The 70,863-nt window shown below is 33.1% G+C and overlaps 1 long non-coding RNA gene and 1 pseudogene across 2 annotated transcripts; one reads left to right on the forward strand and one right to left on the reverse strand.

Annotated features, from left to right (window-relative positions):
• The first annotated feature begins 42,028 nt into the window (after positions 1-42,028).
• LOC148770623 (uncharacterized) lies at positions 42,029-43,430 on the forward strand. Its single transcript, XR_016031259.1, has 3 exons — positions 42,029-42,164; positions 42,778-42,952; positions 43,120-43,430. It is a non-coding gene; the product is annotated as an uncharacterized LOC148770623 (long non-coding RNA).
• An 11,099-nt stretch (positions 43,431-54,529) lies between these two features.
• LOC105976246 (LEAF RUST 10 DISEASE-RESISTANCE LOCUS RECEPTOR-LIKE PROTEIN KINASE-like 2.2) lies at positions 54,530-60,649 on the reverse strand (annotated as a pseudogene). The gene is made up of 3 exons (XR_016031167.1): positions 59,893-60,649; positions 59,747-59,788; positions 54,530-55,824 (listed from the first exon to the last, which is right to left on the reverse strand). The product of XR_016031167.1 is annotated as an LEAF RUST 10 DISEASE-RESISTANCE LOCUS RECEPTOR-LIKE PROTEIN KINASE-like 2.2 (transcript).
• Between the last annotated feature and the right edge of the window lie 10,214 nt (positions 60,650-70,863).

Genomic DNA, 70,863 nt, shown 5'->3' on the forward strand with positions numbered 1-70,863 from the left:
TTTTAAATACGAAGTTTCCTTTATTCTATTTTAGGGTTAATATGCTAGAATTCCCTAGTTGGAAACCTAATAAGATGTGTAATACAACACTAATATTTTTTTATGAACTAAATTTTTTTAAAAGAATAAATACGACTCACATCCTTATTTTTTATTTATCCCTAATTTTCCCTTAACTTATATCTATAAACTCTAAAGTCACGTTTCTCGCATATTTATTTTTCTTTTTTCTTCTCTCTCTCTCTCTCTCCACTCCATTGTTGAAGGGCCAGTGATTATGGCGTAACTAGGATGGTTGAGGCCATGCAATAAGGGGGGTGGATGGTTATAAAGGCAAGGAGACGGCGGCTATGGTGGTGTGAGGTTAGATCTATGTGGGAAGGCGACGGCTATGATGGTGTGATATATATCAGATCGATGGTGGAAGGCGACGGCTATGGAGAATTTTTCTGTACAATTAGTGTTATCATGTGATCGTTACATCCTCATCGGCGACGGATAATGCATGGATGGCTGGTGGGAATAGAGAAGAAAACGCTCGACGTAGGAAACAAATTTGGGGTTTGTCCATTCCACCGAAAATACGGATTTTTTTGTGGCGGCTGTGTGGAAATTCGCTTCCCTCAAATGCTGAGCTTTATAAGAGGAAGGTGAGTAGTTCTCCAATACTATCGATGCTAATTAAGCAACAATGGCATGGAAACAACCATGCACGCCCTCCTTGAATGTAGTGATGCGGGGGTGCATGGACTAATTTCTTTGGGCCGCAACATCACTGGCGGATCTTCGAATGGAATTGGCAATGGTTTTCGAGTATATCCCTCGAGGATGGTGATTTTATGGTAGTGGTGGTCCTTGCATGGAAGCTTTGGGAAAGATGTAACAAGGCCATCATAGGAGAAGAGGAGTTGCAAGTCCTTGATCTTGTGGCATGGTGCAAAAGCTATCTGGAAACATACGGAATGCCGCAATTCAGACCAAATGAGAGCATGCAGCCGGCACACCCAAGCGTCTGGATTCCTCCCCTCTTGGGCGTCACATAAATAAATTCTGATGTAGCGGTGATCCTGGGGCAGCGCGATTGTCGATTGGGCTGGTGGCGAGAAATTCCGACGGCATTTGTGTCTACTGGAGGCAGGTTAAGGTTTGTGGGAAATTAAATCCGGTTGAAGGCGAGGCTATGGCGGCTCTCAAAGCGATTGAACTGGCAAGAAGTAAGGGATGGAGGTCGGTGGCCTTCGAAGGGGATAATATCCAAGTTATCACAACACTTCATGAAGGAAACTGTTTTTCTTCTACTTGGGGTGCGATCATTGAAGATTGTGTTATGTTAGTTCGAGACTTTGCAGAATGTTCTTTTCAATTTGTTAAGCGTGATGGCAATGCTCGATGTTGCTAAACTGCTCTGTAACCAATTCTCGGAGGGGTCTTATCTTCTTCCATACTTGATTTTTTCCACTCAACAAAATAACAATTCTTTTCTCAAACAAAAAAAAAATACAAGCTCATTTATGTTAATAAAATCGATAGCGTTTAAGAAATTTGAGTACAAAATAAAAATAAAATATTCGTGTAGCAAAAATATATTTCAATTATCTTTTCTACCTTGGGAAAAAAATATAGACTACTTGTATAATGAAAACAATGTTGTATAATTTATGGAATGTGTGGTTTCCTAAAATAACCACTTGATGGTTTTCAACTTCCCACTAGTTTATTAATTTCCCATATCTATTATATGATGTTAGCGGCGATGTAACTTCTACGTAACTTCCACCTGTAATTCCTTTGTAACTTCCCGGTGGTTACCATCTATATAAATGAGAAACACTCCCTCCCCACGAATCCACAATTTTCTCTCTACGGATTATTGTTCTTTGCATTCTCTCTTTCTCTCTTTTTCTTGTTATTTACATTCTTATGTACTTCCACAAACACAAACCAAATAGTTAGATAAATAGGTCATTTTACAACACGTTATCAGCACGAAGTGCTCGCCGTTATCGTGGAAAAACAATCGTTAGGATACTCGAAGAATTCGAGGTGCTCGTGGAAAGGTAATTGTTTGTCGGACAAGGTTATTTGGAGAACTTGTGATCCGGGTTTGTATGTGAAACGGTAATCTCCGAAGAATATAATGTATAATATCATTCGTTATATTTGGATTTAAGCGTTTCAAATAAACTTTAATCTCCTTGCAATTTTGATTTCGTAAGAGATGCATGATAGATCTATTTAATGGCATGAAATATATGAATAAACTTTATGTTCAAGTCATTACTTCATTTATGTCGTGGATAATTTGAATATATGATCTGATTGGTAATCTTTATTCTTTAGTGTGATTAAAATGTCTACTTATTTCATATAATAATTGCTCTGAGCATGTGAAATGACATATTATTATTATTGGGCAAAAGTATTGCCTGTTCAAGTATGAAATATTGTCATGAATTTTGCGGTTTCAATCATGCTATATGATTATCTGTATTTTGCTATATATGATGATGTCAATGTTTGAGATTCAAAGTGATGAAATGTGGTATATATTCTTTTGTCTCATGCTCTTAAAGTATTATCACTTATGCCTAATGTGATTGTATGAATTCCGCATTATGAATCTGTTTAGGTAATTGGTAATTAACTATTTCAATCATTTCAAATTAGTTCGTGGAATTTGCATCAGTTATATATACATGCTAATTATGGTTTATATCATGGTAAGTTATACGGTTTTGGTTATCTTTTATACCAATATTATTGAGCATGCTATATGTTTTTGAGGTTTGGCAATTTTACATTGTCTTGATTGCATGAAGACTTTGGTCTATCTCTAATTCAGAATTCTTGATTGACGCATTGTTTATTTGTCATATGTAATTTTATGACATAAATATGGTAAGCAATATTTGGTTCTCTTATATTCTTTGTCAAATGCAAGTCGTGAATAATGAATACATAAATATGTACAAACATGCATTATATGAATTTTTAGACCTGAAATTCTAATAAGTGGAAATGTTAATGGAACTGTTTTATGGATGTTACATTCCCATAAAACAATAATACTCCTTATTGTATTTGATTTAAGATAAAACACATGACCAAACTCAAGTTTACCCAACTTAATATATCTGGGGAAAGTTATATTAGTTGGAGAATGGATGTTAAGATCCATACGCTTAGTGGCCAATTGAGAATGATTGTTTTCGAGGATAATTTATTAGGTAAAGCCCAGAAGGCTGAGACTATGTTTCTGATTACGATATAATTAGATGAAGTCCTTCATCTGGACTATTCATCAAACGAGGGTTCCCATAAATAATGGGATACCTTGACTAGTTGTTTTGATTACCAAAAGAGAATTCACTTGCCTGAAGCAAGGAACAAGTGTTCATAAACTTTTTGTATATGAACTTTAAAATCCGAATAGAGCTCAAAATCAGAACATAGATATATGTTTTATATGTTCTGCACCTGAACATTGGTCACGCACCTTAAGTGCGAGGAATGTTGGGGCAGGAGATGCAAATAATAATGCACCAGCATAGACTGAGTTGGTAGAGGCAAATATTTTCTATGTATAGCCCGTCACCCAGCTTCCATACTTGGGCACATCTCACCAAATAACCCATGTTGGGATATGATTGAACTGTTGATTTCATGCATTATGTTTATTTTATTACTCGGGTTTATGATTTATTTGAATTTCAATAATGTTACTTCATATGCTCATGTTATGAACCAGATTCGTATTTTGATTATATTTAATTTATGCTATGGACCATATATTTATATCACTATATGTTCTAAGTTAATTATTATGTTATTCAGTGGTGTTTGCTTGATGAATTTATTTAGTACGTGAAGTACTAAATATATGTGATTAGATTTATATTACTCTCTAGACATGACATGTGTGGATAAATGTCTGGTAGATAGTGCGACAACACATATTATCCTGAGAGATAAGTCGTACTTTATTAATTTCATGTCTATTTGTAGCAAGACCTCTTTGATAACTAAATGAGGCACATGTAGTTTTCATAGATGGTTATGGTATTATCTACATTATGTATCTCATGACACAGTTTTGCCCATTGAAGTAGCTCATTTTTTTCTCCACGTTCCAGTACAACATTGTTAAAATTTAAAGATATTTGAGCTAATGGTTATTATTTGAAATCATTGAAGACAAAATATCGAATATATGTGCATCATTTCTAACGTGTATGGCCAGAAGCGTACATTGGGAAAATTAGAGGAATTTTCGACACGGTTATGTAGAACCACAATTTCAATGCCAGAAGCATAAGTTGTCGATTGCTCGAAATCAAGTAATTTGATTACATGTCAGCATACGAACATACATGTAATGATTCAATTCCTTTCTTGGAGGTAACCTGAGAAGATATATGTAAAATATGTATCACATCTATAACTTAAATTTAGAACCTTAGACAGGCTATCTCTTACCCACTCAAATTGCGGACTGTCACTTTGATGAGACTGTCTTCCCGCCGTTAGGGGGAGGAAAGAACATCCACACCAACGTTCCTGAACAACAACGTGAAGTCGTGTGGGACGACCCTGTTGAGTGTAGATTTTACGCTCAATACATTTACTTTACGTGTATCGTTTGTGTAGATTTAATTATATTTGTGCTTTAAGTTGATTGATTTGTGTTTTATAGGTGAAAAACGAGAATTAGGTGTCCATGAAGGAAAAAAGATAAAAAAATAAAGGAAAAAGTTGCAAATAAGTAAATAGATCAAATTGGAAGAAGGAATTTTGCCATAGCTTTGGCAGTGTCCACCATTTCGAGCATATCTCTCTCATATGAACACCACATCAGCTGATTTTGGCGGCATTGGAAAGCTAATTTCAAGGCCTACAATTCTTATTCACACAGCATTCCAAAATTCGGACTCCAACATGGCGCAAATAGAAAAACAAATCCTAATGGGGGAAAGTGGCAGAAATTGATTCCTATTAGGTTTCCACTACTTCCTTATCAAGAAAAGCCTATAAACGCAAAAAGTCTCAACACCGTAAGCACGAAATTATACATTAAAAAACGCGAGGAACGAAGATCAACCAAGACTCAAACATAGTTTTTTCTTATTTAATTTTTTTTTTCTTTATCATTAGAATCACGAGTAGCTAAGTCTTTATTTCTAGGATTTTATTTTGAACCCTATGTGGGATTTATGAACCCTTTTCTATGATTTTTTGCAAGTTTTAATTCCGGATTATTTCTTCTACTTGTTTTATTAAGTGCATGAACTTGGTCACCTTATGTTCTTTTATTTTATTGTTAATCGCATGAATCGGAACATCGGGTTAATAATTAGAACTGTGTTAGAAGAGCCTTTGTGGTATTAACATAGGAATATAGTTAATCTCTTAGGTAGCCATTATTGAGATTTGTGCTTAATGATGTGTTCTAGTATTAATTGCGTAGGAATACAGTGACTGAATCTAGACTATTAGAATCGTAATACACGCGGAAGCGGGTTATGATTAATTTAGCATCTCAGTTTAATAATCCGGGTTAATTGCTTGCATAATTGAAGGAATTGGGGGAGTATTAATCACATAGGGGGAAGAATAAAATCCTAGGCTTGTTTACTTTGATAAATCTTTGTGTTTAATTTGCTTTCTCGCTTTGTCTTTTTAATTTGCTTTAATTTAGTTTATTTTAATTTAGTGAATTCTCTCTAAAGTCGACTGTGTAGGGTGGGCTTGATAGCAATTGTTAGGATTTAGCGTCTAGAATTAAATATTTAAATATTCTTTGTGGGATCGATATTCGGACTTTTAGTCCACTATATTACTTGTACGATACGTGCACTTGCGTGTAGGTATTACCACCAACAAGTTTTTGGCGCCGTTGCCGGGCAATAATTTAATTATTTTATTTAAGCTCTAGATTTGAACAATTTTCACGATTCACCCAAATTAATTTTTATCTTTTCGTTTTAATTTCTTTTAATATATATATATATATATATATATATATATATATATATTCTTTGGTTACGTGTCAGGTTACAATTTTCGAGCAACTCAAACGGGATATGAATGGCTTCCGTCTGGCGAGCACCTCCAAAATACCTATAATATGTTGTTAATTTGTTCAATATGTGGTGGAGATCATTACACTAACCAATGTTGGTATGCACCGAAGGCGAATAATTTCATAAATAATACCAACAGAGGTAATTGGAACACATACACGAGCAGAGCGTTCCAAGCCAAGATTTCCACAATTTTGACCATCGAGAGCCGCAATTTGATGATTTTCAAACCTATTATGCAAGGCCACGAGAACCCACTATTGAGGAGTGTTATAGGAAATCCATCCTTGAAGATTTTATGAAATCCACTCAAGCATCTATCCAATGACTCGAAATACAGTTGGAAGAGATGAAGCTCAAGAGGTCTCTTAAAAGTATTTCAGACAATATCGAGAATGGTTGCAACGAAGAGAATCTTTCTGAAACTTGTAGTGAGAAAAATCCTTTAGACCTAGAAAATAGTGTCCATGAGAAGGAAAAAGAACTTACGAAGACTCTTAAGGATGATGAATGTGAGAATGCAGTCGAGCTAAACTCCAAAGATGTCGCGGAACAAGAGAGAAGGAGATGGATGTGGTTATTGCAAATATTCAAATTGAGGACCTTATTGTTGTTCATGACGTGGCTTTGAAGGCATCAATAGAGGTTGATAAGAAGGCGAATGTGTTTGAAGTGGAGGTTATACGCAGACTTGAGATTTTTGTGTACCGATTTGATGGAGCGGCTGATGAACATCCCATCTTAGCTTCGTACCGATTGATTACAACCAAAACAGAATACAAGCTAAGGTGAACCCTGACATATTGCAGTGCTATCCATGCCTTGGTTGCAATTGAAGTGAAAGAGCTCATGGATGGATGCACAATCTACAAAAGCCCAGACGACCGTCCGAAAATCAAGCCAATACTCCAGACAGCCGTCCGGAGAAGTTACGGCGAGTTGTGAACCTTCTGTTTTTGAGACGGCCGTCTAAAAAACAGTGCAAAAGTTGAGACGGGCGTCCAGAACACCCCTGGAAAAAAAAATTATTATTTTGTTTTTGAAAAAATTGCAAAAAAAAATAGTTTTTTCTTGAAAGAGGAAGAGATGGAGGAATGCAACACGTGGAGGACGTTTCGACTAGTCAAGGTGTATTCTATCATTAAACTTCGTTTTAATTACATTGAGGAAAATGTAAATTTTAAGTTTGGGGGTGGAAAAACAATTTTTTTTATGTGTTTTATATGTTTTAGATTGCATGCTTTAGGGTTTTTATTTTCTTTATAGTCGTTTTCGTTTATTTATTGTTTTCTTTAAAAACAATTTGCTTGAGTCGAATGCATAGATGAATTATGATGGTGAGAGATGATCAATATTTGATGATGAGATTACTTGTTTCGTGTGATAAGGATTAGATGTTTGTTTAGCTTTCGATTCAATGGAACTTAGAAACGAATTATTGCTACGAATCACACTTTGTGCATTGCTTTGGTTGAATGTTTTGTATTTTAAATTTTGAATTAATTTGTGTTAGATCATGATATGTTCGGTTTTGTAACTCACTTTAGGAAATTTATGATACGAAGTATTGAGAAGTGAGTGATTTGGGATATGATTTGGGCCTTCTTTGAACTGTTTGAGCCTTTCAAGCCGACCTTTTTATTGAAATTATCCCTAGAACCTTGATTTGAGCCTCGGAGAAAAGGTGTTCTTTCTTTTAGCCAATGTGTATAAGGTAGAATAGATGGAGATTCTTGAAAAATTACCCCTCCGAGTTCGGTTGAAATTTTTTATAAGGTCCTCCTTCTTCTTCATCAAAAAAAAAGAAGAAATATATATATATATATATATATATATATATATATATATATATATATATATATATATATATATATATATATAAGAAAAAAAAAAAGAGAAGAAGAAGAGACTAGAAGGGAGAAGTAAGGACTAGTTGTTGAATTGTTTTGTAAGCTCGATCCATTGTCATAAGAGCAAAAGAGGAGACTTTTGAACTCTTAAGAATCGAGTTTATTAAAGTCCTTATAGGTGAATTCATTGTTTCAAACGCCTATCTTTCAAATTTCGGCGTAATCACCTCAATTCAAGAAGAATAGCCACATATACCCATATTTCCTACCTCGAACCAAAGAGCCTAACAATTTAAAGACAAAAAGCCCCAATGATTCCAATAGCTTATAATGTTCGATATTAATAGAGTAAAATAATTTGGTGAGTATTTGGAGTCAAACATATGCATGTAAGCATAAATTTTTTCTATCTTTAATTTACAAATATTGAATGCTTGAAGCAATTGCATGATTTGTGGTTTTTGGCTATGGTAAGTGACTAAGTGCTTTTGAATGTTGAGCTTGCGAATGCCTAAGAATTTTCATTATAATTACAAGTTCTGAAAACGTGAAGTTGGTCATTAATCTATGTGATGAGATGCGGTAGTTGAGTTATTTGCTAAGGATTAGATTTTGCTTGAGGACAAGCAAAAGTTCAACTTTGGGGTGTGTTGAGTGTAGATTTTACGCTCAATACGTTAACTTTACGTGTATCTTTTATTTAGATTTAATTATATTTGTGCTTTAAATAGTGATTTTGTGTTTTATAGGTGAAAAAAGAGAATTAGGTGTCCATGAAGGAAAAAATATCAAAAAGAAAGGAAAAAGTTGCAAATAAGGAAATAAATCAAATCGGAAGAAGAAATCTCGCCACAGCTTTGGCAGTGTCCACCATTTCGAGCATATCTCTCTTATACGAACTCCAAATCAGCTGATTTTGGCGGCATTGGAAAACTAATATCAAGGGCTACAATTATTATTCACGCAACATTCCAAAATTAAGACTCCATGATGGCACAATTCGAAGAACAAATCTTGATGGGGGAAAGTGGCGGAAATTGATTCCTATTAGGTTTCCACTACTTTCTTATCAAGAAAAGCCTATAAAAGCAACAAGTCTCTACACCATAAGCACGAAATTATACACCACAAAACGCGAGGAACGAAGATCAACGAAGACTCAAGCATAACTTTTCTTATTTAATTTATTTATTTTATTTTCTTTATCATAAGAATCACGAGTAGCTAAGTCTTTATTTCTAGGATTTTATTTTGAACCCTATGTGGGATTTATGAACCCTTTTCTATGATTTTATGCAAGTTTTAATTCCAGATTATTTTTCTTCTACTTGTTTTATTAAGTGCATGAACTTGATCACCTTATGTGCTTTTATGTTATTGTTAATCGCATGAATCGGAAGATCGGGTTAATAATTAGAACTGTGGTGGAAGAGACTTTGTGGTATTAACATATGAATATAGTTAATCTCTTAGGTAGCTATTATTGAGATTTGTGCTTAATGTTGTTTCTAGAATTAATTGCGTAGGAATACAATGATTGAAGTTAGAGTATTAGAATTGTAATACACGCGGAAGCAGGTTATGATTAATTTAGCATCTCAGGTTAATAATCCGGTTAATCATATAGGGGGAAGAATAAAATCCTAGGCTTGTTTACTTTGATAAATCTTCGTGTTTAATTTGCTTTATCGCTTTGTCTTTTTAATTTGCTTTAATTTGGTTTATTATAATTTAGTTAATTCTTTCTAAAGTCGACTGTGTAGGGTGTTAGAGTAGGTGACCAACAAGCCAACTTGTGGATATGGTCTTTCCATTTATTATTGTAATAAATAAACCTTTTTCGTATTAATGATAAAACACCTTGGCATTCTCGTTGTCCCTTTGTGATAAGCATAGATATAGTCCATACAGTTATTACAAATACTAGTAATTGATCGTTAGGATCGTGATATATTTACTTTAGTATTATAACTGTTAAACGTGTTCCTAGTCGAAGGGTTACACCACCAATGAGGATATCGGCCTTTCCCATTAAGAGACTAGCACTTAGTGTATGTGTACTGCATCTCATTAGTAAACGGTATTGTGATATCGGCATGCATAAGTGGGTGCTCGTAAGTTGACGAGTTCACTGAACTCCCTCACCCTAGAAATCTCTAAGTGGTTCTCAATAGTCGAGTAGAGTTGTACACCATTAGTCCTTATGACCTAGACATCACCGTGACTTCACTAGAGGACCAGCTGTATCGTGACCTGTCCCTGAGTTCCACCGAGGACCACCCCATGGGCCCTTGTTCGTACAGTCCGAAATCTAGTGGGAGTTCTATGCATTGTAGTCGGGGATTCGATCGCTAAAATAGTCTTGGATGTCATGTGTGTTCTCATAGTTTGTAATCTCTAAGTCTCTGGCCAGAGCTGACTAAGTGATGATTAGAGAATTCGATTCTCTAAGTCATGCACGTAACGATTACAACACTTAGAATGATCGCACAGTCATTGAACTACTAAGGAGGTCTTGATGAACCAATGCCTCTAGTTTAATCGGGACATATGAATCGAAGGGATCGTACTGTACGCTAACTCTATCAAAAGGTTCTTGCAGGCACTTCATTTGTATCTAGGCAATCATGACGCGTAGTTGCTAGACGCCAATCTTGATTCGTTAGGTGATTAAGGTGAAACGAGCTTCATCTTAATCGTAACTCTAAGGGACGAGTTTTGACCACAAAGGGTTGTGGGCCCACGGCTAGCTTACACCTGAACCATCGAGGGTCACACTGCTCGTGCACATGAGATCTTAGATTAAACGGTCAGAGATAATAATGTTTTATCTTTGCATGATTGGAAGTCAATATGATTGGGTCCAGCATTCGTAATTTTGAATTATGAATGAGAATAAGAAAAGGAAAAGAATAGGTGCACATCTTAGTGAACTTTCTAAATTGGGAAGTTTCCAAATTTAGAAAGTGCACTGAATTAGGGTTTCCACTTTTAGAAAGTTGGAAATCGAGAGTTGGCACTTGTAATGACGAGGACATTATAATGATTCCGAAAATGTAATCGTTACAATTTTCCAGTCATTGAATTAAGAGAAACGAGCGAATAAAAGACTAACGAACTTAAGCTGTTGGGCCCGGTCCAACTTAATTAAGCCCGTTAGGGCTTTTATGCAAGACACTATAAATACTTGATTTTTAGGTCTTGCACAAAGACACAACCCTAAAGAAACCCTAGCCCCTCTCACCTCTCTCTCGGCCGAACTCCATCCGCAGCCACCACCGCCGCCGTCTTCGCCAACTCGCCAGAATCGGCCACCCCTTGGCCGATCCTATTGGTAGTTCTTTTCTCTTTTTGTTTCTTCCGTTTTATTCTAACTATTTCGTTTCTAGTGCCACGTTTTTGTAGATCGAAGTATACGAGGTGAAATCCGAGAGGAGGAAGATCGAAGAATCGAAGAATCGAGGAGCAGCCACCGAGCCAACGAGGCACGCGCCTCCACGCTCCGCCCAAAGATAGCACGTGAACCACACGCGCCGCCGTTGCTCCCGCCGTCGCTTCGCCGCTGATGCCCTAGATTGCACGGATTGGTTTTCGTGGAAATCTTGCTTCGTTTCGTGCGCCTACCTCACGCTTCAAGAGGTAAAGTTTCGAATCCGTAGTTATTCGAATTGATTTAATTTAGATTAAATATGCATGTTCGTATCGTAAGTGTATTGTATGAATTTGCATGTCTTTCGTGATTACATAAAATTTGTAATTTACTGCGAGTATGATTAATTGATTTAATGCGAGCATGCTAATTGATTTAATGTCGTTTAAATAATTCGCATGTATGTTGTTTTTAAATTTCGCTGGAAGCACAAAGGTACGCAATTAATTGTTTAATAATTATTGGGCATGTGATTATGTGATTTAAACTTGTTTAATTCGCATAAAATTTTTGTTTTTCGCTGCGTACACGTGCCTGATTCCCAACATAGAGTGGGCTTGATAGCAATTGGTAGGATTTAGCGTCTAGAATTAAATAGTTAAATATTCTCTATGGGACCGATATTCGGACTTTTAGTCCACTATATTACTTGTACGATACGTGCACTTGCGTGTAGGTATTACCACCAACAGACCTCACCGTGTCTCACCAAGATCCCCTACGCCAGAGAATTGATATATAGATTAATAAACTATCCACACTAACATTCCTGAAGAACGGCATGAAGTCATGTGGGATGAATACTAAATCTGCAAAGAATGACAACACTAATGTTGTTGAAGAACAACGTGAAATCGTGTGTGGCGAATAAGTCCAGACTCATTTGAAAAAGTGACGAGATCTCAAATAAGCCTGCAAGGATAGATGTTCTAGAAGGACAATTACGGGTAGGCCATCAATCCATGCTAACTAGTCTTGCCTCCCTTCCTAGGAGAGGGGGAGCGCAATAGGACCAAAGGATTCTCACCCCAGAAGTGGATGAATGCCCAACAATCGAATCTGGTTAGTACTAGTACAAATGGGATCCCACCTGATCTATCTCATAAAATAATTCCGGACTATGGATTTGTCAGGCAGACGAAGTCGGGGGACGCCTCGACATTAATATCCATTCCCGTGAATAGGAAAAACTCGGTTAGTTATTCATGCATGAATGAGATTTGGTATTGGGATGAAATGATCATCGACGATAAACTTCCCTACACAGTAGCTACTGAACTTTTTATCGAGTGATGATATAAAAACACGATCAATTGATAAGTGTAAACAAAGGGATGATGGCCGAAATGCAAAATAAAACAATCCAAGCTGAATTTGATTCCTTGATAAAATGAAGAGTGTAGAGACCAGTAGTTCCTACACCTCCTTGAATTTCACCCACGGGATATAAGTGATTACTCACAAAGAAAAAAAAATGAGATTGGGAGCTGGAAGACTCATCTCATAGCTTAAGGGATTAAATGAGATTGGGAACCAGAAGATTGATCTCATAGCTCAAACGAGATTGGGAGCCAGAAGACTCGTCTCATAGCTCAAGTAATTAAATGAGATTGAGAACCAGAAGATTCATCTCATAGCTCAAACGAGTTGGGAGCCAGAAGACTCGTCTCATAGCTCGAGGAATTAAATGAGATTGGGAACTAGAAGATTCATCTCATAGCTCAAACAAGATTGAGAGCCAGAAGACTCATCTCATAACTCAAGGAATTAAATGAGATTGGGAACCAGAAGATTCATCCCATAGCTCAAACGAGATTGGGAGCCAAGAGACTCATCTCATAACTTAATTAATCAAATGAGATTGGGAACCAGAAGGTTTATCTCATAACTTAAACCAGATTGGGAGGCAATAGACTTATCTCATAGCTCGAACGAGATTGGGAGCCAGAAGACTCATCTCATAGTACAATAATTTATGACCAAATGAGATTGGGAGCTCGAATACTCATCTCATAGTTCAAGGATTTCCTCACCAAACCGAGATTGATTTTAAAAAGGTATATCCTCTCATAATCAATGTTATTAAATGCGTGGTCAACAAGTATCTTACGGGGATCTCAATACAAGTATTTATATGAAAGTCCAAGAAGGACTTTGATTTCCTTAAGCAATTAGTTCAAGACATCGAACATAAACTCAGTTGGGCTAAGACGTTCACTTTAATTATGACTTGAAATATTCCGGAAGAATATGCTAAGTGAACAATTGTTCGGAAGATAATAGGTGAACAATAATTGGTTTTGAACTTGATTTGGACTACTGAAGAAGTCATGTAAGAAAAACTCAATTCTTGAAAATTTGAGCTCAAGATCAAAGATTTAAAAAAGACTCTCGACCGACTTAAAACATATCATGTCAATTGGATTGTTGTCCATCAATAGAGTTATATCTAGAAGATTTTATGGATAAAGAGAAATTATCGAGTAATACCTACGGGAGTTCCACAGTGGAATAGGACCAATGATTCATTCCGTCCCATGAAGGAGGACGAGGAAGTGTTAGCACCAGAAGTGTCATATCTAAATGCAATATGTGCATTACTATACTTAACTCCATGTACTCGATATGATTGCGCTTTTCGGTAAGTTTGTTAGGTAGACTTAGGTCACCTAACATATGATATATGCATCACTGAATGATGCAAAGCTTGTGATTTATATTGGCATTGACCAGAAGTCATACCCACACAAAGCTTGTTCCCAAAATCTATTATTTTGTATTCAAAATATCTTTATGTCTTGGAGATCTGTAAAGTGTAAATTAGTGGTCACTTAGTCGAATCATGCAGAAGTTTTTACTTCACGAGGTAGTGCGTGAATGCACATGGCCTGAAGCCATGGTTAAGCATGTTCGTGATTCCTATGAATTAGTTAACACAGAAGACCCTATGAGATTGTATTTGACTATAATGCAACATGCATTGAGCAAATGAAGATGGGATTCATTAACTGTGACAAATCCAAGAACATAGGTATGAGGTTTTCTTCAATCAACAACAATAAGAGCTCAAACAATAATGATACAGCACATCATGATTCAAGATAATTACGCGAATTGATTTACTAAGTCTTCGCCTGAAATTACTTTGAAAAACCATGTTAAGGCTATTGACTTACGTAGATTATACGAACTCGCTCCCTTGTAGACATCAGGGGGAGTTAACTTGAGGGGGAGTACCCTGTAGGTATTCAGTATCCATAAGATATCCGGGTGTCCTGTTGTACTCTTTTTTCCTTCGCGCGAGGTTTATTTTTCACACAGGGTTTTCGTTACCCGAAAAGATTGTGTGTGATAATATTTTCCCTAACCGAGGTTGTTTTTTCTCAATGAGTTTTATGACTCGGAAGGTATAAACGAGGCAACATAAAAAGCACAATAGTGGTTTGATAGGAACCCAAGGGGGAGCGCTGTAAATATTATGGAATGTGTGGTTTCCTAACATAACCACTTGATGGTTTTCAACTTCCCACTAGTTTATTAACTTCCCATATCTATTATATGGTGTTAGTGGCGATGTAACTTCTACTTAACTTCCACGTGTAACTCCTTTTTAACTTCCCGGTGGTTACCATCTATATAAATGAGAAAAACTCCCTCCCCACGAATCCACAATTTTCTCTCTACGGATTATTGTTCTTTGCATTATCTCTTTCTCTCTTTGTCTTGTTATTTACATTCTTATGTACTTCCACAAACACTAACCAAATAGCTAGATAAATAGGTCATTTTACAACCAACAGTATATTGTGATTTTCTTTAATACTTGGTTGAATAGTATTTTAGGGAGAGAAGTATTGACAAGAACGTATTAATCGAATTAATTATTAATAATTAAAGTCTAATATCTTTTAATTAAATGTTATCGTAAAAAATAATAATATTTAATTTATAAAATACGTAAAAGTCATAAATTGTAACAATTAATTAAACTGTAAGGTTAATTTGAACTGATTAAGCTCAAGTCCTTTCAATTCATAAATATCATTGAAAGATTTAAATCGAGTAAACTCAATATTCACAAGAACGTACTAATTGCATTAACTATTTATTATTAAACTTTAATATCTTCTTAATTCAATTTTCTATACTATCTATAAAAGTGTGAATCGTGGGTGAGGTTTCTTCCCTTTTTTGTGCTTACAAATATGCCCCTTCAAGTAGGTTTATTTAAAGGATAATTTTGTAGTATTGCTTAAGTAACTAAATAATTATACCATCTGATTTAAGTTTTATGTTTCATTTATTTGTTATGTTATATTCATTGATGACAAATAAATAATTATATTCAAGTTATTTGTTTGCCAAATTATTTCTTTGCAACTATTTGTATTCCTTCACTTTACTTCCAAGGGTTCCTAACTGCAAAACTCAATTTTTTTATGTTATTTAACATATAGTGACTTATTCCTAACACAATTAATGATAATAAATATCATTAACTACTCATTAGTTAATATGAATACATGAACATTCCATCGGATAGTCTTTGGGAATGTCAAAAAATAAAACAAACCAAAAAAACTCATTAGATATATTTCTAATGTTCTCTTCTTTTTTTCATTTGCCTTCTTCAATATTGATCAAAGTTCTTACAGAATCACATGCTCCTTCACTACTACTAGTACAAGTAACTTTTTCTCTCTTCTAATTTTTTGTTTTCTTTTTAATTTCTAATGTTTTTAAAGCAAATATGATGTTTTGGTTCCTAATTAATGATTTGAAGGCATATATATCCATCATAATATATACCGGCAATTGATGTTGATCATGTAACTTGAATGCCTTAACGGTAGGTTTTATTATACTTTGTGTTATGTTGTTATATTTGATATATGTTTTATTATTAATTTGGTGGTGAAGAGTTAAATGGCCGAAAAAGAATGACATCGAGCGTTTAATGATGCAAAATGAGGTATTGTATATATTGAAAACCCACTCTTAGCTCTTTTTATTTGACAAAACTTTTGTAGGATATATGGTGGATTTAAGTTTCTTTGTGTTGTAGCTATGAATTTTTAAAGTACTTTTTGTTATTGGCTACTTAGAGCTTATTGTATGGTTCATTCCACAGCAAATCTCCACTTATATGACAAGAAGACTTATATTGTCATATTATCATATGACAATAATCATATTAGATGTTCTCCATAGTCAAATTATACTTAATTTCTTTAAAAAACTCTAGATATATATTTTTTAATATGAAAGAATATCGTTTGATATTTATAATAATATATAAATTATGACAGAAAAGAGGAAATTAGGATATAAAAAACACTTCCTTAACAAAAAAAATACTATGATTAATTACAAGTTATATGGTATAATAATTAATTAATCATTAAATATTAACAAATGACCAAAGTATTATCGGATGACAATTATCATAAGACGTTCCTTATTGGTCAAATTATACTTAATTTCTTTAAAAAGGTCTAGATATATATTTAGAGTCAAATTATACTTAATTTCTTAAAAAAACAAAAACTATAAATATATAGTTTATAATATGAAGGAATAACATTCTCATATTTTATATCATTAATGATAGAGAAAGAGGAAATTGAAATATAAAAAATACCTCCTCAATAAAAAAATATTATGATTAATCACAAGTTCTATATTTGTGCAAATTTGCATGACAACACTCATCAACGAAATAGAGGAAGATATCGATTCTTTGTGAGAAAGAAAAAAAAATATGTGTCCCTGGAAGTGGAGAAAAAAAAAGGACAGTCGGAGATGGAGAAAAAGCAGGGATCGACGGAGATAGAGAAAAACAGGGGATCGTAGCAGAGAGAGTGAGAATATTTAAGGAATAATGTGTTAAAATAAAAAAAAAAACCTAAAAACTAATTGAATTGAAAAGAGAGTTGGCAACATATTAGTCACCCGGTTATTATAATTCGGTGTAGCATCACACCCTCTTTAAGACTGAAAAAACAACTTCTCCAAAATAAAATAATAAAATAAAAATACAAAAACTTAATTTGAGGTTTAAAAAAAGAAGTTACTATATAGAAATATTCTTAAATACAAATGATAGAAGTATTATCATACGAAATTTTTCATAAAAAGTTCTCAACAGAGTCAAGTCATACTTGATTTCTTTAGGAAGCTTAAGATATATATTTTAATATAAAAATATTATTTGAAAAATTAAACTATTTTACAAATGATGATAGAAAAGATATATTTTTTAATATAACAATATTATTTGAAAAATTAGATTATTTTACAAATGATGATAGAAAAAAATATGAATAAGAATTTAGAATATAAAAAACTAAGGTATGTTCGTAATCATTTGCCTAATGAATAATTTAATGATGAATCATAAGTTCTGTAATATTCCTGTAAAATTTCACGACATCACTTTTCAAGACTTACAAAAAAATTCTTCAAAATACAATAAATAAGAACACACATACAATATATAGGCAATCACCAATACCAAAAATAAAAGAATATAATTTTTTTTACTAACAAAAAGAATTAAAAATTGATCAAACTCTTATACAAATGGATCTTGACTATCATAGTATATAGTATAAAGGACAAGCAAGATATTGTTGAGGAAAGACTAACATTTATGTTGGATGTCCAATTAGTACGCATTAAATTGATAGTAAATGTTGAGTTATACTCCCTTTGTCCCATATTATATGTCTTTTTAGAGAGTTTTTTTTGTCTCAAATTATTTGTCATTTTAGATTTTCAATGCATCATTAATTGCATTATTTTCAATTTTACCCTTTATCACTCCTAATTAGTTAGTTGTAAAATAGTTAATGTCAAGGATATATTAGTATTTTCCTATGCTTTTCACTATAACCTATACACATTTATTGATTTTCTTAATACGTGTGCAACAGCCCAAAACGTCATTTAAATTGGGACGGAGGGAGTAGTTAATTTCATTAAAACAAAAACAATCATACAAATGCGTGTAGGTAAATACCTTTTCATGAAGCAGTGGTTGTAACATACATAAAATAAGTCAATTACTAATATAATTAATTATCATAGGAAGAAAAATAAATCACAGCATCTCCAAACACCAAATAGCAACGTATCAACAAATTATGATAGACAACTAATTAAAAGCCACAATTTGGGCAATAAAATAATTAACTCCGAAGAAAGATGAAATAAAAAAATCATTGTTTTGTTTATTTTTTCTTCTAAAAAAGAATGAGATAATTGAAATTGGTAAATCCAAAAAATAAAACATGATAGCCTAAGAATAACAATAGTATCACAAAAAAAGTTATACATGATGATAAAACATAATTTTTGTATTTCATTAAAGAAGTTTTCAAGTAAAAAATAACAACAGTGTCACAAAAAATATGATATTCAAAGTTATATATGATGATATAGAAATACTTGAAGTATTAAAGAATATAGATAAAAACAAGAAAAAAAAATGGTCAAATTATCGACATCACAAGAAAATATTAACAATTGAGTCATGAAATATAATGGCAAAATATATCGTACTTCTAGATTTCAATGTTAAATTGACAAATAATCATCACAAAATATCTACATATATAATTTTTCTTTTTTAAATCAAGCACAACAAAAAAATATAGAAACATTAACATCGAGACGAGACGCGCAACGCACGTCCTCCTTCCTAGTATCATAAAAAAAGGTAAATAACACTTACCCCCTGTGGTTAAAAGCTTTTGCAGATGACCCCCGTATGCTTTAATATCAGCACATAACCCCCTTGCGGTCGATGGGGTTGCTTCCGTTAGTTTTTCCGTCAAATTTAACCGCCAGTGTCAAACATCAAAGTAATTCTTTTGCAGATGACGCCCTTATGCTTTCAGTTTTCCTTTCATTTTTGCAAATAACCCCCTTGAAGTTTGACACACACGGGTAAGTTTGACGAAAAACTAATTAAGGAAAGCTAACTTCCTAAAACACAAGGGGGTTATGTGCTGATATTACGGGGATCATCTGCAAAAGCTTGTAACACTGGAGGGTTAAGTGTCATTTACCCTTAAAAAATACAGTGTAATTCTTAACAATTTGTAAGAATCAAATCATAAATCATAAGATTTTAATCGATTAAGCCCAAGTCCTTTAAATTTTATTTTTTGTGTTATTATAATTGTTCAATTTTTTAAAAAGAACCGGAGAAAACCAGCGGGCTAAAACCCACCCGGAACCGCCTCTTAGCCGGTTACGGTTCCGGTTCCGGTACTCCTAGGAGTTTCAGTGTCTTGCGTTTTCATCCAAAAAGTAACGGCCTGCATTTTCATTTTCCATTTTGGAATTGACTTGAGAGTTCTTCTACCCTCGGTTCTAGACATTTAAAGGAATTCTTCAATCACTTAAATAAAACAAATCACAAATTGATCAGATTCATGAAATAAATTAAGCACGTGGTGAAGAAATAAACAATTCATAAAATTTGCATAATAGGCAAATTAATCCAACAAATCCCATATAGGGTTCCAATGAAATCCTAGATTATGTGTTTAACTACTCATGTTGTTCAAAGGAAAACAATAAAAATAGTAATGATACATATGTTCAAAAAACAAGAATAAGACATAAAATATGTTGAAGAATTGTCGAATCTTCGTCTTCGTTTTCTCCGCCTTCTCGCTCTTGTTGCTCCAAGTTTTCTCCTAAAATTCACTCCAAGACTCTCTCTTATTTCATGTGGAAATCATTGGGCAAAAGTCACCTTTTATATGACTTTAAAAAGGCTTCCAAATTAATCCCATAATTTCCATTTATGTAAATTCTGAAATTTTGCAGATTCAGTTTGGCGCGCTCGCGCGCGCTATGTCAGACACGAGCACGTCTGGTACAAATCCATCTTGTCAGCTTCTTTTCTCGCGTGCTAGCGTGCCAATCCAGGCGTGAGCCCGCCTAGTACATAACGTGCCTATGTTTTCACACTTTTAGCTCGACTTTCTTCATCTAATCCATGATTGATTACATATCTAATTAGATGCACGGAAAATGCCTCAAAGTACTAAAAACAATGCAAATGCAAACAAAAACAAATAAAATCATAATAATGCAAAATACGAAGAAAACCTAACAAAAAGCTCTTGATTTATCGAAAAATCACTCAAGAAAATAACGTATTAGTGCACTTTTTGTAGCATTAACATATTCAATTCTCCTATCACTGATATTTCTCATAAATCCCAAAATGTGTTGCATAAGTATTTGACTTGTTTCAAAATGGTGTAATTTAATCAATAAGAATCTTGTCAAAATATATAAATAGCTTTAATAATATGAAATCAGTTTGAAATGTCACACTTTGTTTATTGGGTTAATGTCACAGATGCCCATAACAAGGGCACTTAATTAAAAAATGGACATTCAACATTTTTTTTTTTCAAATAATTCCAGCTCAATCAAACATATTTGCAAATAAGAAAAACTCTTTTATATATACCAAAACTACCCCAAATTCCTTGAAACTCAATTCAACTCCAATTTCATCATTGACACCCCCAATTTAGCTCAATTTCACCAACTAACCAATTTTGACCCTTATTCCTATTTTGACCCGCCACCACCGGTCAGCCGCGGTTGACCGCCGGAGACCGCCATTAACTTTTGTTTTTTTTTCGAATTTTTTTTTCTGAATTTGTTTTCCGGCAAGTCAACCGCCGTTGACTTTTTTTTTCTTAAAAAAATTATTTTAATTAATATTATTGTCTTGGCTACTAAATTACTGTCTCAAACAGTAATATAAGTGTCGGAGACACCAAAATTACCCCAAATTCCTTGAAACTCAATTCAACTCCAATTTCATTATTTACACCCCCAATTTAGCCCAATTTCACCAATTAACCAATTCTGACCCTTATTCCAATTTTGACCCGCCACCACTGGTCAGTCGCGGTTGATCGCCGGAGACCGCCGTTAGCTTTTGTTTTTTTTTTCGAATTTTTTTTTTCTGAACTTTTTTTTTCCGGCAGGGTGACTTTTTTTTCCTTAAAAAAATTATTTTAATTAATATTATTGTCTTGGCTGCTAAATTACTGTCTAAAACAGTAATTTAAGAGTCGGAGACAGTAATTAAACTGTATGAGATAGTAATATTACTGCCTGAGACAATAATTTTAGTGTATTAATTAATTTTATGGTCTTCGCCTGCAATTTTGCTGTCTTCGACCGTTATATTATTGTCTCCAACTGTAATATTACTGTCTCATGTAATAATATTACTGTTTGGAACAGTAATATTAGTAATATTACTGTTTTGGTATTCAATATTACTATTTCAGACAAGAATTTTGCTGTTAACACAGTAATTTAGAGTGAAAAAAAAAAAAAAAGTCAAAGCTGGAGATCAGCGGTCAACGACGGTTTACCAGCTTGAAAAAAACTTCAGAAAAAAAAACGTTTTCCCAAAAAAAAAAAAAAATCAACGCCGGAATCAGGCTAGAAAAAAAATTCAGAAAAAAAGTTTTATTTTTTCAAAAAAATATTAAAATAGGGGTCAATGTGATATATTTGTTTTAATTCGGGCTCAATGTCTAATATTGAGGAAGTTATAGTATAATGGATGGAATTGATAAAAAATATATTATGGAGGTATTTTAGACAAAAGACATGGGGATGAGTTTATTTGGAAGACCTTTTTTGTCTGGACCAATGTGCATTTAACTCCATTGTCATGTTCTTGTTTGTCATTTGCCCATGTTTATTTTGGACCTAGGAGCATCTTACAAGACCAAGAAAACTAGCTAAGAAGACAACGCCCAAAAGTAAACCACTTGTAGATAGGTATTCTTTAGAAATATATCTAGTATTTTTTCGCAAAATTGTACAGATTCCTATGAACTTGCTAGAAATCTGTTTATTGTATATTCACCTTCTAGTATGTCCCTAGAATGTTCATTTAGTGTTCTACTGAGCCACCCGCAGTCTTATGATTAAATTAATTTCCACCATTCATTAGGAAGGTGAAGAAGTACAAATATAGTAATATTTAATTTTTAAATCAGGCAATAAATATTGGAAGTAACTTATAGTGTCAGTAAAGAAGAGATATTTGTTACTTATAAAATAACAAGTTCGTGACATAGTTTTTTTTTTAAATTATGCTTAAGGCCTCAAAAATTTAAGTATTGGCCCTAACAGTAAGTCTTCGTTTTGACCTCAAGAAGTTGATACGTTTATCTCAATTCTGAATTTGAATCCAAACCATGTGGTCTCCATACGCAAGAAAGCCAATGCATCGTGGCACGGGCGGTTCAAGCCAAGGCAACATACCACGTAATGATAGCTTCTCTCAGGCACCACTTATGTGAGGTGCTACAGTTGAAGCGCCCCCACCTAATTCATAAATGTCGAGTTATTATGTTCGTGATTCTTCCAGATATGTGTTATGGGCAGAGAGGAGAATCTTATTCTTTAGAACAAATAATAGTGAGTCGCAACTTCGAGGATATGGTGTTTACCATCATACCTTGGTGGAACACTTTATCTCAAATATTGGAAGCAATATCAGGGTACTCTTAATCAAATCTTTGGTGTCAAAACAAGCCATACAGTGCAACAAACAGTTGACTGTAGACCCATTCCAAATGCACCTCTATTTATTCCTCTACCTCCACGTATACGTCCATTTATGTCGTCTAAGGTTTACGCTGATATGCCATCATCCCCTCTCTATTTCTTGGTCTTACTTATTAGATTCATTCAGATCCATATTTATGATTGAAATGACACAAATGCATATTAACATGTTTGATTCTCAATTGCCTTTCAGGATATTGAACCACGTAGATTATTACTTTTGTAATAAGAAATTTAGAAAATGACAGATTATTGTGCTAGAACATGGATAGTGACGGGTGAGTTTCAATTAAGTTAATAGCAGGATTCAAGAATATCATGCATATGATTAAAAATATTCAGCTTATGCGGATCTGTAATTTTACTATTATGTAATTATACCAATGGTAAAGTTTTATTTTCTTTCATAAATTAGATTGTCACGCCACCAAATTTAGACACATGATTAAGAATAAATAAATAAAAGGGGTAATATGCTACAGGTCCCCAGTTGGAAACATAATTAGATGTGGAATACAACCTTAATATTTTTTTATGAACTAAATCATTTCTAGAAAAATAAATATGAGTCACATCCTCAATTTTTCTTTTATCCCTAATTTACCCTTAACCTAAATCCATAAATTCTAAAGTCACGTTTCTCTCAGATTTATTTTTCTTTTTTCTTCTGGCTCTCAATCTCGCTTTCTCTGTCTCTCAATCTCGCCCTCCCTGTCTCGTCTATTTCTCTCACTCTCTCTCATAATCTTTATCTCTCTATTTTTCGATATCGCTATCTCTATGTCTCTTTCGTTCTCCACCACTCCAATCCACTATTGAGGGGGCGGTGGTTATGGCGGTGGAGACGGGGGCAATAAGCGGATGGTTGTAGAGGCAAGGAGACGGCGGCTATGGTGGTTCAAGGTTAGATCCATGGTGGAAGGCGCGGCGACGGTGTTGGGCATGGATGATGGCGTGATGGCGGCGCTCGGTGATGGTGGTGGATGGAGGAGCGGATCTAGGGTTTGGTAGGGAAAATTTAAAAAAAAATCGATTTGGATGTCTATGGGTGTCTATGGGTGTGGCGGCTAGGGTTTGTAGGAGGAGTTAGGGTTTCAAGATGTCTATGGGTGACTACGGATTACTACGGTTTTCCTATGGCTTTCTGAAGATGTCCACGACCGAAAAAATAAAAAACACATCATAATTTTCACTTTATGTAAATGTTTATGGTAAGTGTTTATGGTAAGTGTTTTAACTCCTATATGCATAGGAGAAAAGAGAAAGATGATACATTTTTTGTTGATGCCACTGACTTAAGAAATTTCTCAAGAGTGCAAGTAACAAACTATTTTTTTAATGATTCATATTCATTTTGTTGTTTCAAGTTCATTTAACTGTTTGCTTAAACAAATTCAATTTCTTGTAACTATATTGCCCAATCAGCAAACTTAAACCATTACAATTTTCAATTGGCAGTTTTTAGATTGTTGTTGCACATTGTATATATAATGTTGTTACAATATAGTTTTTTTTTTTTGTTACAGACTGCAATTTGTAGTTTTCTATTTTATGTTGCAATTTTTTTGTTTCAAATTATTTTTGTTGTTTGTTGAAGCAAAATCAATTAGAAAATGAAAATAGAAAATTCAGATAGAAATTATTAGTCCACTATAAATAAAGAGAGAGACAGAGACAGAGAGAGGAGAGAGAGAGAGAGAGAGAGAGAGAGAGAGAGAGAGAGAGAGAGAGAGAGAGAGAGAGAGAGAGAGAGAGAGAGAGAGAGAGAGAGAGAGAGAGAGAGAGACGTGATATGTTAGATTTGTTCCCTTATTCTACATAATAAATCTTTCTGTATAAAATAATATATTGATTGATGGTGTTTACGTCTATATATTAAGAATTTGATTTGGTTTATTTTAATTTATTGGTCAAGGGGCATATAGCTATATTCATCTAACAATTTAAAATATCACATATATAACATTGAAATAATGGTATCTAGCCAATTATCGCTCAAGTGAAAGACGATAAATGCACATTTTTTTTATGTTTTTATGGATCACCACTACCTGAACAATTTTTGTTACACGATTTCACCTGTACTAAATTAATTATACCACATTGCCCTATTTGGACCGTTTTCAAGTCAAAATGATCGATCCTGAACTCACGCGTGTTGCACACTCTAAATCCAATGCTAATGTTGTCTTTTTCATTCTCAAAGCCCTAATTCCTTCACTTTTGCCTCCATTTCTCTCTTATCTCCATTACCTTCCCTCCATTGTTCTCTTTATCTTATTTTTTCACTGCAATTCATCTCTCATTCTCCCCTTCCCTCCATTCCTCTCCGCAAAGATCCGTATGCTTCCTCTATTGTTATTCTTTTCTTTTATTGCTCACATTTTTCTATTGTGTTCTTGAAAATATCATGCTACTATTCAAGGAGGACAACAATGAAGACGTCCTGGACTGAGTTAAACCCATGAAGGAGATACGAAACATGTCAAAAATATAGGGTAAGAAAAAAAATTTGAAATAGCATTTTGGAATTGATTTGCAAGTTTCGAATTTTTATAAAAGGTCTATGTTATTAGGAAATTGGAGGTTGCAATTACTTTGCGTGGGTTGATCCCCCAATGTGCGAAAGATCTCGTCACATGATTCCTGACGTACTTGAAGAATGAACAACAATGTAAAGGAGTTGAAGAAGATTGAAGAATTGTTAAGCAAAAACAAAGGAAAAATGGTTGTGGATGGCGTTGATAGTTGCACTATTGTTGGTTTATATTGTTATCTAGATGTTGAAAATTGTAGAAGGGTTGTTGAATGGGGAAATGTAATTAGTTTGTTGTTTCAAGATTTAAGTTTTAGGCCTACGTAAGTTGCACAATATGTAATAACTTATGTTAATTAGATGAATTTTGTTATTGTAATGAATATATGTAATGAATTTGTGTAATGAATTTGTATGATCATGTAATGATATATATCTGTTGATAATATTTCGAATTGTTAATCAAAGTGTGTAAGATGTGTCAACAAATACAATGCGAGAAGTAAACCAAATCCAAATCATTTATTGCGAATAACAAAAGGCATGAGTGCATAAAATAACCAAATCCACTCATCTCTCAAATGTTACCAAACTCTAGCTTACAAAAAGCATGGAATCAGTCCAGCTTACAAAATAGCCAAAAGTGAACCAACAACAGAAGTAGGAACATGTTCAAAAGGAATCAATCCAGCTAGCAAAAGGACATGATAGAAAATGAGCAAAATTCATTGGATTTTTTCATCCCTAATTATCCTCATCAATTAATCTTCCCCTGACAAACTTCATTCTGCTACCACTTGCATCAGTTTTCAAATTTGGTTGTCACTGTTGGTTTCTTACCATACTATCTTGTTGGTTTCTCGTCACTGGAACTGATTAGCTTCTTGTCATAGGACCTTCTTTCTTTTTTGCCACAACTTTCTTTCTTTAGGTTTCCTTTTTCCTTTCCACTACTTCCCTGTGTGGTGAAGTAATTTTTCTTGGCCTCAAATGATATGATGGAGATGAACCATCAACTTGTTGGTTTCTTGCCTTTATAATAACATACATCATTGGTTTCTTTCCTTTTCTTGTTGGTTCCTGAAATTACATCATATGTCAGATGACTATTCATCCAAGACAATACTTGCAAAAATCCAAAAATTAACTTACTTTTCTTGCATAACCTTTTCTTTTCCTTTTCTTTTTGTTGGTAATTTGTTCCTTGCATTATTGACATGTTTCAAAACTAGCTTGAGTTCTCTACATAACCAAACAAATATCATTACACCCATGAATTTAAAGAAATAAATGAGTACGCACTAAAATAAACTACTTTTCTTTTGTCATTTTTCCCTACTGTCTTTTCAACTCCAGTTGCTTGACTTTCTAGTTGTGTGATTGTAGATTAGGTAGCTTGTGTAGATTGTGGAGCTCGACATTGTTTTCCCAATAAGTTAATAAACCATGAATACTATTAGTTAGCTAAACCATAAAATACAAGATATTTTACAACATAAATATAGTTTACAACATAAATACAGTTTACCTTGTTCAAAAGGAAACCTTTTGCATTGTATTTTTTCTATTTACATAGGCTACAAGTCATTAAAACAGGTATTCCCAGTTTTCCAACTGTGGTTATGGTTTTCCCAACTGGAGCTGGAATATCCTTTGAGCCATTAGTTTCTCCTGGTTGTTTTCTTGTTTTGTGAAGCTTTGGCTTTACGTGGCATTTTCTCAATGACTGGAGCAAGCAATGGAGGTTTTGCAGATATTGGTCAATTATCAAGTTCTTCAAGTGTGTCCATTTGGTGATTGTACACTCTCATGTATGTTTCTTTTGGGTAGAATTGTTCAACATGATCTTCAGGTTGGTTTCCCTAATAAAGGCCTGGAATGACATGTGCACATGGAATTCCGTCTATTTGTCACCTTCAGCAGCTTCAAGTTCTTTCTTCCAAGTTCATTTTACATATGTCACCATAGCAGTTCTTTGTTTCAAACTAAGCCTGACCATTCCAATGAGAAATGAACGCTATTTACTTCTTCTTCCACTCTTCTATTTGCTTCTGAATATTATGACATATGTTTCTATTGAAATTTTCCATTTTATCCCTCTTCATCAAGATCTTTCTGATTGCCTCAAGCATATCAATGATTCTCATATTTGTAGACCTCAAAATCATTAAATTGAAAGTTTCACACAAGTTATTCAAGAGTGTATCACACTTTGAATTTGTTATAAAAAAATTATCTAGACCAATGTGCAACTAGTTTTTTTGCAAGCCATTGAAAGACAGTTTTATCCTTCCCACTCGAATCTCTCATGATTTTGTTGAACTCCACACCCCTTGTAGCTCCTGAAGCTTGTCAAAAAATATTGTTTAATGCTAAACCCACTTGTGCTAGCTTATAATTACAATACAAATGCATTACACATAACCTATGCTCATTGTTAGGCATTAGTTCTTCTATTGCATCAATAAGACCTTTTTGGTTGTCACTCATGATTGTCCATTTTTCACAGTTCTCAATTTACATATCCTCTTTCAAGAGCTTCATAAACCACAACCAATTATCTCTCTCTTCTTTTTCAACAACAACATAAAAAATGGAAACATGTCATTATTTGGATCTATGCCCACTGCACACAATAATATCCCCCCATAGAGGGACTTTAAATGACAACCATCAAGGAAAATGATCTGCCTACAACCATCTAGGAACACTTCTCTCAGAGCATCCCAATAGATTATATTCTTTTAAATTTTATCTGATCTCCATCACTCTTCCCCTTGATCCTTATTTTGGTTCTAGGAATGCATTTCTTTATCTCCTCAATAGTTCTCCACAACATGCCAAACTGCTTAGCACTAGACCCTGTATTCAACTCCACAACTTTTTTCTTGCCATATATATATATATTTTGTGTGTGCTTATATTCCTTCAAGAAAACATCAATCATTGAGTCTACTGCCCAGTTTGGGTGCTTTTTTCGTTCATGAAACACCGGATTAGAGGAAATATGAAGCGCAGCCAGGTTGTCGCAAAATAATCTCATTGGTTGCGTATGGAAGACACCCAAAGAGGAAAGAAAGGCCTTAATCCACGTTAATTCACACGTTGTAACCTCCATGGCGCGGTATTCGGCCTCAGCAGATGATCGAGCCACAGTGGGTTGTTTCCTGGTTTTCCAAGAAATTGGGGACAAGACGAGTTATGCAAAATATGCGGTGAGAGAGCGACGAGTAAGAGGACATGCAGCTCAGTCAGAATCACAGAAAGCATATAGTTGTAGTGAGTTGTTTGAGCGAAGAAGTATGCCTTGGCCCGGGGAACCTTTCAAGTAGCATAAAACACGAAGAACAACGTCCAATTGGTCTTGTCAGAGCTCATGTAAGAACTGAGTTAAAATATGCACGGCGTAACAAATATGCGGCCGAGTAATGGACAAATAGACCAAACGGCCAACGAGGCGTCGGTATCGCTCCGGATTCTGTAATAGACGACCTTTTGCATGTGCTAGATGGTGGTTTTGCTCCATTGGAGTCGCAGCTGGTTTGGCACCGGTAAGACCAGCTTCCTTCAATATATCAAGTGTGTATTTCCGTTGGAATAGAAAAAGACCGGACGAGTTTCGAGCAGCTTCAACGCCAAGGAAATATTTTAGAGGTCCGAGATCCTTCAGCTGAAAACATTGGTTCAAATATTGCTTGAACGAAGAGCATGCAGAAGAATTATTGCCTACCACAATAAGATCATCAACATATACGAGAACGGCAAGGAAAATCCCATTGCTCCGGTAAGTGCATAATGTATGGTCGGCATGGGATTGAATGAACCCATAACGACGAAGAGCACTTGTGAGCTTAGCAAACCAGTTGCGTGGAGATTGACGAAGGCCATACAGAGATTTTCGAAGACGACAAACCTTGTTTGGACGTGAATAAGTATATCCAGGTGGGAGCCGCATATAGACCTCTTCATGTAGATCACCATGGAGAAAGGTGTTAGAGTAGGTGGCCGAAGAGCCAACTAATTGTTGTGTTTTCTCACGCTACTCGTAAATAATCTATTTCTTATTAGTGATAAATACCCCTTTTGGCATTGTACATCTTTGTTCCTTGCATAAGCATAGATATAGTCCTTATAGTTACTTAATTACTATAAATAGATCTAGTAGAATAGTAAGATTATTTATTTAAGTATAGTAACTGTTAAACTTAGTTCCTAGTCAACGGGTTACGCCACTAATGAGGATATCGGCCTTTCCCGTTCGAGACTAGCACTTAGTGTATGTGTATTGCGCCTCATCAGTCAACGGTGTTGTGACATATGCATACATAAGTGGGTGTTCATAAGTTGACGAATTCACTGAACTCCCTCAATCTAGAGATCTCTTAGTGGTTCCCAATAATAGAGTAGAGGTTTCTATGATATAGTTGTACCCCATTAATCGTTAAGGCCCAAACATCACCGTGACTTCACTAGAGGACCAGCTGTATCGTGACCTATCCCTGAGTTCCACCGAGGACCGCCCGAAGGGCCGGTGATCGTGCAGTCCGAAATCTAGTGGGAGGTATGTGCATTGTAGTAGGGGATTCGATCGCTTGATCAATCATGGATATCCTGTGTGTTCTTGCGATTTATAATCCATGAAGTCTGTGGCCACAGCTGTAAGTGTCGTGATTACAGAAATATGTATCTCTAAGTCAAACACGAACGGATTTATATAATCAAGAACGTCCACAGAGTTATTGAACTCATAAAGAGGTCTCAACGAACCAATGCCTCTAGTTCAATCAGGATATATGTATCGAAGTGATCATAGTGTATGCTAACTATATCACACGGTTCTTGCAGGCACTTAATTTGTATCTAGGGAATCATGACGCGTAGTTTCTAGACGCCAATCTTGATCCGTTGGGTAGTTAAGTGATAAGGGGCATAAATTCTTTTCGTAAGCCTCGGATAAGATACCGACGCAAACGCGCCCTACTGATAGGCTCGTATGTATATAATTCTGAAATCTCGGCACATAAAGTTTTAATTTTCAAAAAATACTCTGAAATTGAGAGATTTCCCTGAGTCATCCCGGCGAGCTCATTCTCCAAAAACCGCAACCGCATCGTATTCTTTTGAGTGAACAGCCTTTCAAGTGTCTCCCACACATGTTTTAACGATTTTTCCTCAAGAACAAGCTCGATGTACTCCTTGCTGCTAGATGTCCGCAAAGCAAACAAATATTTGCCGCATTTTATCTTCCACTTCCTCCGCAACTCAACATTCTATGGTGTATCTTCTAGAATTACCGATTCATCGCCAAAGATAAGATCCTTCAAATCTTGCCCTTGTAGATAAGCTTCCATACATAACTTCTAGTAACTATAATTGTTACCATCAAGCTTATCTACAAATGATGCCATGCCTCCACTATTCATCTCACTGAGTAATAAAATCAAAGACTTTGTAGGAAACCAAGCTCTGGTACTATGTAAATAATAAAACTCAACAAGCCATAGAAGAAAGAGAATAAATTTATTATTCGGAATAGTAGAGAAGAATTGAAGTGATGAAGAAACTCAAGTTACAGACTCTGACTTTTATAGATATATAAAAAATAACTAAATATCTAAATAAACTCGAACCACTCTGACTAAACTACAAACGTGCTTCCTAAATAAAATGATAAATAAAAGGGTAAATTACAAACACCCCCCTAAGGTATGGTCAAATTACAAAAACCCCCCTCTTGTTTGGATAATTACATCTACCCCCCTCAACTATGATTTTTTCTTAGACCTCCACCTTTATGGTGCCAAATTCAACATAGTCATCTAGATTCCGTGAAATGTGTTCTAGTTTGTACTTTTTTTGTGTAAAAAATACAGTTTCCGATGCACCACAAACTGATATATACAAGCTAAAAATCACATATTATGATCATCTTGCTTCATAATGTAGAGTTTGAATGGCATAAAACGGGTACAAAAGTGATAATATTCCATATAATCTCGAAGATTCCACTAAATTTGATGAGTTGAGGGGGTGGTTGTAATTATCCAAACAAGAGGGGTGTTTTTGTAATTTGACCATACCTCAGGGGGGTGTTTGTAATTTACCCTAAATAAAATAAACTCTGAGTTATTCATAAATCCTAAAGACTAAGATAGATTAGTAAGTTTGACTAATTCTCAACACCGTCGCCTACGGCGGCGAGGAGCTGTAGTATTGTACTATTTCGTCGAACCATTGTGTGGCTGGGAAAATGCGGGTTAATCGACAAGAGGCATCTTCCGGTACTGCAAAAATTTAACGCCTGGTGCGCGCTTGTCGGAAGTGAGTTTGCAGGTGATGGAGTAAAGAAAAATTGACGAAGAGGAGAGGTGTGTGGTGCCTCACAAACCCGATTATGCTATGAGAGAGTGGTGTATATTGCGGGGAGTGGTGGTGGTTTGGTGTCCCCCGCCGTGGACGATGGTCGAGAATGGTGATGGTAAAGTTTGAGAAAATTAAATATTATTCGATTTATTGTTTTGGTTTATACTTTTTTTTTTAATTAGAAAAAAAGAAAAAAAGAGAGAAAAGAAGTTGGGGGCAATTCTGTCATTTCAGACAACAAAAAGGAAGAAAAATCGCAGAAATAGCGAGTGAGACACACGATTTGCGATAATGGGGATTTTTGCCTTTGACTAATAAATAGGGGGGTATTTACTAATTTTTTTATGACAGGGGGAAACGCGCAGTTACGATTTTCACAGGGGTAGCAATTGCAATAAGCAGACTCTAATTAAGGATACTTGTAACAAACTACATAAAGAAAGATAATGTAGTTAAGGGTCTTTCTAGGGTGAGATCCCATGTTCTAAACTTTTATGAGATACCCCCTTTATATTGCGCCACGTGTCCCTGCCAAAAAATCAAATTTTTCCTCATTTACGTATTGTCGTAAATACCCTTCATATAATTAATATTTTCAAAAAATCGGCCATTATATATTATTAATGTAATGTCAATTTTACCCTCTATATTTTTAATGCAATTTTAAATATATATTTATTGCTGAATTAAAATTTATATTAAACCACCCATCCAAAATTGCATCAACCTGAATTCGAACTCGTGACCATCTGAAAACACACAAGAATACTTACCATTAAGACACAATACATAATTGACAATAAACTAACAATACGGATATATATCACAAAGCTACAATTTATAATGATTATAAAACTTATATAAATAATGTTAAATAAATTATTAATTCTCATATAATTATTATTATTATATATTAAAAATATCCCATACTAACAAATCTTTATATAATATAATTTAAAAATTTAAGGAAATGTTGTTCAACTCGTGTAATTTAAAAATGAGTTTCGGAAGAATTTGAAGTTTGAATTGAATCGTAAATTGGAAGATTTAATTAAATCGTAATATTTGAATCAATTAAACTCATGTGTTTTCCATTCAAAAACAATATTCAAAGATTTGATCGATTAAGCTCAACTCATTTCAATTCGTATACAATATTCAAATATTTGAATCGGTTAAACTCAATAATTTACAATAGCGTATTAATCAATCTGTGTATAGTTAAAGTTTAGTAACCTTTTTTTTATTGAATTTTATCATAAAAAATAATAAAATTTAATTCGTAAAAATCGTAAGATTTAATCGGTTCATGGTTAGATTAAATCTTACGATTTACGATATGATTTTTACGATTTTACGAATTAAATTATTATTTTGTTGTTAAAATTGAATTAAAAGGATAGTAGACTTTAATTATAAATAGTTAACTCGATTAATACGTTCTTGTCAGTGGTTGAACTTAACCGATTCAAATTTTTGAATAATATTTACAAATTAAAAGGATTTGCGCTTAATTGATTCAAATCATACGCTTTAATTAATCTTATGATTTGATTATTGCGTAATTTAGGAATTATTTTTTTATGATAAAATTGAATTAAAAATGTATTACACTTTAATTAATAATAGTTAATTTGATTAAGACGTTCTTGTCAATAGTTGAGCGCGCTAATGAATCGATTCAAATATTTGAATATTTTTTACTAATTGAAAGGACTTGAGCTTAATTGGTTCAAATATTACGCTTTGATAAAATATTATGATTTACGATTAGGTTCTTACATGTGTTAGGAATTAAATTTACTATTTTTTATGACAAAATTGAATTAAAAAGATATTAGACATTACTTATAAATAGTTAAATCAATTATGTAACATGTTATGTCAATAGTTAAGCAACCGATTAAAATATTTGAATAATGTTTACTAATTGAAAGGATTTGTACTTCATCGATTCAAATCTTACTAGTTGATTAAATTAAATATTAAAAGAAAATTCACAATATAGTATTTGTAGTATATAATTTTATTTTAAAGTAAGAAAACTACTAATTGGAATGAGTTATAATTTTTTCTTCTTCTAAACAAACATATTATTTTATTTTTTATTTGGATTTGTCACACTATCGATTAAATAACATAAGTGAGTTTGAATTAAGTTATGCATTTTTTTATATTTAATTGAGCATTCTTTACATTTTTAAATGGTGGAGTTTATTAATACTTCTAGTATTATATAATTAATGATAGATGTTTGGCGTATTGAACTGCAATTCTTTATATTTTTAAAACTTTATTTTATTAAATTTGTTAATAATTTATTTAATATCATTTAATAATAATGAATGTTGCAATTAATATTTGAATTAACAGTATTTATACAATTATGGTTAAATATATCATAATAAATTAATGTGCTTTGATGGTTAGGAGTGATAAATGTATTAAGAGGTCACAAGTTCTATTCTTAATGAATGCATTTTTTTCGATTATTTATCAAATAAATCTCGGTCACAATGAATTTAAATTAATTATTTAATTAAAATATAGTAGGGGGTAAATTAGACAATTCAATGTTAATCAATTTTATATTAATTTAATAAAAAAAATAATCGAAGGATAATTTGGTAAAGTACTTCATTTTTTAGAACATAAGCCATGTTATTTTCCTAGGGTCCAGATTTAATCTTAGAAAATTAATGGTGATTAATGCATATCTCATAAAAGTTTAGAACATGGGGTATCTCACCCTAGAAAGACCCTGTAGTTAAATGTATTCTCTTAGGTTGTTTTTTCGCACATTTGGAAGTTGTCTCTCGTGCACGTGTGTCTTGTTAACGGAGATGCACATCGGTACACGTTTTTGAGGGAGAGTTTCTGTTTTTTCTCGATTATTTCAATTTAAAGTGGATGGTTATGGCAAGATGATTCTGTGGGGTAGAGAATTTAAAGTGGACCGAGTGAATATAGAAAGGTAAGGCAATGAGTAAGTATGCTACTTTGAGGTCGTATATAGGAGCACCAAGGACCGAGTTGCCAAATGTAATGATTCCACGTTTGTGATTTATGATATACTAAGCTATATCTCTTTATCTCAACGTGTCTTTTATTGACTTACGTAATTGTACGCACAACTTCCTTCATCCATTCCTCACTCGACATTTGTCCTTCATTCTTTGTTCTGTGTAATTCAGAAAGATGAATAATCCATAATGCTTCTTCATGCTTCTTCAAACTTTTGTTTTTGTTTTATATAACAGTTACTTTTAGTAATTGTTTCCTTTTGGTTTTTCTTTTCTCTTGATTCACAGATATTATGTATCTGTTGAAATAATAAACTAGAATAAGTGTATTAAGGAATATTCTAGAAGGTTAATTCATGTTTTAGCTTATTCATGTATTTGGTTATAATTAAAGTTCATGTACCAGTTAAGAGGGGAAGAATTAAATTAAATATACAGTAATACATGTACTAGACTAGATTCATGTTGGGAAAATCTAGCCATTTGGAACAAGTCAAGTTTTCAAGATTAACAGAATTCTCCTATTCTCCTCCACTTCTCATACGTGTGTGAGAGTGTTGAGTGAGTGTGCTCTCCATTTTTCTAGCAGTATCAGCTAAGACAGCTACAACAGGGCTTATTCACCGTTGGTTCGTTACAGGTAATTGTTTATTCACTTATTTGTTCAATTTTATTCTTATATCTCAGTGTCTTCTATTTTGGTTCAACTGTTATAACCAAAAGTCGATAATCTCAAAAATAATTTGTTGAATCATTCGTCTTGAATAAAATTTCATGAAGATCTATACAAATGAAAGAAAGTTGGTACATTATGTCTTCTTATACAAGATAGGGAAAATTACATTTTTCGTCCTCATACTTTACCCACTTTTTCAAAACTGTCCCTAAACATTTTGGAGTTACAATAGTAGTCCTTAATCATGCCATTTTTTGACAGAATTGGTCCGCCGTTAATTTTTGCAGTTAAGTTGGATGGAAAATGACATGTGCCTCTCACATGCCTTCAATTTACAACACTATATGAAAATGGGACTTTCAACAAAACGCATTGCGTCTTGTTAAAACATATTTGTTTATAATTATTATTTTTAAGTAAAATTTAATATAAAATCGAAATCACGTAAATTCCAAAAAAATCAATTCTTTCGGAAATATTGTTTAAAAAAATCAAAATATAGTTTAAACATTGAAAATATTTTGAGAAATATTATTTAAACAATTGAAACATTGTTTTAAAAAAATGAAATATTGCTTTCAAAATCAAGATTTTCGGAATTCAAATGAAAACATTGTTTCAAAATAAAATAAAAATTCGATCCGAATAGGCGGGAAAAGAAACCTCCATTTCAATCTTCACCCTAATTTAATAATGTAAAACTCGATAAATTGTTTCAAAATATTTTTAGAAGTATTGTCTAAAATATTAATATAATGTTTTAAAACCGGAATTTCTTGAATCCAAATGTAAATTATTGTTTTAAATAAAATAAAAATATGATTGTAATAGGCGGAGTAAGAAAACTCCGTTCCAATTTTGCACCCTTATTTAATAATCTAAAACTCGATATTTTTTTTCAAAATAAATTCAGAAATATTGTTTAAAAAATAATAATATTGTCTAAAAAAGTAATATTGTGTTTTAGAATCGGAATTTTTGGAAATTGAATGAAAATATTATTTTAAAATAAAATAATTTTTTTATCAAACTAGCAAGCATAAGAAAACTCCTTTTCAATTTTCACCCATATTGAATGATTTAAAACTCGACATAGTGTCTCACAATTGGGATTTTCGGAATTCACTAGAGGTGAAAATTGGAATGGAGATTTCTAATTCCCCAATTCCTATCGAGTTTTTTATTTTGGTTTGAAATGATATATTTTAATTGAATTCCAGTGCCGATTTTGGACAATATTTTAAATTTTTAAACTATATTTTGATTTTTAAACAATATTTCCGAAAGAATTGATTTTTTTGGAATTTACGTGATTTTGATTTTATATTAAATTTTAATTAAAAATAATAATTATAAAAAATATGTTTTAACAACACGCAATGCGTTTTGTTGAAAGTCCAGTTTAATGTACTGTTGTAAATTGAAGGCATGTGAGAGGCACATGTCATTTTCCATCCAACTTAACTGCAAAAGTTAACGGCAGACCAATTCTGTCAAAAAATGGCATGATTAAGGACTACTATTGTAACTCCAAAATGTTTAGGGACAGTTTTGAAAAAGTGGGTAAAGTATGAGGACGAAAAATGTAATTTTCCCTACAAGATATATACCTTTCTTTTGAGCCCTCTCAGTTTGTTGTTCTGTACAATGCAATAGTAGAAAATTGTTCGGACCAAATTTGATAACGGGAATATTCTGCTTCTTGATACATCTGTTTGGTGTATTCTATAATGCTTGTTTGAATTATTTGTACCTCCATGTAAATGTTTTCGCTCATTGGATCTAGCAGAAAGTGAGCGCAATGTGTGTGCATTTCTTTCATTTGCAGTTTATGTGCATATTTGGAGTATGAAATGTGTATTTTATTATAAATAGTATCATCAAGTAATTGTAAAATACTATCCTTGTGGATTCTTTTTGGCTAAATCCAAACATTTTTGATATGGTCACATAAAAGATTTAAAATCAAATTAAAGGATAGTTCATGAAGACATCTTTCAGCTTCCGACAGCTACGATTATCATCCACTTCAGTATTGCCAATGAAACACAAGTTGAAGGAGACTGACCAGAAATAAGATTCAACTCCAACTACGACTTTACCCCCGAGATAGTTACGTTAGATTCTCTCGTCATTCAGTATTTAAAGCAGCAGCACCTCCAATTACGACTTTACCCCCGCTTTCGCTGTTGCACCCTCATGTCTGCCCGGAGCCAAAACAGAGCCCCGATTCTTCATGTAATGTGACAGCAAGGATCAGCACACGTGAATTTACAAGTTTTTACTGTGAGGGGTTCGGTGTAAAACACAAAGATCCAAAATTTGTGTATAGTAGATTTAGACTCAGGAGAAGTTTCAGCCATAAATTAAAGCCACTTTTGCGAAGTGTTTATGCATTTCTTCCGTGTGCAGTGTGTGTGTGAATATTTTGAGTATGAAATGTGTAATTTATCAATAAAATGTTATTAACAAGTACAGATAATTAGTTAGAAAAATACTGCCAATTAGGAAGTTTGATGTGTTATATGTTGGAATGTGGTGGCGTTTTCACCTGTTTCTCTGGTGTTTAGTATGTTCAAGGCTCATTTTTATCTTTATAATATTAATTGCACCATACGAATACCTTCAAATTTTTCCCAAAGAGTTGTCGAGCCGGCTTTTGAGCTTCTCGAGTGCCGAGATTAATTATCGAGCAAAAATGCCGGTTTATTCATTTTGTCCGGTTTTGCTTTTGGTGCGTTCGTCGAAGCATTCGATAGTAAGGATGGTTTGCAAAAGCTTCTTAGTCATTTGCAAGTTGTGTTTCACTAACGCTCTCATTCGAATTGACCTCTTCGAAGAAGGAAAAAGCCCACCGGACTTTTGTTTGTGGATTCCATTTTGCGCGTCAAAAGTTAGGGTTATGTATAAGATGTCGTATTTTAGTAATGAGGCATTGCATGCTGTATTTTGTCGAAGAGGCAAAATTATTACATATGGATGGTTTGTGCATGTGTTTTTTGGTATGCACAATGTTTGTGCATGTGTTTTTCGTGCGCAATGTGTGTGCATTTATTTCGTCAACATATATAGTACAGTTAATTAATGTGCACATTTTGAGTATGAAATGTGTATTTTATTTATAATTATTATTACTATAAGGACATATAAATAGTTACTTAGAGTAATATTATCAAGGATAAAATAGTTTAGTTATAACATGCTTTAAAAACTAAATAAATAAGTTACATAAATAAAAATATTAGATTTGAACTTTTATTGAAACAAAAATCTATATAATATATAAATTGAAACCTTATACTTTAGAATTTTGACATTTGGCATCCACGTTGGCACCCTAGTCATCGCACATGTGGCATTACATATTCCATTTATAATCGCAAAATGAGTTTTTTAGTCATGTAAGGGTGCATTTGGATGGAGGGATTTGGAGGAGGGATTTCAAATCCATAATAACAAATCCCTTGAACTTGTTTGGATTGGATATTTGGAGATGAATTTTAAATCTGCATCCCTCCTTTTTAGTTGTTTCGGAGCAATTGAGGTGGATTTCAAATGACTCCAAATTGGAGTCTTTCAAATCTCTTCCCCAAATCAAACCCCCCTAAAAACTCCTCCATCCAAATGGACCCTAAGTTTACTAGTTGGCAGGTTTAGTCCACCATATTTCAAAATCATAATTTAAGTCCTGTAAATTACAAAAGTTTAGAATTTCGGTCCTATGACCTGCTGTAACACGTAATTCAATGCTTGGTTTGAATGAGTTGGCATTTAATTAATAAAAATATATAAATTAAAACTAAACTAGATGATGTGGCCGATGAGTTGGATGATTTTGAAGGGAAATAAAATATATCAGCAAATTATTTTTTTACTTGATGAAGTAAATAAGCACTTTTTAGTATTTAATTTTTTAATTTAAATTTCATAGTTTTCAATTGATAAAATTAGTAATTAACTATATTCTATAACTCCTATATATGAATATTTGTTACTCGATAATGTATTATTTTATGTTTTGATGCTCTAGAATGCTTTTTTTGGTACATTTTATTTAACAAAGCTAACAAAGCTTTAAATATATTTTATTAATTTTTTGGTTAATTAGTAAATGTGTGTTTGATTTTTTATAATAATTTTAACTGTGCATGTCATTTAATTTTACAAAAGTTTCAATAGCAGTTTAATTTTTTTCTCTTTCTTTTTGGTTGAATTTGATTTCTTGTTCACTTTCATTGTGTTCGATAGGTATAAATTTGTACAAATAAAATATTTAGATAAATATAAATTTAATTACTATTTTTATCATTTAAAAACTATGAAATATTAATTAAACATTATTTATTAAGTAATAAATAAATATGATGGTATATTTTAAATATGCTAAATATTTAAATATAACAAAAAGTAAATATATAAATAAATACGTTAATTTTTTCCCATTATTTTGGTGTCTTCGACATTCAGGATCAAATTTCCTTCTAAAACCATCCATTTCATAAGCCACATCATCTAATTTATTTTTAATCTTTTATTTTTGGGAAAATGAGTGATACCCCTAGTATTGAAAATATATATGAGTAGGTCCAATGAATTTTTTCGCCCTAGTCAAAAATCCAAATTTTGATCTTAATTTGTGAGACCCTCCTAGAAAATTTAAAGTACATATTTTGCTCTTTTTGTTGCCCTAACCCCATTAACCGTCTCTCTCTTCCACTCACACCCACATCCACCGTTACATTTCTCTTTCTATCTCTCTTCATCTCTCCCTCTCTCTAACTCTCTCTCGCCAAATCTCTTTCAACTGTATTTCCTCGTGCCGAAGAAAATCATCTCTGATGGCGAAATCAAGCTCGGCGAACAGAGCCGGTCCTGAGAATTTGGGGGCCCTAAGCGGAGTTTAACATTATCGCTTTGGTTTTCTTAAATAGTATCTTGTAAATTATATTGTTATTGGTACACATTTTTAACAAATATCTTATTTAATAAACAAACTTTGTTTCTCTTTTATTGAAAATAATAATATGAATTTGAAATATATCAAATACGAACCTTAATGTTGTTGGCATTGTAAAAACATTTGATGACATAATGATATATGCATCTATTTCATGCATAAACAACACATTATGGGGAGGAAAAAAAACAATCGTTGATCAAAATTATTAAAAGTACATATATTGATCATTATATTATTCGTCTCAACCGACGACAGTTCGTTTCAATCTTTTTGTGATATGGATGTTTGGTTTAAGATTTAATTATAATCTTAAAAAAAATTGGCATATACATTTGAATATTAATAACATACTACAAGTAATTATATAATTAATTTATAAACAATATTATCTACAAAACACAATATTTAAATTGGTCTTTCTTTATATTTTTTGGATAGTTGAGATTATAAAATATTCCATTAACATATAGTTTAAAACAACATCTAATATACTATTTAAGGACTAAAATGTGCTATATAACTAATTATTGGGGCCATATAGTGGTTTATGAAAAAAATTGTGGGGCCCCCTTGAGGGGTGGGGCCCTGAGACAAGGCTTCCCTGGCTTACCCTCAAGGCCGGCTCTGTCGGCGAAATTGGCTGGAATTGTATTTGGAGCCTTAGCTTTCGACTGGCTTGCGATAGAGCTCGCGCTCAAGCTGTATCCGAAACCCAAAAACCCGTATTTTTCATCAAAGAACCTTCCTAAATTAGAATCTCAACTATTTTAACATTTCTAAACTAAATATGATTTCTTTAAGAAAATTATTATTGTAAATTGAAAAATGTATTATTCTTACATCTGTCACAAATAGAAAATGTGTCTTTAAAGAAAAATGAAAAAAAGAATAGTAGGTAAGATTAATTAATATTTAAATTTCAAGTGTCAATATTTTGACAAGAAGACCATAACACAAGTAACACAAGAAAAAAAAAAGTAATAGTTTCAAACAAAAAATATGTAGAAAAATCATTAAAATGAAAATTGTTTCAACTATCACAATAAAGAAAACTTAATATGAGCATGTATGAAATTATATATAAAAATATTTTAGTTATGTTGTTCTTCATTTTATATTCGTATTCATTTCAATTTTTAAAATAATTTTATTTTAGTATTCATAAATACATAAGCATAACATTATTTTTTGTACTCACTTGATCTTACTTAATTTTTATTTAATTTTAACTATCATATATCTAGTTTTTATTATTATAAATTTATATAATATGTAAAATCATGCTATCACGTGCAACGTACGTGATGCTTGCTAGTATTTATGAAAATTGTCTATACATGTCATCAGATTATCGTGCATTAAATTTGACCTTATCTTATTTCTAACGTCCGCGTCATTCTTATCTGGAACACAGAAAATCTTATCGTCCCTTTAAACGAAAGGAGAATATTTTGCCTATATATTTGTTTCGTACATTGTTCCTCTGCAACTTTCATTTTGCTATTTATTCAGTGTTAGACTAGGTTAAGAGAGAATGCTTTTAAACTAAGCAATCACTTCTTCTTTACTCGTTCAGGAGCAGTTGGCCAAAACCTTGCCATCGGAGATTTGTCCTGTAAAGATCTGGCAGTAATTAATAGGCCACACAATCTGTTTACGATAAATTTACTTCTTTATGACCTCTCATTCATTTTCAATTGAACCACATTACTTGTTTTTTTTTTTTGGGCATTAATTATCAATATAACTGTAATTCAAGTATGATTTGACGGTCCTTCCGATTCAAGTATGAAACTAGAACCTTTTGAATTGATTTTCGAAATATTTGATTTTTTTTCTGAAACAATTAGCCTAATATTAATTGTATGTACATGTTTTTAGGAGCACATAATTTTGATACATTTTTGGAAAATTTTAATTTTTTTCGGAAACTGGAATTTCTGGAAATTTTAATTTATAATTTCCATTTCCATTTCTAGTCCAAACATTTTCAAAGAAAAAAAAAAAACCAGAAATGGAACTGTGGAGAATGGAACAAAAAAATACTATTCCAAATTAAAAAAAATTGAGCGGATCGAAGGAATTCAAAAATTCCATTAAGATTTCGTCCACCGTTCTCTATATAAATATATTTTTTTTACTGAGATACGTGTATATCGATAATCGGTAAATGCTTTATCTTGTATAAGTAGTCATGATTTTAATTTTCAATTATATTCATTTTACAGTTTGTAGCCATGGCTGGTTCAATGGGAGGTCAACACTCTAAGAGAAAAATAAAGTCTAATTCAATCGGGCAACAAATCCATCCCGATGATCGAACCAAAAGACAAGAATCCTCAGTCAAAATATACGTAACTCCTCGTGCACTCAACCTCGATTGAATCGAACTGCATGAACTAGGTAATGAGAAATCAATATATGTTTCTTGTAAATTTAATCAACTTAATTTTCCTCTGTTTTGCATCAAATCTTGCTAATTTTATTTGCTAGATGTATTTTTGACTAACATATATGGTTTATCTTGTATAAGTATTCATGATTCTAATTCAGTTATATACAATTTACAGACTATGGCTTTGGCTCGTTCAAAGAGAGGTAAACACTCGAAGAGCAAAGGCAGTACTTAATCGAATAGGTCCGATTCTTAATTGAATGGTGATCCATCATTAAAGAAGGTCGGGATAATGAAAAAAAGGGATCAGTTTTCACGCACGCGTTACACCTCTTATTTCACGTGGAACATGTTTGAGAAGGAGGTGGCAGAAATTCTGAAGAGAGAAAGAAAATGCATGGGAAAACTTACCGAACTATATCTACTAATTATCTATGTAAATGCTCTGGTTGTCTTGTTAATTATCTTAGTTTCGACTCTTTTGCATTTCCATCTGGATCCGCAATCTCGGAAAATTTATTTGCTAGACATATTTCCCACTTGTAAAAGGAACATGTTTTTAGGCGTTATTTCCTATAGGGGAAACTACAGTTTGCACCCTTGAACTATGTGTGTTGTCATAAACACCCCCTTGAACTACAAAACGTAACAAAATTACCCCTTTGTTTCAAATCCGTTTGTGTGTGATGACGTGGCGAGTTGACTTTGTCCTTTTTTTAATTACTTTTGCAGCTGTAATATTTTTTGACCTTTTTACCCTCAATATGCTACATCTGTATCTCTCTCTCGCGATATAATATATACATACACGTTCTTGTATGTACACACACATGTTCTTATAATTAATATTTATAAATACACATAATTTAATTACAAAATAAATTAATTATTTAACTCATATTTTACCAATAAATACACTAAATTAAACCAAAACAAAACTCAAAAAATTGTAAAAACTTTGCCCTCGAGAGTACCCAAAAAATTAAACCAAAACAAAAATCAATATTTCTATTCTCTCTCTTGCAAACTTTGGTACGTGCTATTTATGTTGGTCTTGGATCCCGTCAGAAAATAATTGCAAAAATTAGCGCTATTGGTTAGCCAATCGTCGGTGGTGGTTATCGACGGAGACAGCCAACGCCGGAATTTCGACGGCGATTTGAGAAGGTAACAAAAGTCGTCGGACATGATTGTGTGAGTGCTGCCTAGGAGGAATCCTCCCCCGCGCCGTGATAGTAAACGACGAGGGGCAGTTTGGATGCCGGAGCGGAGAAAAATTCCGTCGAGGGGAGATACTAGGATGAATACTCCCCTGTGATAGTAAATGACGAGGGGAAGTTTGGATGCCGGAGCGGGGGAAAATTCCGGTGAGGGGAGATATGAGGATGAATCTTCGTTGGTGGGAATGTGTTTGCTGGGGACCGGAGATTTGGGATCGGAAGAGGCGGCGATTGTGGGAAGAATCCCAGCTGACGTGTGATGGTACCATCAGAGTTTTGGGTTTATTCCAGGTGAGAAGAAGAGTGCCCATTCACTTTAACTCAGAGATAGCATTGGCATGTTGAAGAAGAGAAGAAGAAAGAATTGACTAGTCAAACTTTTTAATTAAATACATTTAAGGGTAATTAAGTAATTGCTCAGAAAAACTAAAGGTGTTAATTTTCTAACGTTTGACCAAAAAAGGGAGGGGCCATTTTGTCACGTTTTGTAGTTTAGGGGGGTGTTTGTGACAGACCCTATAGTTTAGGGGTGCAAACTGTAGTTCCCCCTAATTAATAAGAGAGAGAAATTAGTCGAAAAAAATGCTGGAAAGAGTTAATAAGGGTATAAACTGGAAATTAAGTAATTAATGAAGTGTTGGAAATTTAAAGTGACAGATAATATGGAACAAAAACAATTCTCCAAAGTGACATATATTATGGAACGAGGGGAGTAATTCATATGCTTGTTATGTGTTCAATTAAATGAAATAATTGCAAATACCACCCTTGTGTAATCTCTAATTGTTAAATATGCCCCTGTCAAAAAAAATCGCTCATACCCCCTGTGTAAACAAAGTCAAGGCATTAAGATCCCTGATAGCAAATAGTGTCTCTCACGCGCTCCTACTGCGATTTTTTTCTTAATTTTCGATCGTGAAATTTCAAAAATGTCCTCAAGCCCCTTTTCTCTCTATCTTCGTCATTCTTCATCGTCCCCAACATGTACCCACCAACGATTACCGCTACCAACTGCAAGATGAAGATGGTGTAAGAAAACTCCCTCTTGACGGTCGCAAAATTATTCCACCACAACCCATTTGACCTTAACACCGTTTGATATAAGTTTGAAAATTACAAAAAAAACCATCCCTCCCAGTTTAAATAATTATTCAAAAAAAAAAAAATAATAAATTGTGGATGGCGTCGTGGACTGTGTTTTTTCTTTGTCTTGAATTTTTTATTATTTTTTTTTTGTTTTTTTTTTTTTTGTTTTTTTTTATAATAGTTATTTAAACTGGGAGGGGTGACTTTTTAGTAATTTTGAGACTTAGATCAAACGGTGTTAAGGTCAAAGGTTTGAAAACTAACGGTGAGGGCCACAATGAGACATTTTTTCAAGTACAAAGGGGCAAATCGATGAATTGAGAGTAGAAAGGGGTAAAGTGATATCGAGACAAAGTACAAGGGGGGAAATCGATGCAATTGAGAGAAGAAGAGGGTGAAGTAGTATCGAGCAAAAGTACAAGTAGGCAAATTGATGCAATTGAGAGTAGAAAAAGGTAAAGTGATATTGAGCCAAAGTACAAGGAGGGACAATGGAATTTACCCTCTTATTTATGTACATTATAATATATTTTTGTATAATGTGAGAAAAGGCCAAGTGGTCGATGCATTAGTTGGAAGGTTGTCAAGATTCGTGGAAATTTTGAGCCGGTGGAGGGGGAAGCTTTAGCGGCACTCAAAGCCATTTCCATGGCCAATAATAGAGGCTGGCCTGATGTTGTCATCGAGGGGGATTGTCTTCAAGTTATTAAAGCTCGTTGCGATGGAGAGAATGAGGCTGCTGACTTCGGGGTTGTTGTGGATGATTGCCGACAAATGGCTTTAGAATTTCAATATTGCTCTTTTGATTTCACAAAGAGTTCGGGTAATAAACTAGCCCACACTATTGCTCAAATTCCTTGTAATAACATGTTGGAGGATCTTGTTCTTCCACCTAATTTGACGTATATTGCCTAATAAAGTGCGTCTTTCTCAAAAAAATTAATAATAATAAGTAATTAATTATATTTATTCTAACAATCAAATCCCTCAAAATCTCTCACCAAATCATTTTTTCCCAAACTTCTCTCGTCCAAGTTCTAACTAAAACAATATTAATTATTAAAAGAAAAAATATACTATTTATTGTACAAACTCAGATTGTAAAAAAATCACCACTACCGCTGCAGCCGCCGCGCCACTACCGCAGCCGCCGCGCCACTACCGCAGCCGCCGCGCCACTGCTTATGACTCTAAGAAATGCAAATAGCAAAGTAATAATTAAAATTTGGATTATTGAATTTTAAACAACAAACTACCTGTGAATTCGCCAAATGCAAATAGCAAACTGAAAAAGAAACAAATCAACATCATCTAATTTCAAGAAACAAAATGAAAATATGATATGCAATATCTAAATGAAAATAACAACAATATAATACAAAACAAAAAAAATATACATATAAAAATGCAAAAAACAACAAAAAACTATAAAAATTACTTTGTCAATGCAAAAATTGCAAGTTGCAGTTTGCAAAAAAATCTACGGTTATAGGTTGCAATTTGCAGTTTAATGCTGCTGTATAATTTTGCCGTTTCAGTTTTTCTTTTTTTTTTTCTTTTTTTTTTTTTTTGCTATTTGTTAAACCAAAATAAAATAGAAAATACTAACATAATTATAAACTCACTACAGATAAATACAAAACGAGTAAAGCAAAAAACTCACTTTTTGCAAGAAATGAGCGATTTATGTTTGTTGTCTGCTTTTAATTCCTTTCACCGAAAAATCATCTAATAATGTAAAGCTCCCATTTTTTTTTTCTTCTCTATAACATGATCTCAAAAAAAATAGAATTCCAATGAAAAGAAAAAAAAATCGAACATATGTGATCAAGAAAGGGGTGTAAAGAAAGAAAGAAGCTGATCGAAAAGATGTTGATTGAAAAGAAAAAAAAATATCATAAAATAATATAGAGAGACATAAGATGGAGAGGGAGAGAAAGACGAGAGATTATATAAGAAGAAGAGACGTAAGATTGGAGAGAGATGAAATGATATATGAAATTTGTTTTCTTATTAATTGAAGGTATTTATGTCCATATACTAATTGTTTTACTTTATTTATATTATTTTTTTGGGTCAAATGACCTATAACTATATTCATCTAATAAAAATGGGCGAATGGCAAAAAGGCCCATCACATGGGACTTAAATGCATTTTGGTCCACAAAAAAAAACAGTTTCTCAATTAAACTCATCCCCATGTATTTAGTCTAAAATACCCTCCATAATATATTTCTTATCAATTCCACCCATTATGTTCTAACTTCCTTAATATTACACATTGACCCCGGATTTAAACAAATATATCACATTAACCCCCAAATTTTTTTTTTAGAAAATAATTTTTTTTATCTAAATTTTTTTTTTCCGGCCAGATTCTGGCGTTGACCGCAGGAGACCGCCGGTCTCCGGCATTGACTTTTTTTTTTTTGAAAACTTTTTTTTGTCCTGAAATTTTTTTCCGGCCGGGTAACCACCGTTTACCGCCGGTCTCCGGCGTTGACTTTTTTTTTTTTTTTTTTTTGGAATTTGTTTTTTGGAATTTTTTTTTCTTAGAAAAAAAATATTTTAATTAATATTACTATCTTGACTACTAAATTACTGTCTCAGACAGTAATATTACTGTTTGGGACAGTAATATTATGAATATTATTTTCCCGAACAGTAATATTATTAATATTATTGTCTAAGACAGTTAAATTACTGTTGGAGACAGTAATTTAGCAGCCAAGGCAGTAATATTAATTAAAATAATTTTTAAAAAAAAAAAATCAATTAACAGTTAAATTATTATCTCCGATAGTTAAATAACTGTTGGAGACAGTAATTTAGCACCGAATACAGTAATATTAATTATAAATTTTTTTTTGAGAATAAATAAGTCAATTAACACTTCAATTACTGTCTCCGACAGTTGAATAACTGCTGGAGACAGTAATTTAGCAACGAATACAGTAATATTAATTAAAATATTTTTCAAAAAAATCAATTAACAGTTAAATTACTGTCTCCGAAATAACTACTGGAGACAGTAATTTAGTACCAGAGACAGTAATATTAATTAAAATATTTTTGAAGAAAAAAAAAAAGCCAATTTACAGGTAAATTACTGTCTCCGACAGTTAAATAACTGCCTGAGACAGTAATTTAGCAGCCAAGACAGTAATATTAATTAAAATATTTTTTTTTAAGAAAAAACAAAATTATAAAAATAAAAATATAAAATAAAAAGTCAACGCCGGAGACCGCGGTCAACGGCAGTTGACCGGCCGGAAAATTTTTTTTGGGGAAAAAAAGTTTTTCAAAAAAAAAAAAAAAAAAAAGTCAACGCCGGAGACCGCCGGTCTCCGGTGGTGGCGGGTCAAAATTGGGGTCAAAATTGAAATTAGGGTTAGAATTGGTTAATTGATGAAATTGGGCTAAATTGAGGTATAAATAATGAAATTGGAGTTGAATTGAGTTTCAATGAATTGGGGGTAATTTTGGTATATATAAATGGATTTTCCTTATTTGCTAATAAGTTTGAATGGGTTAGATTGGAAGACAAAAAAGTTGGATGTCCCTTTTTTAATTAAGTGCACTTGTCATGGGTCTATTTGCCATTTACCCAATAAAAATAAGATTTCCACATATATAAGTCCAAAATAAGGGGTAACTAGCTAATTTCCCCTTATAATTATTATCATATTTTCGTACACATTGTTCTCTTGATTGACTTAAAGTCACTGAGTATTGTTTTTACGGATAACAACTAACAATTTGGTATTGTAGGTGATAAGACAAAAAATATCATACTCAATACTACGTTACCCTTACATGACGTGTATCCCTATAGTTTAGTGCTTGCGGCCAAATAATAGTTAGAAGTTTTTTTTAGAAGCTTTTTGGCCAACCATCTTAATTATTCTAGGTTTAGATGTTATATATCTTTTATCACTAAACCAATCACTTTAATATGTCTTATAAATAAAGGTAAACTTAATGATATGACAAAATTACCTCCAACTCTTTAAACATAATCTTAATTGTAACATCAATTTAATTTCAACTTTATCAATTTTGAACAAAAAAAAAAGAAATTGACCTTTTCTTTTTCAAAATTTTTCTTAGAAATATTACTGTCGTCCGTCGTTAACATGTGACAGTAATATAACTGTCATTGGCACTAAAATTACTGTAAACACAATAATATTATTGTCAACCACGTTAATATTACTTTTTTTGGCTTTTATGCTTTGTTTGATTTGTTGACCGGTCAACATAATGATATTATTGTAATATTACTGTGGTTGGCAGTAAACAAAGTAATATTATTGTCAACCACATCAATTTTATTTATTTTTTGACTTTTTTTATTTTGTTGATCGGTTAATGTAATAATATTACTGGTAACTATTGTAGTATTACTGAGATTGATGGTAAAATTACTGTAAACATAATAATATTACTGTCGTTATAGTAATATTACTATAATATTGTCAACGATAGTAATATTACTAATATTACTGTCAGCCACATTAATATTTGTTTTGGGATTTTTTTTTTATTTTGTTTGATTTGTTGTCCGGTCAACGTAATACTATTATTGACTACTATTGTAATATTATTGTGGTTGACAATAAAATTACTTTAAACACAATAATATTACTGTCAAGCACATCAATTTTATTTATTTATCTTTCGTCTATTTTATTTTTGTTTGATTTGTTGACCGGTCAACATAATAATATTATTGTCTACTATTGTAATTTACTGTGGTTGACAATAAAATTACTGTAAACATAATAATATTACTCTCGTTACAGTAATATTCCTGTCTACCACAACAATATTATTGTGATTTTATTGTTTTAATATTACTGTGCTAGATAGTAATATTACAATATGACTGTGTTAAACAGTATTATAGTTAATATAATGTCAATCACAGTAATGTTATTGTTTCTTACGGGGAAAAAAGAATAAAAAACGAAATTGTCAACGCCGCCGGAGACCGGCGTTGACCGCCGGTCAGCAGCGGCTACATAACATTAGAAAAAAAAGTCAACGGCAGACCAGCGATGGTCAAAATTAAATAATTGGTGAAATTAATGGTCAATTTGAGGTTAAATTGAGTTAAATGAATGAAATTGAAGGATTTTAAAACGTGAGAGGGTATTTTAGTCTTTACACACTATTTGTACCCAATTCTTACTTGTAACCACAATTAAATCAATTTTGTCAACAAAAATCCAATTTTGACCACAAATATTCAATTTTGACTTTTTTGGAGCATACTTTAATATGCTCCAATTTCATCCTTAACTTAATTTAATCTCAACTTGACCCCAAATTTCACAAATTATTCAATTTTGACACAAAACTTTTTTTTTCAAAAAAAAAATTTCCAAAAAAAAGTAATTTTGCCACCGAATTCCGGCGTTGACTTTTAATATTTTTTTCTTTTTTCTTTTCTTTTCTTCCGGATTTTTTCGCCGGTTTACGGCGTTGACTTTTTTTTAGTGTTCTTTTAGGTGTTTTTTTTGTTTGTTTTTTTTACACGTCCGCCGCTAAACGTTGACCGTAATTGTGCTGTCACTGACAGTAAATTAACGTAATTATACTGTAAATGACAATTAATTAACGTAATTGTACTGCCGTTGACAATACATTTATGTAATTGTTCTGCCGTTGACAGTAAATTAACGTAATATTATTATTTTTTATTTTTTGTTCTTTTTTTTATTTTGTTTGATTTGTTGACAAGTCAACGTAATTATATTACTGTCGTTGACAGTAAAATAACTGTAAACACAATAATATTACTGTCAACAACATCAATATTATTTTTTTTAGGTTTTTTGTTTTGTTTGAGTTATTCACGGAGTAACGTAATAATATTACTGTCTATTATTGTAATATTACTGTAAACACAATAATATTACTGTGGTTGACGGTAATATTACTGTTGTTATAGTAATATTGTTGCCGACCACATCAATATTATTATTTTGTTTGGATTTTTTTGTTTGTTTGAGTTATTCACGGAGTAACGTTATAATATTACAGTCTATTATTGTGATATTACTGTGGTTGACGGTAATATTACTGTTGTTATAGTAATATTACTGTCACTCACAATAATATTAATTCTTTTGGTTTTTTATTATGTTTACATTTGTTAAACGGTTAACATAGTAATATTACTCTATTAGACAATAATAATGAGTTTTGTTGTGTTCATATTACTGTGCTAGAGATTAATATAGCAATATTACTGTGTTAAACTGTAGTTTAGTTAATTATACTGTGTTTAACAGTAATATAGTTTATATTACTGTCAATCACAGCAATATTGTTGTTTAAACGAAAAAAAAAGTTACAGAAAGAAAGAAAAGAAAAAAAATCGAAAAAGTCAACGCCGAAAACCGGTGAAAAAATCCGGAAAAGAAAAAAAAAATATTTTGAAAAGTCAACGCCAAAATCCGGCGGAAAAATTACTATAACGTTTAAAATACTTCACTCTGATTACTAAAAAAAAAATACTTCACTGTGAAATAAAAATTAATATAAAACTATTTATTAAATAAATTTTGTTTTGACCTTTATATTATATTTGAATATATTTTAAATAATATTAATTGTAATAGAATATTTAAAAGAAACAATTTATGAAAGTATCAATCTTCACCCCATTAATATATTAAATTCGGAAAAAAAGCATTTTGTTTTCAGTAAATATAATTTAGGGGAAAGTACAATTTGCACTCATGAACTATGAGACATGTCACAAACACCCCCTATACTACGAAACGTAACAAAATGGTCCCTCCATTTGCCATTTCGTTTGTTTTTGCTGCTGTAGCAACTATCAATTGGTTTATCACTTGAAGCACTTCCCAACAAGTTCTGCCAAAAGAAAATGAAAAACAAGAATTGGATAAGAAATTAAGAAATGTATAAAATAGTTGGAGAACCAAGAAAATAAATTAGATACAACATCAACCGGGACTTCCATGAAATTACTCAACAAACAAGTAAAAAACATAAAAAGAAAAATTTGCACCGATAACTAAAGAATTGAAAGAATAAATATTCCTCCTATAATTCATCACAATTTTTCTTACACAGTTAATTTCACCAAGTAACGGTTACACCAAAACATTTAAAAAAAAAAAAACTCGAAGGTAATCAAGAATCGTAGAAACAAACTCCCGACAAGAAACCGAAATCAAAATTTATCATAAGAATATTCAACAACACGTCAGCACGTTGAAATTCAAAAACCAGAGCATGATCATGTTACCAAAACCCACAAACAAAAAATAGAGGAATCACCACCACGAATGCCTATACGCCACACAAAACTTATAAACGCAGAAAGCAAAACGGAAGAGCCATACCTTTCATAGAAATCGGGAAAGAAGAAACGCGGAGTATGATCCAAGAATTTATGCGTAGTGATCGAATTGCAGTGAGAATGCCACTTTTTGGGGCAGGGGCTGGTGTTCGTTAAGCACGGGATAGTATTTTAAAAGTAAAAATTAGAGAATAAAAAAGTGTTTCTTAGGTTGCGGTAGCATTAGTTACTTTTGTATTTTTTTTTAGGGGAAACTACAGTTTACACCCCTGAACTATGGGGTCTGTCACAAACACCCCCCCTGAACTACAAAACGTAACAAAATGGCCCCTCCGATTTTTGGTCAAACATTAGAAAATTAACACCGTTAGTTTTTCTAGGAAATTACTTAATTACCCTTAAATGTATTTAATTTAAAAAGTTAGACTAATCAATTATTTCTTCTTCTCTTCTTCAACATGTCAATGGTATCACTGAGTTAACGTTAATGGGAAGGCTTCTTCCCACCTGGAATAAACCCAAAACTTCAATGGTTCCATCACACGTCGGCCGGGATTCTTCCCCCAATCGCCGCCTCTTCCGATCCCAAATCTTCGGAACCCAGCAAACACATTCCCACCAACGAAGATTTATCCTCGTATCTCCCCTCGCTAGAATTTTTCCCTGCTCCGGCATCCAAACTGCCCCTCGTCGTTTACTATCATAGGGGAGTATTCATCCTTGTATCTCCCCTCGACGAAATTTTTCCCCGCTCCGGCATCCAAACTGCCCCTCGTCGTTTACTATCACAGCGCATGGGAGGATTCCTCCTAGGCAGCGCTCACACAATCATGTCCCACGCCTTTTGTTACCTTCTCAAATCGCCGACGAAATTCCGGCGTTGGTTGTCTCCGTCGATAACCACCACCGACGAGTGGCTAACCAATAGCGTTGATTTCCGTAATTATTTTCTGATGGGATCCAACACCAACATAAATATCGGGTATCAAAGTTCGCAAGAGAGAGAATATAAATATTGATTAACTGATCTGGGGTACTTGGAGGCAAAGTTTTACAATTTTTTTAATTTTGTTTTGGTTTAATTTAGTGTATTTATTGGTAAAATATGAATTAAATATTTAATTTATTTTGTAATTAAATTATATATATATTTATAAATATTTGTTACAAGAACATGTGTATTCATACAAGAACGTGTATGTATACAGTATATATATATAGAGAGAGAGATACAGATGTAGCATATTGAGGGTAAAAAGGTCAAAATATGTTGCAGCTACAAAAGTAATTAAAAAAAAGGACAAAGTCAACTCGCCATATCATCATACACAAACGGATTTCAAACTGAGAGGCCATTTTGTTACGTTTTGTAGTTCAAGGGGGTGTTTGTGACAACACACATAGTTTAAGGGTGCAAACTGTACTTTCCATTTTTTTTTTATGAAACTTAGACTAAACACACAAGTAGATAGCGCAATAAATCCCATATAATTTTTTTTTGTTTTATTTTAGAGAAATAAAGTTCATATTTGGCTGCTCTACATTTTGACCAAAGATATTGCCTTTTAGAACAACTATCAGGCAAGTTTTTACATCTGTGTTGGCCATAATGAATTGTTGGGAGATGACAATGCATACGTATTCATATGATCCTACAATAATTATCAGAAAAGAAAAGTAGTATTGTAGATATTAAAATTAAATAATATATTTCACTAATGTCTTCAGTTTTTGGTTGAGATGGTCATTCGATATCAAAGTCAAGCCAAATGAAAGGTTCTGAGTTTGAATTCTACTGCCACCCATTTCAAATATTTCAAGTGCAAGGCTTCAAATGTAATTCATCTGCACTTGAGGGGGTGTATTGGATATATTAATATTAAATAATACATTTCACTAATCGGTTAAACTTTTTGTTGAGATGGTCATTCAACAAGTAGTACTTCATAACATCAAATAAAATGTTTAAGAAAAATTCAAAAGCACAATTGATATTATCCCACTAGTCTTACCAAATGCCAATTCATTGCACAACGTACTAATTTATAATTCTTACTTACCACTCTCATTGATCAGTGAAAGAATCATTACACAACAAGGCCATGGAACCAGTTGACTCTGTCTCCCAATTTCGATCATTGAAGTATTCAATATCAGGTAACTGGGAAGGTTGAGGAGGAATTTGCAAATTTTCGATTTCCCCTTGGAGCATTTTTAAAACTTCACTCATTGACGGGCGATCAGTCGGGCTCATTTGTATGCACCACAATCCAACTATTGTCATCTTTCTTCTCATTTTTCTTGCATTGTCGTCGTCATCGTCATCATCGTCATAGTCATTTTTTATCGGCATTTCCAATTTCGATGTCGTTGCATTCATTCAAGTGATCATAAATCCAATATGGGAAATATTGGCTAGATTTGTTGTCATTATGCTTCGTACCTCTATTTAGCCCTAACATTTCCATCAATAACATTCCAAAGCTATAAACATCGGCCTTGTAAGAAACACGGCCAATGCTTCTATTCATCAGTTCACGAGCCACATACCCTATTGTTCCCCTAACTGCAGTGAGAGTCACTGTTGTATTCTCCGTTGAATAAGACTTTGCGAGTCCAAAATCGGAGATTTTGGGTGTGAAATTATCATCTAGAAGTATGTTGTGAGGCTTTATGTCGAAATGTAGGATTTGGATGTTACATCCCATGTGCAAATATTCAATCCCACGAGCAACTCCAACTGCAATCTCAAACTTCCTCGCCAAGCTAAGCCAAATACTCGTCTCTTTACTAAATAAGTACTTCTCGAGGGAGCCGTTAGGCATGAAGTCATAGACAAGGGCGCGTTTGGATCTTTCTGCACAATATCCGACAAGTTTAACCACATTTACATGATGAATCCTTCCAATCGTTGCAACTTCATTGATGAATTCTTGCCCATTTTCTCTAGTCTTGTTGAGTACTTTGACGGCTACATCATGGCCGCTTCGAAGTTTCCCTTTGTAAACCGAACCATAACCCCCTTCGCCTAGTTTTTCACGAAAACCTCTTGTCATTTTTCTTATGTCTGAGTAGGAATATCGAATTGTTGTGAGACTTGTGTTACTTTGCAGGAATGCTTCTATTGTACTAAACAATGACAAATGCCTTTTTCGAAATTTAATGATCAGAAGCACAAACAAGGAAGGCAATCCAATTAAGATCCTCAGTCCTAGGCAGGTCGTAAGTATACAAGCTGAAAGAAGTATAACAAGACAACAATCATTAATACAAGTGAAGGACTCAAAGATATTACCGATAATATATATATATATATATATATATATATATATATATATATATATATATATATATATATATATATATATATATATATATATATTTGGGTCGTTACAAATAAGTCCATCAATGAATACTTATTCATAAAGAGATCCAAACAAAAAGCTCATTTACCAATAAGTCCACACACGGTCCAGATTTTTGTAAATGACTAAAATAGCCCCTCATACTTTAATATGCTTCAATTTCATCCTTAACTTAATTTAACCTCAATTTGACCCCAAATTTCACAAATTATTCAATTTTGACCCAAAACTTTTTTTTTCAGAAAAACATTTTTGCCGCCGGATTTCGGCGTTGACTTTTTCGGTTTTTTTTTCTTCCGGATTTTTTTGCCGGTTTCCGGCGTTGAATTTTTTTCTCGTTTAAGCAGCAATATTGCTGTGATTGACAGTAATATTAACTATATTAATGTGAAACACAGTAAAATTAACTAAAATACAATTTAACACAACAATATTGTTATATTAATCTCTAGCACAGTAATATTAACACAACAATACTCATTATTATTGTGTAATAGAGTAATATTACTATGTTGACCGTTCAACAAATGTAAACATAATAAAAAGCCAAAAGAATTAATATTACTGTGAGTGACAGTAATATTACCGTCAACCACAGTAAAATTACAATAATAGAAAGTAATATTAATTACGTTACTACGTGAATAACTCAAACAAAACAAAAAAAACCCAAAAAAATAATAAAATTGATGTTGTTGACAGTAATATTATTGTGTTTACAGTTATTTTACCGTCAACGACAGTAATATAATTACGTTGACTTGTCAACAAATCAAACAAAATAAAAAATAACAAAAAACAAAAAAATAATAATATTACGCTAATTTACTGTCAACGGCAGAACAATTACATAAATGTATTGTCAACGACAATACAATTACGTTAATTAATTGTCATTGACAGTATAATTACGTTAATTTACTGTCAGTGACAGCACAATAACGGTCAACGTTTAGCGGCGGACGTAAAAAAAAAAAAAAAACTAAAATAAAAACACTCAAAAAAGTCAACGCCGCAATCCGGCGGCGGAAAAAAACGGACCAGCAAAAAAAAAAAGTCAATGCCGGAAACCGACGAAAAAATCCGGAAGAAAATAAAAATAAAAAATAATTCGAAAAGTCAATGTCGAAATCCGGCGGCAAATTTTTTTTTTTTTAAAAAACAAAAGTCAAAATTGGATTTTTGTGGTCAAAATTGGATTTTTATGGACAAAATTGATTAAAGTGGGGTTACAATTAAGAATTGGGTATAAAGGGTTGGGGGAAATATTGTCATATGCATGAATGTTTCCTTTATTATGTTAAATATTAAAGGGATGAGTTTATTGGTGAAAAGAGATATAGCCCTTAAACCTAGAATAACAAAGATGCTTGGTTGGGGATAATGCACAAAAATCCCTTTTTTTAATTTTTTTATAAATTTGGGTGAACCGCCGGCCGGCCTGGCGGTTAACAGTTCACCTATTTCTAGAACCGGGGCCGACCCGAGGTACACAGGCTAGACATGGCCATGGGCAGGTTCGGGCCGGTTCAAACCGGTTCACGGTTCACATTTTCCGGAACCGGAACCGGCCCGTAGTATGGACGGTTCAGCGGGCCGGGTCGGCCCGCCGGTTCCGGGTTGGCCCGGAAATTTTGATTTTTTTTTTTAATATTTGATGAATAAGTAAATTAAAAGAAGTACTTTTAAATAGAAAAAGGAAACGGAAATAAATGAAAAGTCAATTTAGAAGCACAAGTTTGAAATATTTGATGAATAAGTAAATAATAGGAAAAATTGGGGTGTGAGGGTATTTATAGGAAAAATTGAGGGGAGCAAAAAAAATTCAAAAAAAAGCAAAATTAGGGTGTGAGGGTATTTATAGGAAAAATTGGGGGGGAAAAAAATTAAAAAAAAAATAAATAACGGCCGGTTCACCCGGGCCGGTTCACTAGCCTTTATTTGCTTTTTTTTTTGAATTTTTTTGATTTTTTTTTTTTTTTTAAATCCGGGTGAACCGCCGGGCCGGCCCGGCGGTTCACGGTTCACCATTTCTAAGAACCGGGCCCGTCCCGGGTAGGACAGGCCGTTCACGGGTCCGGGCCGGTTCACTTGGTCAACGGGCCGGTTTGGGCCGTCAACGGGCCGGTTCGGGGCCCAAAACCAGCCTGTGGCCGTGTCTAACACAGGCCGATTCATAGATCCGGGACCGGGCCGGTTTCGGGCCGAAAACCGGCCCATGGCCGTGTCTAGTTTCACCCAGAAATCCACAAAAATCCACAAAGAGAAGCACATAATAAACACTCAAAGCTTACACACTCACCAAAATCATATCCCAAACTCAAATCTTACACACTCACCAAAATCATATCCCAAATCTTACAGAAGAAGAAAATGAGGATTTATGTTAAGTTTAGGTCAATTTATGTGTCTTACCCTCTTCCATTATGCACACCCAATATATGTGGGCCTCCAATCAAATATAGTAGGTGAAGACTGTATTGGAGAGTCAAAGTGACCATGTACTATTTCATTTGTTATCTTACTGGGCTCACTTAAGTATACTAGACCTTTCACTTAATGTGATGGAGTTTATTGCATTTACTACCCCTGTGAAAATTTTAACTGCGCGATTCCCCCTATCATAAAAAAATTAGCAAATACCCCCCTGTACTAATTAGTCAAAGGCGAAAACCCCCCTCGAAGCATAGCGTGTATCGCACTCGCGGATTGTGCGATTTTTTCTTCATTTTTGCATGTGAAGTGACATAATTACCCCCAAAAGCCTACACCTTCTCCCCCCTCTCCTCTCTTCTTCGTCTTCTTCGACTTCTTGTCCTTCTTTCTTTGGATTAAATCTTCTCATCATGTTCATTAATGGAAGATTTCCAAACATAAATAGGCAAAGCTTCGCACAACAACAAAATCATTAGTTTCAATTTTCTCCACCTTCAAAAAGAAATTAGTGTTTCTGCAATTTTATAGCAATGGCGGTGGATATGCTTCCTGTTGAGAAAGAATGGCGACAAAAATGGTGTACGCTGTTTGCGGTGGGCTGCTGAAAAATAATGGCGGCGGAGATGGTGGGTGGTGCCGTGGTGGGCTGCTGAGCAAAGATGGTGGCGTAGATGGGTTGGGCGGTTGGTGGTGGATTGCTGAGCAAATATGGCGGCGGAGATGGGTTGGGCGATGGGTGGTGGGCTATTAGGCAAAGATGGCGGCGAAGATGAGTTGGGCGGCGGGTGCTGGGCTGTTGAGCAAATATGGCGGCGGAGAAGATCTGGGAGGTGGTGGTGGAGGCTGTTGAGCAATATGGCGGTGGTGAAGACCTCGGCTATTAAGTTTTGGAAATTGCAATTTAACCACTTTAAGTTTCCATAAATTTAATTTGGTCCCCAAGTTATAAAAATTACTCTTAAAGGACTGGGTCTTTTCTTTTTGCAAAACCCTCGCAGGGTATTTTGTCTTTTCACAGGTAGTCAATGGTCAAAAGTTAAATGGGTCAACTATGCAACCTAAAAATTAGCACAAGAGGGTTTTTGCTAATTTTATTATGATAGGGGGAATCGCGCAGATGCAATTTACACAGGGGTAGTAAATGCAATTTACTCTAATGTGATGTGCTTACAGGCCCATCACATTATTTATGCGAGAAACCACTACATCCTCTCATAGAGGTATCCTATTTTAATTTTAATTTTTTTTAAATGTTTTTATAGGTGTATGAGTATGAGATTGTAATATATCCAAAATAAGTGGCGTAAATGATCACTTAATTAAATAGAAAACACAAGCAAGTTGCAGAATTCTTACCAATAATCACATACAAGGCCTGAAGTAGCACCCAAAGTTGACCTACATTCATAAGATTAATAAGAATTAAAAATTCTAAGAAACTTTTCAATCTAATTTTGAAATTGCAAACTGTAATGGAATTATTTATATTTAAGCTGAAGTACCAATCAATTGTTTTTGAAGACAGGTAGCAGTTTCCCCATTTAATCCGCAATCTTCACAGCGATCACCACATAGCACAATGAACCATGAAAGTTCAAACCCATAAACCAGACAACTATGCACTTGTGAGAGATTCGACAACGTATCGCTTTTCATATTTAAAGAAGTCATCACCATTAGATCTATTCTGCACAAATCCATTACATACGATCCGTTCAACGCGCCCAACTTAACGTAACTGTATTTGCTGTCTGAACAGTGAGAAGTATCCAGAACATGTGGATATTGACTATTGTTGACCACCGGATCATAAGGGCAGCTGACGAAAGTCATAGGCCATGTTATCGCAGGGCTTTTTCTATCGTATCTTTTGATGCTGTAAGTATAACCGGAACCAACAAAATCGGAACCAGATAGAGAGTGTTTGGGGAAAGAGCAATTGTCGCCATTCTGTACAGCAGCATCGGTAAGACGGATTGTGTAGTTGTGGTAATTGATTACTTTGACAAGGTATTTTTGAGAATTGAGATATAGTGAAGTTGTATTGTTTTCGCATGATAGTTCGTACTTGGGATGGCCGCAGTGTTTCGGATCGGTATTGTGTCTGAAAGGATAGCTAATATTGCGAATTTCGCCGCACGAAGAAGGATCACATGGTTTGGGATTAGGATTATTATTATTAATTTGCTTTCCATTGGATGTATGTAATTGGGTGATGATCCAGTAACAAAAACATTTCAGGAGTTTTTGGTGGAGCATAGTTTTTGTGATTTGTGAATTCTCCAAGAGTCTTGATTCTGGTAATGAAGGAAATAGTCAACCATGTGATTTAGTACTCTCGAGGTCAAATTACCAATTGACATTTTTTTATGATTTTTCCAACAACTCTCTTTCTATTTATTTCCATTTCTTTGTGATTGAATTTTTCTTAAGAGAATGTTCATTTTTGTAGTTATATTTATCAATTTATCTACCAACTCATGTGACTTTCTTCACTTGGGTGACTTTGATCGTTAAATTAATAAATCTCATCATATTAAACGGATAATAGGAGTTTTTATGAGAAATTCCCCCACCACTAACATTTATTAATCTACGTCATCTGTTTTTTTCTCAATTAAGTCCACATTATCAACATTTATCACAAACAATGGTAAATCTGATATTTATATGACAGAATTAATTACTACAAACCCTTTAAACATAATTCCTAATAAAAAAACCATAAATTTGTTGAGAAACTAATAAACAATATACAAGAAGTAGAGAGACAAAGTAGGGAGAATATGTAATATGTTATTCCATATCTTCAAGTGTCCAAATACATTACATGGTGCTCTATATATATAGCACTAGAAAGACCTCTCAAAGGTCATGAGTTACAAGACCATAATGGAATCATCAATAGGTATTATGGTGTGATAATGGTGGGAGTGATGGTGCTTGATGATGGTGAATAATGGTGAGTAATAGTGGTCATCCACACCTTTAAGAAATCATAACACTCCCCCTTGGATGTCCACCATCTATGGAATATGCCTCGTTAAAAACCTTGTTAGGAAAACCCATTGGGACAAAACCTAATCGAATGAGAAAAGAGTACATATCCATGTGAAACTTGCGAGCGTGTCACTGCCTCGTTAAAACCTTGCCAAGAAAAACCCATTGGGACAAAAACTTGGTCGAAGGAAAAAGAGTACAATGTCGTTATAAGCAGTGCTCATGCTCCCCCTGATTTCGACATATGACTTTTAAACATCTTCTCAATGAAGTAGTTGGCAATACTCCGATAAATGAATATGGAATTTATTGTTTGACTTTGATACAGCCAACTATATCCGCTTTAAGATCCACGGAATTTTCCATAAAGATAGTGTAGTACACATTTTACACTTTTGGAACTTCCAATTCGTTCTTTATCTTCTCGAGGGCTTAAAAGATCTTTAACTATATCCAATGATTTGACAAACATAATACCACTCAATAGAATGAGTCTTATCCATCTCTTATGTGTATTAATGGATAAAGATTCCATTTAATAGATCTTCTCTTCCAGATAAATTTTGCCCTTCCAAGATTTTTCATCTCAAATTATGTCACCAAATAATTGACTGTCTTTGTGAGCTCTTCGTGAGTCTCCACAAGATTTAGATCATTCACATCTATACCATTTAGATCATGATAATGGTAAGTCAAATTATTTAATCATTAACAAGGTATTCACTGAGGTGAATGTACCATATTTTGAATATAATATGTAAATGGATCATTTCTAGAGTCTAAATCACGAGACCTCTGATTATATGCACAACGCATCTTCATTAGTTTTATGATCCATATAGATATGCGGTAATTGCATCCATATGATGCATGTCAAGTATTTTGAATACCATCATAACGTGATTGCATCATAAAAATATATTTTCAAAAACATTCAAATTTACCGCAATGACTTTACCCACTTTTGTACTAAATGCTTTCACAACTTTATGTGTGATGACCGCAAGTCAATGTACAATTCATTTCATCAATAATTTCAAATAATCATGGCCAATTGCATTTGTTAATGCATATACTAATGACCAATTAGATGTCGACATCTATCAAAATGTATGAGCTTCAAGCTCTTCACATTATAAAAATAATTGTACATATAGTTATTCGATAACATTTTTAGTACTCCCCATATTTCTTTATAACCAATCAAGAGCTCACTATTTCACTTTCCGGTACCAAATTTTCCTTAGAGAATTATATTAATATAAATGGGGATTGTAGCCTTTGTGGGTACGATCTCTTGTAGAGATCCATATCTTTTCATGTACCATGTATTTTTCTCTTATAGAGAATTTTCTATATTGCATCAATAAAGTTTTTCATAATACTTTATGTACTTTATGTGCGTGAGCTCATTATTTATTTTAATAAAAATGTCTTACATGGACAAAACGCGCGCTTTTGAGTTTCACAATGTGGAGGGAGCATTGAGGACTACTTGCCCACTTTATTTTCGAACTCAATATAAAAAAATTCAATTTGGTACATGAATATTCATTCGAAAAGAATTTTTAACTCTTTAAGATATTATATCGGTGCAACAACAAAATTGAGAACTAATAGTCTCAAATGCCTCTCTATTCACTTAGAGAGCAAGCTAACCATGATTTATTTGCCAATCAACTATTTATTGGCACATAATGTTTCGATTTATAATGGTCTTGGTAGCTACCATATAATCATCAATGATTTTCTAATCAAAATATGTATTTCATTTATGCCACCATAAGTGGCAAGTATTCTCATATCATAGTGATGGATATTGGTGTTGAGGCGTCCCCCAACATCGTCTTTAAGGTGAATCCTTTCATAGAATGACATAAGTAATATGATGAGAGTATGATGCTACTAGCGCTAGTAGACTTTAATTGAACTGTATTCACACCACTTATAAGTGTGTTAATCATTCGAACCAACATATATATATCTCCCCCTCTTATATGCATAAATTTTAATTGGTTAGCTGTGTACCATAATCATTTTTCACCCATTTAGAGGATTCACGATGCAATCACAATGTAAAATTTGTCCTTCGAGGACATTCGTTTATAAGCCTTTCATGACAAAATCTAATGTGCAGTGCGTCCTTCTTGGACATTTTCTCTTGCACTCATTTGCAATATATTTACTACTTTCAAGTTGCCATTTTATCGATAAATGCATCTAGCATTTTACACATTAAAATTGTTGCAATTGAATTCTTTTTTCTTTTGTGCTTAAATATTTCCATGCACAAATCTAGATGAGAAAAAGATCATTTCATATAATTCACGCCGTTATACAAGAACCGGCTTCTTATCTCCCCCTTAACGGCGGGAAAATTGTCTCATTAAAATGACAATTGACAATGTATGCCATAGAAATATCTCCCAATAGGAGTGCAAAATATTGCATGGCATAAATAATAAACAAACAACGTGATATCATGTTATGTAGTTGAATATAACTTCGTTTGAGAATCTATCAGATTCTGAACATAAATGGTCAAATTTCAAAACTATGAAATTCAGGGACCAAACTGTAAATTTTGAAAATTTAGGCACCAAACTGTAAATTTTTAAAACTTCGTGAACAAGGCTGCAATTTTTTAAAAAATCAGTGAAAACTGAAAATGTTGAAATAGATTCATAATTGCGGATGATGAATGGAACGAGCTGCATATTCTGAAAAATATTTGGACTAAATCGTAAAAAAATTAAATTTGGGGGACTAAAATGAAAATTTTGAAAACTTTGAAGGTGTAAACTGTAAATTTCGAAAAATCAGAATATGCAGAGGGTTTGGAATTTTAACAAGAAAATAAGATCCCCTTTTTTTCGTTAGGATTGAAATTTCATCTCATTCCATCTAGACCAATTATAAAAAAAAATCATGTACATACCTCCATAGATATGGATTTGGAGTGAAACTTGAAACTTTAATTGATTTGATCAATCTCGTGGCTCCAAAATCAATGCAATTTCTTTTGCTTTTATGTTGGTTCTTAATAAAGCTTATCAACATGCTTTATCGTGAAATTGGATATACGACCAATCATTTTTCATATTTCTCATCTCTCTTCCACTTGTAATAAGGAGATAAAATTTATAGTGAATAAGCTTGAGCACCATGATAGCTTTTTATGTCAACATATCTTTTTGATTTTTCTTTAATATTGTTGTTTTCACTTTCAAAGAATAACAACAGTTGAACGAGTTTTGTATTAGGTCACAACTCGTATTATAGTACGATATGCTATTAAAAATCTGTATTTTGCTATTAGGAGTGCAACTTGAGTTTTTATGTTGTCACTTCATCATTATAATATAGATCCTAATTTAGAGAATATTTTCTCTTACAATTCTCCATTATATGTATCTTCAAGACACATATATCGAAATATTTTACTTGTCGTTTTCAAAACAACAAAGTCAAGATTTAAAGAGAGCAAATTATAAAGATGGTCAAATATCTATCTCTCTTTTTCATCATAAGTAACTAGATGTAATGTTACTTTTATGGTGAATTACAGTTTGCACCCCTGTACTATCGAAAAAGTCGCATTCACCCCCTGTACTATCAAAATCTACAAATACCCCCCCTGCTTTTAACAGTCAATGTTCAGACATTTGACAGAGTTGAGTTTTACTGTGCAATTACTCTTCTACCCTCGTTTTTACGTCTAATGAGTGTCGAATTTTCTCGAAGTCTTTTCATTCTCTCTCAACAACACACTCACCCTCTGCCTCTCGTTTCAAATTTTCATATGGTAAAAAGTCTCACAAAAATCTCCCTTTCTCTCTGAGTTTTCGCGAAATTGGTTTGAAGAACTACTGTATGAGTGCATTCGAAGGATGCACTTACTGTAGAAGAAGGTAAGATTTTCAATTTTAGGAGTTTTGTCAACCAAGCCATGAACTTGTGTTGGTACAGTGAATATTTTTTGGGGATTCTTGAATTCGATGAGCTTTGAAGGTTTAGGGTATGTTTTTGAGTAAACTTTAGGTTTTTATTTTATTTTTTATTGTTGTCGATTTTTACTGTTCGTGAAAATTAGGGCTTTTGTCGATTTTTACTATTCGTTGAAATTATGATTGATGTAGTTCGAAATGAAGGACTTTTCAGTTTTTTTTTATGGGATTTTGTTGATTGAATTTTTTTTTAATCCAATAGGGAGGGAGATTCACAATTGATAGTTTTGACTGCATTGTTGGGAGGACAGTGGAGTTGATGGTTCCAGAAAAATAATACATATAATGTTTGGATCTAAGACACGATTGTTGAGAATTTGAACCATTATAAGACATTTTAGCATGAAAAAAAAAAAGAAACGAAGCTGGAAAAAAAATAGGAATTGAGGTTGAATAAAATGCAGAATTCAGGGAGAAAAGAAAACGGAGAAAAAAAGAGAAAAAATAGGAACAAATGAGAAAAAACGAGGAGAAAAGAAAACAGGAGAAAAAATGAGAAAAAACGAGGAAAAAAAAGAGAAAAACGAGGAGAAAATAAAATAGGAGAAAAAACAAGAAAAAAGAGGAAAAAAGGGAGAAAAATCGAGCTAAAAAGGTGAAAATTTTGGTGAGAAAAAATGGGCAAGAGTATGCAGCATTTATATAGTGATTTTTGGGGGTACTTTCTTCAGAAAAAAGCCAGCGGCTCTATGAAACAGTCGGTCAACGCGTTTGGCAAACGTAGTCAACAGTCACTGTTAACGCCAGGGGGTATTTGTAGATTTTGATAGTATAGGGGGTTGAATGCGACCTTTTCGATAGTACATGGGTGCAAACTGTAATTTACCCTTACTTTTACTTGTGTGTTCAAGACACATACCCCAAACTAAGTACCCATTTCTTGAAAATGAAACAATAATATTTTGCTCGGTGTGTTTTAGACACATTTTCATTATGAAATATTTGGCTTGTGTCCTCAAGGCACATAGCAATAACACAAATATTTTGTGATATCATGAGAGATAAATGGATCTTTAACTTCAATGATCCAAATTTTACAGTTATGTTCATTCTTGAACTATCAAAGATAATTTTAAACTTCATGATATTTTTTATATCATTGTATCACAGATGAATACCCATTTTGAGTACATATATACCATTCAAATCTCAAGGATTGAGTTTTATACCTTGAATTTATGTATTTGATTTAGGGTCTTAAGCCATATAATTGGTACTTAATCGTAAAATCATAGTACCTTGAGTAGGAAATATCCATTAACTAAAATATCAAATTTTGAGTATCATCACTTAGACCTTGAGTCTAATATATTCAATCGAGAATTCTAGTCTTCAAATTTAATCTATGCCTCGAGGCTTTATATTTGATATGCCTCCACATAAGCTTTCAAGCCTTCACATTTAAACTTGGCTTCGAGCCTAAAATTTATGAACTTCGAGTTCTTTTTCGATTGATGGAGCTTTTCAAGTTGCATAAACTAGAGAACAAGTGGTCTTTTTTTAATATATCACTCAAATCTTCGAGTCACTTGATTGCACGTGCTCGATTTAGGCTTCAAGCCTCAATATATAACAATAATCGTTATAGTACTTTGATCATGAAAGAATCGTACTATAAATTGGGAATACCCATTAACTCAAATGCTCAAGAGTCTTATCATTTAGACTTATATTCAATCGAGATTTCTAATCTCGTATTTAATCTAGGCTCTAGGCCTATAATCGTCCCTTTTGTTTTTAGAACGTCATGTTCATCTCAAAAAATTCGTACGATCTGGCAGAGCTGAGTATTTTAAGCATATCTCTCTCAATCGAGATCCGATTTTGATGATTCAAAATGTTCCGAAAAGCCAACAGAAAATTATACAAGTTTCGTATTTTGAATTTTATGAAATTCGGACATTATCAGGTCCAAAACAGACATCGAAGTACAGACTCGTGAATTGCACGAAAATTCACCTACAACAAAATTAAAATGGTTAATATTTTATTAATTCAAAAAAAACAATATTTTTTTTTTAAATCAACTCCCTTTTCTCCATATATGGCTGAGATGTTATCCTATGTGGATCATCATTGCTCCAAAAATGAAATAGAACAATCGTTTTGATAACGTGTTGAGAAACTAATAAACAATATACAAGAAGTAGAGAGACAAAGTAGGGAGAATATGTAATATGTTATTCCATATCTTCAAGTGTCCAAATACATTACATGATGCTCTATATATATAGCACTAGAAAGACCTCTCAAAGGTCATGAGTTACAAGACCATAATGGAATCATCAATAGGTATTATGGTGTGATAATGGTGGGAGTGATGGTGCTTGATGATGGTGAGTAATGGTGAGTAATGGTGGTCATCCACACCTTTAAGAAATCATAACAAAATTAACTTTACTTTCATCAATTTTGACCCTAAAATCTTCTTTATTTTGCCGTCGCTGACCGATGGTCAATGCATGTCTCCGGCGGCGATAACTCTTTTCTTTTTTGGAAAGACAAATTTCCAGCCGCTGACCGTCGGTCAATACTGCGGTAAACACAATAATATTATTGTACTATTAGATATTACTGTCAATTACAATACTATTTTTTTTAGGATGTGTTGACCGGTTAAAATAATAATATTAATGTGTTACACAACTATATTATTTTGCAACACAATAATATTGTTGTTCATATTATTGTATGTCACAGTAATATTAATTATTATTGATATTATACTGTTAGATAATAGTATTGCTGTGTTAGACGACAATATAGAAGGTAGTACCTGTCAAACGCAGTCATGTTATTGTTTGTTGTACTAGACAAAAGTGCTTTGGTAAAAAAAATGAAAAATAAAATCAACGCCAGAGACCGGCTTTGACCGCCGGTCAATAGCGGCAAAAAACAAAAGTCAACGCCGGAGATTAGCTATACATACGAAAATTATCAAAATTCTTCATTTTTTTAGAGATACATACGAAAATTATCAAAATAATTAAATATTTCAGATTTTAATTGAAATGGATTATATCTTAATCGAATCATTTTATAATCTAATAACAAATAAAAAAGACAAAGATATGATACATAGGAGTATAGACAAAAAATGTATGTTCAATTGTTTTGTGGGCTATTTGCTAAACACACTCAAGTCTAATTTGCATTCATATTAGGGTAAATTTCACTTTCCCCTCTAGTACTTTGGCTCGATATCACTTTACTATATTCTATTTTCAACAGTGGCATCGATTTGCTCTCTGTTCTTGAAAATTTGTCTCAATGTGGCTCTCGCCATTAGTTTTCAGACCTTTGATCGTAACACCGTTTGATGTAAGTCTGAAAATTACAAAACCGCAACCCCTCCCAGTTTAAATAATTATTAAAAAAAAATATGGTTGCCGTCGTGGACTATGCTTTCTCGTTGTTTTGAATTTTTTATTTGTTAGTTTTTGTTTTTTTATTATTTTTTTCTTTAATAATTATTTAAACTGGTAGGGGTCGCGTTTTTGTAATTTCAGAGTTTAGACCGAACGGTGTTAAAGCCAAACGTCTGACAATTAACAACAAGGGTCACATTGATACAAATTTTCAAGTGCATGAGGGACAAATCGATGCAATCGAGAGTAGAAGGGGATAAGGTAGTACTGAGCTAAAGTACAAGGAAGCAAAGTGAAATTTACGCTTCTTATTATGATACTCATATTTTATCCATTTTGCTAAAAGTCGGAAAACTTGAACAACTTCGGCTTGAAATGTACCTTCTTTCCCTCCACCCTATCCCCGCCCACCGCCTAATAAATGCAACCATTAAGCATTTTCTTTAAGAGAATTTTGGCCCGCTAAAAATTGTTTAAGGATTCTCATAAGACCTTTGTGATTGAAATATATTTATGTTAAGAGTACTCTCGAGTTAATGTCATTTTACGAAAAAACCCTCTCAAATTTCCATAATTATGAGAACCCTCCTAATGTTTATTGTCGTCTTTCAAGGAATTTTTTTATACTATGGAATATTCTTGAAAAAGTACCAATTTTACCCTCTAGGGTAGTTGTGATAATAATATTTCATGAGAAGGGTAATTGTAAAAAGAATTGGAATAAAATATGACCAGTCGTACCCCTCGTTGTGTATGGGGTTTTATTGTAATGTTTATCATTTTTGTTTTAGGAGTAATGTTTGTCATTTAAAATTGTGTTAATACTTAATTATGATCCACCACATCTACTTACATTATTTGGTCTATTGAATTATTTAATGGAATCAAACCTTAAGATACTTTAAGTAATTATGGATACCTAATTGGTGCTTTGGCAATTAGATCATACTTCAGGAGGAGTTGTGTAATTTACAACTTTTTTTTAAAGTTTTTATGTAACTTAATTGAGGGTATTATAGACATTTCATACTTTTGTTTTAAAAGATCAGGGCAACCGAATCAAAGGGCTTTGAGTGTCTGGTAATTAATATTACGTGAGCGGCTTTTTGATTTTGTCTACCCATCTATTCCGAATTGTTTTATCTTCTAGTATGTTAATGTTTTTGGAGCAAATTGCATATAATAATCTCAAGGAGGAGGACTTAATGGAGCGAATTGCATATAATTTCAAAGAGAACGACAAATACATATATGTTCACACCAAAAACAGTTTTCAAATAAAATTCATCCTTGTGCCTTTTTTCTAAAGGGTCTATTTGATATACACCCCTAGAATGAAAAATAAATAGAGATAGGTCCACCACTAAAATTCTTCCTTTGAGATACCCCTGGAGAGGTAAAAGTACTATTATGCCCTTAAGTGCAATTTTCGTTCAACTGCATTCAGTATTTTCGCCCCAACATGCATTTAGCATAATGCCCAACTACATTAAGCATTTTGGCCTGCATTTATCATTTTTATAGATTTTTTAATAAAAAATATAAATGTTTATTTTATTATTTTTTTATATATACCCTATTTTTTTAGTTTTTTTTTTTATTTTTTTTAATATTTTAAACAATTTTTTTTTTAATTTTTAATTTTTTAATTGCTTTTTAATTTATTTTTTTATCTTTTAATTTTTTTATTTGTTTTGATAAATTTACTGTACTGAAATTGACTACACATGACTATAGTATATACTACACATAACTATAGTATACCACAGTCATGTATAGTTATATGTAATCATGTATTGTCTTTTTACCCCAAAATTAATCTATACCAACAACAAAGTTCACAATTTTAATCTTGATATTATAAATCAAATAACCCCAAAAACATTGAAAAAACACAATCACATGCATATAATCTTCAAAACATGAACACGCATTACTATACATTAAAAAACACATAACATACATATAACTATATGTTACTACACGTGACTATAGTTATATACAATTATTTATAGTTATATAAGTGACATAAGTCTGGAGTACTGTAGTATGAATGCAACTTCACGTACAACTTCTCTGCATCTTATTCTTTGCATCT

The sequence above is a fragment of the Erythranthe guttata genome, chromosome 5, assembly GCF_056151865.1.
Source record: "Erythranthe guttata isolate IM_541 chromosome 5, IM_541, whole genome shotgun sequence".
Taxonomy (NCBI): Eukaryota; Viridiplantae; Streptophyta; class Magnoliopsida; order Lamiales; family Phrymaceae; genus Erythranthe; species Erythranthe guttata.